This window comes from Onychomys torridus, chromosome 18, assembly GCF_903995425.1.
Source record: "Onychomys torridus chromosome 18, mOncTor1.1, whole genome shotgun sequence".
Lineage (NCBI taxonomy): Eukaryota > Metazoa > Chordata > Mammalia > Rodentia > Cricetidae > Onychomys > Onychomys torridus.
This window is the reverse complement of record NC_050460.1, coordinates 59,491,765-59,561,896: the sequence shown is the minus strand read 5'-3', so window position 1 is coordinate 59,561,896 and position 70,132 is coordinate 59,491,765. Positions and strand designations below refer to the sequence as shown.

General features: G+C 50.3%; 3 protein-coding genes across 10 annotated transcripts in view; 1 reads left to right on the top strand and 2 right to left on the bottom strand.

The window, feature by feature from the left end:
• Nucleotides 1–31,831: 31,831 nt before the first annotated feature.
• Icoslg (inducible T cell costimulator ligand) lies at nt 31,832–43,779 on the bottom strand. Its single transcript, XM_036168468.1, has 7 exons — nt 43,494–43,779; nt 41,892–42,019; nt 41,116–41,472; nt 39,348–39,641; nt 36,417–36,575; nt 34,608–34,637; nt 31,832–33,620 (listed from the first exon to the last, which is right to left on the bottom strand). Exons 1-7 carry the CDS (start codon nt 43,502–43,504, stop codon nt 33,610–33,612), a joined length of 990 nt encoding a protein of 329 aa, XP_036024361.1. The 5' UTR covers nt 43,505–43,779; the 3' UTR covers nt 31,832–33,609.
• A 4,273-nt stretch (nt 43,780–48,052) lies between these two features.
• Dnmt3l (DNA methyltransferase 3 like) lies at nt 48,053–60,747 on the bottom strand. Its single transcript, XM_036167174.1, has 12 exons — nt 60,627–60,747; nt 60,080–60,169; nt 59,803–59,847; nt 58,653–58,732; nt 58,467–58,579; nt 57,488–57,659; nt 56,190–56,277; nt 55,093–55,181; nt 53,124–53,199; nt 52,636–52,775; nt 50,533–50,618; nt 48,053–48,221 (listed from the first exon to the last, which is right to left on the bottom strand). The coding sequence occupies exons 1-12, from the start codon at nt 60,745–60,747 to the stop codon at nt 48,053–48,055; spliced, it is 1,269 nt and encodes a 422-aa protein (XP_036023067.1).
• Nucleotides 60,748–67,360: 6,613 nt separating this feature from the next.
• Aire (autoimmune regulator) overlaps nt 67,361–70,132 on the top strand; it is a 12,499-nt gene continuing 9,727 nt past the window's right edge. For all 8 annotated transcript variants that reach the window (XM_036168299.1, XM_036168295.1, XM_036168298.1 and 5 more), the window contains exons 1-5: nt 67,361–67,495; nt 67,848–68,022; nt 68,234–68,389; nt 68,783–68,857; nt 69,339–69,452. In XM_036168299.1, coding sequence (XP_036024192.1) covers nt 67,361–67,495; nt 67,848–68,022; nt 68,234–68,389; nt 68,783–68,857; nt 69,339–69,452 — 655 coding nt within the window. The remainder of the gene's footprint in view (nt 67,496–67,847; nt 68,023–68,233; nt 68,390–68,782; nt 68,858–69,338; nt 69,453–70,132) is intronic.

Here is a 70,132-nt window from a genome sequence, read left to right as displayed (position 1 = left end):
GTATCTTATCCAGGGATGGCCACCAAGTCCGACTGCATGAAGTTTTTCCTGCCCAGTTCCCAGCTTCTCTTTCTGTCCATTTAAAAGGGTTTTTTTTGTTGTTGTTGTGCTCTGTGTGGGGGTTGGGAGTGTTTGCTTTGGTTGGGTTTTTCACCCATGCGCTCGTATGCCAGGCTGGCCCCAATTCTCTGTGTAGCCAAGTGTGACCTTAATCTGATTTTCCTGCTTTGACCTCCCGAGTGTTGGCATTCCTGAGGTGTGTCGCCATGCTCGATGTATGTGCTGCTGGGGTTTGAACTCAGAGCCTGTGCTTGCTGGGAAAGCTCCTGAGCTCTGTCCCCAGCCCTCCATCTACGAGTTACACAGCTCTGGGCCAGACACGGCGAACTTAGGTCCATTTGTCTTCACCTCTGTGTGTGTCATGATGCAGGTTCTAGTCCTTGACTCTGGATACACCGAAGGGCTTGTCAAGCTGCAGAGGGAGCTGTGGCCCCGACCCCAGCCTTCCCCCAGGGACCTTTCTGTACTTTTGTTTTGTTCTGTCCCTGGTTGGAAGTTTCTGGTAAACCCTGGAGACAGGATCCAGCGAGTGTTTTGAGTCCATTTGTCTGAGCTTGGCTTGGATCTGCAAGTCAGCTCTCTTGGAGACGGTCAGAGCACTGGATGGACACATGCCAGAAGCCGTAAGAATCCGAACCAGATGGCTGTTATCTGGCCTGCCGTTGTCCCTCAGCTCCTACTGCTCGCAATAAAGATTAGAAAAATGAGGAGACTTCAACCTCTTGAGCTTTGTTGTCCTTTGAAGATTCCATCCATTCTTAGCAGTCTTGAGCCAGCTGGCCTCTTCTGTCTGGCTCCTACTCTTTCAGTCCTAGCTGGGCGGCTGGCAGTACTGTCCATGGGTCCTGTTCCGACACTGTGGTGGTCTTGTGTGTCTGCGTGTGTGTGTCCGTGGTTCCTGTCCAGGAGAGAAGCCAGGCATTCATGAACCTCCATACTCCCTAGCATCCTTCACCGTGAGTGCAGACCAAGGCACAGGGAGGGGATAGAGGTGAAAGATGAAGCCCCGGCTTGGAAACCCACACACATGCTGTATGGGGAAAACTATGAGGATCTGGAGGGTGGAGCCTAGAGTCCTAAAGGCTTCCTGGAGCAGACAGGGTGGCCTAGACTGGCTAGTTGAGAGACAAGCCTGTCAATTTGGGCCAAACCACTGATGGTTTCCCTGGAGATTTCCTGGGCAGGTCACTGTGATGGTGACTGGTGTCCTGTGATGGTGGCTGGTGTCCCAGGTTGGCCACTGTGATGGTGGATGGTGTCCCAGGTTGGCCACTGTGATGATGGCTGGTGTCCCAGGTTGGCCACTGTGATGGTGGATGGTGTCCTGGGCCGGCCACTGTAATGGTGGCTGGTGGTCTTAGAGGCCAGAAGAGAACATTGGATCCCTTAGAGCTAGAGGTACAGGTGGTTGTGAGCCAACATGATTGCAGGAAACAAACTCCAGAAGGGCAGCAGCACTCTGAAACTGGACGCCGGCCCCTCACCTTGGTATTATAAGTGGAAACGAGAAGAGTTTTATAGAAGTAAAAGAATTGAACAGGACTTATGAAGCCCCTGAGGTCTTGGCCAGCTATGGAAGTCACATGAGGCTATGCCAGGATCTTCCCCTCACACCTCCACTGGAAGCTCCTGGCTTGCAGAGGATCCTCTCAGCAGATGCATGCAGTGGTGACAGCTGGCTTTGCATCTGGGATGCCAACTAGAAGGCTCTGTTGAGCTGTCAGGAGTTCCTGTGCAGACAGACGCGCCTGCTCCCAAGTGGAATTCCAACCTGTGCTATCCTGCTCCATCACACTTACTAAACTCTGCTCAGTACAAGACCATTATTTCTCTATGCACCTCGAATATATATATTCATAGATAGCAGGGAGCTGCAGAGTTTTTGTCCTAGATGAAGAGAGCTTTGCCACATTGCCTCACAACTGAGAGGATGCCTCCCATATCACTGAGGTCAAGTCAAACGTTGTGGCCGAGAAACTTCAGATCTGCTTGTCCATTTGTGTCCACATGTGAACTCAAGCTTCCAGAAACATCACACATTGACCAGGTCTTGTACACAGCCCAGCAACATGCAGGGTGAGCACAGCCTCCAGCTGCTACACTGCACACATGCACTCATGTTCACATGCATGCATGTACACTGGGCTAGAAACCCAGCTGTGACAGCAGTGTGAGTGTTTCATTGCATTGGCTTTTAGTAATACAACAGCATAGAACTCTGACACTCTCTTCTGAATTCCAAAGGTGCCCATGCCCATGTACACACACACACACACACACACACACACACACACACACACACATATGCATAATTCAAAACATTTTTTTTAGGTGTTGGAGTTCCTACAGAGTCCAAAAGAGAGAGAGAAATCCCCTGGAGCTGGAGGCAGTTGTGAGTTGCCAAACATGGGTTCTCAGAACCAAACTTGAGTCCTCTGCAAGAGTAACCAGCACTCTTAATCCCTGATCCATCTCTCTGGCATCTGCCAGTGGCCATGTCAGAGGAGCAGCTGATGGCAATTGACTTCAGGGGATCAGCCTACCAAGAAAAAAAAACCCTGATGGGTAGATCTTAGATAGGTCCCCGAGACTGTAGACCCCAGTGTGTTTTGCTTCTGCTTTGCCTTCAAGTGTTTGATGCTGCCATTTTTCTCTGTTATCTGCTGTAGTGTGTATGGGTGTGGGGAGATTCCCCACTGCCAGTAATGTAGTGTGTTTATCTCATGAAAACATCCTGTTCTACTGGGCATTTTTGCCTGTGGACTATTAGGAAGACGGTTTCTTCCTAAGCTGTACAGTATAACTGATAAAAAAAAAAAAAGGTTAAATAGAGTTTTGATGATAAAAAATAAAACAAGGAAGTGTCACACAGCTAGAACACATGAGTTTCTATTGAAGAGCAGTATAAACTGTAGTTCAGGTTAATGATTAAGAAAAACAATTGAGTCCCCAGTAGCCCAGCTGGTTTAAATTCTTCTAATCATAATGTTAAGAGATGTGTTCACAGGTTTTGGGGTACATCACAGCTAAAACAAAGCTTTGAAAATAACTTAAAGTTAGATTAAGATGTTTTTGTCAAATAGCTTTGAGGTGGAAAACCCAAGAAGACAATCTAAAGTTTTAGAAAGGTGCAGAGTTGAGTGAGGAACTTATTAAGGTCAGAGAACAAGATCAAAGCAGCCCAGTTGTTAGCTGACATGCCTTTCCTGCTAAGATTTGTTGATGACAAAAGGTGACCCATTTTTGCCCTCAATCTCCTGATATAAAAAACTATTGATGAGTGGTTATATATCCTAAAGATTTAAAGTAGAGCTAACTGATAGTTTTTCATGTATAAAAGTTTAGGTTTTGGCCGGGCAGTGGTGGTGCACACCTTTAATCCCAGCACTCGGGAGGCAGAGCCAGGCGGATCTCTGGGAGTTCAAGGCCAGCCTGGTCTACAGAGCAAGATCCAGGAAAGGTGCAAAGCTACACAGAGAAACCCTGACTCGAAAAACAAAAACAAACAAACAAACAAACAAAAGTTTAGGTTTGTGATTCCTTTTAAGATTACCTTTCAAGATAAGTAATAAAGTGATTGGTCCTTTCTTTGTAACCACAAAATGCAGCCTGTCAGTAAAAGAACACCTTGCTTGCCTACACTGTTAATCTAGAACAGGTTGCTTGGGTGTGAATGTACATGGGTTCTTGAGATAATCTGTTCTTCACTTGTATACGTAAAATGTTTAATCATGTTATGGGCTATGGAAAACATTCTGTTTTTTTTTTTTTTTTACTTGTATTCATTGTAATCATTCACTTGAAAAATAGAATTTAACCACATTGTAACTTTTATATTGCCTGAAAGGTTTTGCCGGGGTATATAAGCTGTAAGGGAAAGAATAGAGAGTTAGAAAGAATTAGAGGGAAGACATCAAGAATGAGGGACTAAGGAAGAATGATGATAGAATTAGAGGGAAAGCATCAAGAGAGACAGAAGGGCATTTCTGGATAGAGGTAAGAAAAGAGAATATAGGATGAAGAACACAGAAGAACAAAGAAGGAAGCCATCAGGAGAGAGTGTGTCTTTTCCCTTAACCCCTCAGATAAAAAAGTCTTAGTGTGCCAACTCTGTGGATTCTCTTCAAGCCCTGTGCTGCTGGAGGCTGGTCCCCCAGGCATCAAAAGGCCTCTACACTTATTTAAAAACAAAAAACAAAAGGAGAGATCTAAAGCGCCCACAGAGACTGTGTGCCCTGTACCCCGGCTCCTACGGTAGCCCTGAACCACACTGTCTAAGTGTTTATACGGATCGCCTCCGCTACTCCGTCCTTCTCTCTCTTTCTAACTTTCAGATGTCACTAGGGAACATGGCTTCAAGTTGACGTGGGATTTATTTGTACCAGGTGAATCCACCGTCCACACTTCACCCCAGAATCTGGGGTCCTACTGAAGAAAAGGATGCTGTAGATAGGATACCCCTGGAGATTTGGGGATGGATGTTAGCTGGGTAATCCAGGTGGCTGGTGTCCTCCTTGGATCTCTGTAAGTGCCCCGACCTGCCCGGAGCATGTCTCCCTACAAAGGCTGACTTTGGGCGTTTGCCCTGGGAGCTGTTGAATGGTGGCCATTCACTACAGTTGCAACTAGAAACTCAACTGTTGTCAAAATTTCCACTAAATGCTCTTGGGCCGCCTGAGAAGGATGAAGATCGCAGCGCACTTAGAAACGACACATCTGGTTCTCAGCTTTTGCTTATGAATCCTCGCAACAAAACAGTGGCCTCCAGCCCGACCCAAGCTTGCAGTCATGTTTATTTGGCCACTTGAAAGGCTGAGAGGTTATCACTGTTGGCTGGCTGTAGAGGACCTTTTGTGCGTTGTGTTCCTGGTGGCTACTATTGAAATGTCTCTGGGAGGGCAGGCGCGCCATCCTTGTAGTATGTCCCCTTGGTTTGGTCACTGCTAAAGGCCCTGGGAACAGGTCCCACAGAAGTCCAGGCATATGCCATCCCAGGGGATTCCCCAGAAAGCCGGGAAAGCACACAAGGTACCATTGGGACTAGCTGACTGGGTGGGGGCTGGGTCACATCCAAGAATCCCTCCGCGATCCTGAGGGAAGAGCAAGTCCCCAGCTCACAGATGTGCTGGACCCACTTAGCTGAGCAAACCAAAGTCCCACATGCTCCTTTTCATGCACAATATTCCCTGGAATGGCAGTGGTTTTGATCTGGTTCATTTATTACCATTCCTGAGGCTTTTTACCAGAAAACAGAAGTGATGCATGGTGGCATATAAGTCAAAGATAAAAATCTCCCACACGCACTTGACAAACAACTTTCCAGCCTGGACTGGGACATTCACCACCCATGGCACCCTGCAGCGCCAGTGTGCTCGGCATGCTTGTTTCCCAGGCAACGCTGAAGCTCCAGAGATACCCCCTGTCCCCAACACATATGTCTGCATCATCCAGAGAGCCTTCCAGTTTGCCGTGGTTACTGTCCCTATATATGTCCCTTCCTCTCCCTTACAGGACATCGATAGGTCCAAGAGGTTCAGGGCTGCCTCACCTCAGCCTCTAAAGACCCTGTTAGTGGGCACCGTTCAGCCTCAGCGGTCGCTTCATGTCCTACCTTTCAAGGCCTCTTCCCAGCGCCCTGACCCCTCTTGAAGAAGGTACCTATCTTCTGGTGTACCTATCTTGCCTCCAGTGGACTTCAGGGCTCATGGCATCTGTGGTCCCCTCGCTATGCTGAAGTTTGTCCTCAAGAATCACTTAGAAGCATGTAGGAGGGACATTTCTCCAGTTTGCTACTGGCTGTTAATGCCTAAATGCGCTCACACACTGGGCAGATGGTTTGGTTGACGATAAGACTTTCTTGGGGAGTCTATTCAGACTGGGCCCCAATAGCCCCAGTCCTGGGGAACAGTCCCTCCTCTCTCCTCATCCCAAACCTATGAACTGTTTCTCAGAATCTTTCAGCATCTCTTCCAAACCCTGCCTGTTCAGCTTTGCAGGGCCCTACATGCTTATACTAGGCAAGCTCTACTCTAATAAAACACTGGGTGTTTGTGGCAGGGTGGCTCATGCAGAAAGATTCCTTGTGGCTCATTTATCTGGTAGCTGCTTTCTTGATGACAGAGGCCCAAGGTGCTGCAGAGCATTGTGTGGTGAGAGACAGTGATAGTGAGTGAGTGAGTGAGTGAGTGTGTGTGTGTGTGTGTGTGTGTGTGTGTGTGTGTGTGTTTGTGTGTAATGCGCACACATGTGATATGTGATATCTTTCTCTCTTTCTGAAACAGAGTCTCTTTCTGAAACAGTGTCCCAGTCTGGCCCCCAGCTTGATACATCACTGAGGAGGACCTGGGCCTTTGATCCTCCTGAGTGCTGAAATTGTAGGCATATGCCACTGTACCCAGTTCATGCAGGGCTGAGGACCAACCAGGGGCTTCATGCCAGCTAAGCAAACACCAGGCCAACGGAGCTACACCCCAGCCCTCTCCCCCTCTCTCCTCTTATGAAACCACTGGGATCCGATCCTAGGACCTACCCTGGTGTTGCCTTCCCAGGCCCTGCCTTCCAGTGAAGATGAAATTTCAACACACAAAGCTTTGGGAACACTCAAACTATGTCACACAGCCTCCGCTCCAAATCTGCCTGCTCCCCTAGCTGGAGTGTTTACATGGGAGCATCAGCCTCCCAGATGTGTCTTCTTCATCATTCTTCTCCACTGTCAGAAGGACTGGTTTGCTTTCATCATCTGACCAATGGGCTTTCATGACAATTGCATTTTAATCTCCCCAAGTTCTTGTCCAGGCTTCTTCTTGTCTGTCCAATGGCATCCTTTCCCTCTTTACCCTGGCCCTTACCCTCTGATGACCCTGCAGTAAGGACTGTTGGGTTCCGGAACTTTCTGATGGGGCTGGAATGGAGGAGGGGCATCTACACCCCTGAACAAGGAGCTGTGTTCATCCTGCTCATGAAAAGAACCTGCTGTTACAGCCCAAATGTCTGTGTCCCCAAAATTGAAATTCTTGCCCCTAATGGGGTAGTATTTGGAGGTAAGGGCCTTGTGAGTGATGAGGTCAGAAGGGAGAAGCCCTCTGGATAGAGAGTTAGTGACCTGATCAAAGATCTAGGGCATTGTTTCTCTCATCTTTGCCATGAAAGGACACAATGACACAATGGGCAACCCTTGCCAGACATTTGGCTTGGCCTTGACCTTCCAGCCTCCAGAGGTGCAAGATGTTTGTATTCCTGATGTCTGCACCCCAATTTGTGTAGATTGAGACCCTTGTGGCTACACGAGGACTGTCACTTCTTCAGCAACCTTGGAAGCGTGGCAGAATATGGATCAAGGAATGGAGATTCTGATAAGCGTGGAGCGTACCAGAGTCTTGGTTCATTCAGCACCTGATGCATGCTGGGGCTTCCAACATACCAGGTCCAGCCACCTACCCCAAGGAAAGCAAATGCGAGTGTCTGAGAAGGTAGGAAAGGATTCTAACCATCATGGCTGTGTCAGAAGTGGAGAGCACACCCTCGGCATTAGCTTTTTAACTTGAGGCACCACATAAGCTGCATATTTGACAGAGGAATAGTTGGGGAAGGGGCCAGAGATGGCTTGGTCCTGTGTGGTTGGCTCGATCACTATCTCAGTCCTGCATCTATGAGGAGATTCTGAGAGTGCCTGACTGCCTGAGGCTTCAACAGGGTCTCAGTCCCTGTGAGGTGTCTACTTAGCTAAAGGCAATGCCTGGAGACTCTAGGGTGCCTTTGGGAGATCTGGAATGGGACACTGACCCATGACTATAAGGGGCTCAGATCCTTCAGCCTTGAATGGAATGACATGATGTCAGGGGTGTCCAGACACACACTCCCTGTGTGATGAGCAGGCAAGTCCATGTTTCACAGCACCTGTTACAGAGGCTGTACCAAGATCCACTGAGAGTTCTGGTCCCTTCCAAACCCCTTGTCATGACTAGAGGCCAGAGCACAGTTGGAGCTTTTGGAACTCTAGGACCCTCAGGAAGAGGGAGCAGATACACGAAGCCTCCCCACACAGGTGCTTCCCTGCACAGGGACACTTGTCAATATGAGGGCAGAGAAGCCTACTCTTCTCCTAGATCCAGCTCCCTACTTCTTTCCCGGAAGTACTCCCCCCCATACACTTCCTACTGTTTTTACTGTACCCTAGCCTGGTCACTCCTGGTCCAGTCTGGGCCTCCAGCCTCCCTCCTCAGTCTACCCTTTTCCACTAACAGGCTGCTAGTCTCCAGGGATGAGAGATAAGGAGCCCTGCTCTCAGACCCTCTGGCCCTTGCATAACCACACATGCAGATGAGTCCTCCATGATGCAAGCTGTCCCTTTGGACATCTGGACTGCCATGGAGCAGTGTGAGGCTGGGACTTTTCCTGCTTGTGCAGGCACTGGACTTCTTTCAGGACTTTGGGCTAGTTGTAGCCTCCCTGAACCAGAGATGATAAACACCTGCCTCTTGGTCTTTCTGCCTAGCATATAGCAGATGCTCAACAAATGCTTGTGGATGGATGGCCAAACAGATCTCTGCTAGGAGGGATTTGGGCTTGGTGGAAACCAAGCTGTGTGGGGTGGGGGAAGGGTTTTCTGTTTTCTTTGTTGGGAGCCATGGTCACAAGGCCTTAATGGGGAAAAAATCAAGAGTGCAAACTTGGAATGTCTTTCTCTGGGGAATAAATCCTTGGCTCCAGTACAACGGCTTCTGAGTTTAGGGGAAGATCAGTTGCTTTCACAACCCGTACAGTCCTAGGATGTCCTCTGAGCCGCTGGACCACTTCAGTCTGCTGTTCCAATTGGCCAAGTAAAACCGCCTAGCACCTTGGGTCACACCCATGCTGATCAAGCTCTTGCCCTTGACCATAATAAAGTAGTGGGGGGGCCTCAGAAAAAGGATCCAGATGCTATCTGCTGTCCCCTGAGCCCAAGCGTGGGTGCTTCCAGGCTATACCTGCTTCCCGACAAAGGCCAGCTATATAGTCAAGAGTCCCAGCCCCCAGGGACTGTCACCTGCATGGCCTGCAGGTGGCCTCATGCAGATTGGGCTCTGGTTCCCCACCCTGCAGGACACAGGGTGCCTGGATTAGTTGCTTTTCTCGTTGCTACGGCAACATCCCTGCCGAGAAGCGACTTAAAGCAGGAAGGGTTTATTCCAGCTCATGGTTTGAGGGGATAAAGTCCATCATGGAGGGAAGGGCACAGTGGCGGGAGCTTAACGCCCCTGGCCACATTGCAGCTGCAGTCAGGAAGTGGAGAGAGATGAATGCTGGCTCTTGGCTTGCTTTCTCTTCCTTATGAAGTCCAGGACACCACCTCCCACCCCCCCACCCCCCTCACACCCCCACCCCTGCAAATAGAATGATACTGCCTACAGTTAGGGCAGGTCTTCCTACCTCTCTTAAGCTAATCTAGAAAATCCCTCACAGACGTTCTGAGACTCTCCTCATCTATCAAGTGACGATCGGCATGGTTGTCACACAGCCCCAGGGCCAGTGGACCAGCCCAGCCCCACTGCCCACGTCTGCTGGGTAGCCACTGCAGCACTGCCCACCCCACCCCACCCACCCATGCTGTCTCTTCTGCCAGGCCTCTCTCAATCACACGGTGATTCCTGTCCAGCCTCTTCCACTTTGAGCCGTTCAGGCTTGGGGACCACTTCATTCTCTCCTCCTCCTCCTCCTCCTCCTCCTCCTCCTCCTCCTCCTCCTCCTCCACATCAGGTAGCCTTCCATCAGCCCAGAGGCTGGCTCTGGGCTCCAGACTCTTTCAACCACAGGTCCCTAAAAATGGGTTAGCCTAGCAGGGGTGAGACATATAGGTCTGCCTTCAGGGACACAGTGGGCTTGGGGGAGAGTGGCCCATCCACCACAGCATGGCTGCAGGAGGGTATAGAGTAAACGGAGCAGAGTCCCAGCAAGCACAGGGCATGGTGGCTGGGAATGTGCCCAGAAAATCAGAAGCCTTCCCCGCTGAGGCAGAAGGAGATGCCCAGCAGGAGGAAAGCATCTCTACCTAGCTCTAAGGCAGCAGTTCTCAACCTTCCTAATGCTGCGACCGTTTATTACAGTTCCTCATGTTGTGGTGACCCCCAACTACAAAATTATTTTCATTGCTACGTCATAACTATAATTTTGATACTGTTAGCAATTGTAATGTAAATATTTGGTATGCAGGATACCTAATATGCGACCTTGTGGGGATCGTGACCCATGGGTTGAGAACCACTGCTCTAAGCAATACTCACATTCCTGTATTTCTTGTAAACTGCTTTTTTCACATCTCTGACCAGGTTCCTCCCTAAAAATGAGCCAGATGAAGTCTCTACCACAGAAGCATCCCTAGTCTGCCTGTATGGCAGGCATGATTCACTCTCTTCAAAGGTTATCTTTTAGTGCAAATCACTGAGAGGTGGTTAAGTGGGTCCACACGTAATGGTTAATATTGATTATCAACTTGACAGGCTCTAGATACACCTAGGAGACACACTTCTGCGCATGTCTGTTGGGAACTTTCTAGACTGGGTTAGTTGTGATGGAAAGACAGACTCTGAATGTGGAGGGCACCATTCCATGGGCTGGGGTCCTGAACTGAATGAAAAGAAGAGAGCCGCATTTCCCTCTCTGCTTCCTGACTGTGGCTGCGGCTGACCAGCTGCTCACGCTCCAGCTGCTGTCTGTTCCCTGCCATGAACTTGAGCTGTAAACCGAAAAGCCCCCTTCTAAACCAAACCAAACAAACAAACATAAAGCCACCTTTATTATTTGCTTCCATCAGTAACTAATACATCACCCTGACCTACCCAGGCATGATGTAAGAGTGTGAAACCAGTGTGCTCACAGGAGGTGTGGCTCCCACGGGACACAGCAACATTCAAACCGAAAGGGACATGGTCCTGTGAGCAAGTTGGTTCCGGTCTGGGGAAGCACCCGGATGTGCGGCTTCAGAGGAGACATGCACGGGTAAACTCAGGAAACAGTGGTGACAGGCATGACCAGGTGTCAGCCTGGACAGATAGGGTCACTCTGAATGTGGATGGGTCTGTGTCCCTACAGGTAACCCATCAGGTTCACCACACCCTGCCCAGGCCTCCCAATTGGTTGGTGGCCCTAGGCAGTGACCAGCAGAGACTCTGACCACTGGGGCCCTCACAATAGGCCTTTGCCGTCTGTTCATAGCTGACTGACAGCCCTCTGTCCTCGGATGTTCGGAACCCTGCCCTTGTCTCTAAGGAGGCTCTTTGTTCCAGGCCTTCTAACCTGCCGCATCACCTCACCTCCACAGACACTCTCTGGGAAGGTCACTCCCTTTCACCAAGCCTCCTAGAGCCTTGGGCAGAAATGGACTGGCCACCCAGCTACCCTGCTCTTTGAGCTATGAGCCAGCATCCCTTGGGATGTTGCCCCCATGTCTTGCTGGCCACCCACACACAGATACACCACAGCTGTTTTCTATTTCCTCTTGAGTGCTTGATGGCACCTACGCTGCATGGACTCTTGCCTCAGGGTGGGAGACCTCTGGGGTGAAGAGCCTGAGACAGATTCAGCTTTTGTCCCGAAGGAACCTGCCATCTGGAGACACCCATCACTCCTGTGCTTTTTCATTCCTGCGCTCATCCCAACACCATCCAGGCTTCAGAGCAGACAGGGCAGCTGGCTCACACCTGCAGCGTGACTGGGTGACTGAGACAGGGTGGAAGGCTCTTCTCCCTCCCTGAAGCAGAAGTTCTTTGCTGTCTGCCCCACCCCCCATCTTCCTGCTCTTCTCTTGAAATTCAGGTCTGCTCCAGGAGCTTTAGATCATAAAACACCATGTCCGCAGGGCCAACTGGCCCAGCTCTATGTTGACTAGTGTCTCTCCCCTAAGACCATGAAAAATACCATGCCTGGGTGATTCGCTGGGCCTGAGCCTCCAGCAAGTGAGATCTGATTGCAGGGGGAAGGAGTGGTGGACACTGATCGCTTGCAAGGCCCTGACAGGCTGGCCTTGCCCTGCGGGGACTGGCTACTGTGAATTTAGCATGGGATCTTGATAGAGGCAGGATGTGAGAACCTGAAGTGGCAGTGGCGGTGGCGGGCAGAAAATGTGGCTCCTCAAGGCAGGAATGTGTGGTACAAGGGTGGTCACATGAATGATGTCCACTTGTAGACATGCCCTCCTACAGAATACCTATGTCCATACCTTGACGTGCCAACCTGCATGGATGCTGACCTCACAGGTGCCCACCTGCAGGATACCCATGCACAGGTGCCCACCTGAAAGGTGACCACTTATATAGTCACCTATCTGAATGGTGCTTACTTACACAGTTGCTTATCTGCAAGATGCCCCCTTCATACAGATGTCTACCTGCAGGATGCCCACTTACAAAGTCACACACCTGCAGGATGCCCACCTGCACAGACATCCGCTTGCATACCCACCTGCACAGATGCCCACCTACAGGATGCCTACCTGCACAGACATCCACCTACACAGACACCCACCTGCACAGATGCCCACCTGCAGAATGCCCACCTGCATAGATACCTACATACTTAGGCACATAGCCTCATACCTGAGACACTAGCAGGTAGTTTCCAAGCCTTGTCACATAATCAAGAGTCAACAGCTTTGAGGAAATTCCCAGGCCCCTGCTGAGCTACAGGCTCTGGCTGCCCATCTGTTCTCCAGGGGAAGACAGTGGTTGGCATAGAGCCCACTACCACCCCACAGTACAGCCCTCAGGTGGGTAGACCTGAGGCTATGAGTAATCTGAGACTTTTAACCTTTCCATCAGCTGTGTATGGTGACTTCAGAAAGGAACCTAGGGCCTGCTGCCCCCAGAACAGTGTCTGACCAATGCCCTTCCAGAGCATAGTGCCCATTCCAGAATGCTTAAGAATCTGGAGCCTGTGTTGGTGGCAAAGCCACAGAGAAGCACCAGTGATTAAAGGGATGAGGTGGGTACAGCACACCCACAGTCAAGGAGCTCACACCACTGTGGCTGGGGAGCCAGCAAAATAACACCTGTTCCAGGGACATGGACAGGAAAAGAGCGAGGAGTCCTTGGTGGGTGGGCATCCCTATCAAGGTAGGAGAAGTAGGACACTTTAGTGTCCCTTCGGCAGGAGAGACCCATGCCAAGCCCAGGGTGTGGTTGATGGAGCAGATCCATCTGCATGGCTGAGACTTCAGCCCAGGTAGCCCTGCCCATCCCAGCATGTCTCCACAGCTCCCTACATGACTCTTGCTCCAGCCTCTGCATCGTGCCTGGCCAACCCTCTGGGAGTCTGTCTGTTGGCGAGTCTCTTCCCAGATCTCTAGCCAGGCATCCCTCCAAAGCAGAGGGTATGAATGTCAGAGTGCTAGCGGTTCTCATCCCCAGGACAGGAGCAGATGAAGGAAGTTTCCACCAACATCATCTCTCAGAAACCCCCACGGGAAACAGTAATGCTCTAGCTTGGCTGGTCACCTATTCTGTTCTCTAGAGCTGGTGTTGCCGTGATGTCCCCTGGCTTACCTGATATTTTCTGACTGGTCTGACATTTGTATTTGTCCTACATCTCCAATATCTAGAACAATACTGAATGAATGAATGAATGAATGAATGAATGAATGGTTGGACATGGAAGAATGCTGAATGGATGATGTAGGTGGACGTGCTGAATGAGCAAATGAATTGTGATGAGTGATGAATGGATGGGATGTGAATGAATATTACATGAATTAATGACTGCAGATGAACTAATAACTCATTAGTTAATGAGTGTGGTATGAATGAGTGCTGGAGGGATAAGTAAATGGATAGAAGAGAAAGATCCTGGATCTTGGGCTTCTAAGAACAAACTTGGGGCCCTCAGTGGAATGTCAATAGAAACTGTCAAAACCAAAAAGGTGCTGGGCAGTGGTGGTGCACGCCTTTAATCCCAGTACTCGGGAGGCAGAGGCAGGTGGATCTCTGTGAGTTCAAGGCCAGCCTGGGCTACAGAGTGAGTTCCAGGAAAGGCGCAAAGCTACACAGAGAAACCCTGTCTCAAAAAAACAAAACAAAACAAAACAAAAAAGGTTTTGGGCTTTTTTGGTTTTGTTCGGTTGCTTTTTTAAAAAAATTATTTTATTCTATGTGTATGGGTTATTGTCTGTGTGTATGTATATCCGAAACTGGAGTTATAGATGGCTGTGAGCTGCCATGTGGGTGCAGGAATCAAAGTGGAAGAGCACCCAGTGCTCTTAACTGCTGAGCCATCTCCAGCCCCACAAAAAAGTTTGTTTGATTTTTGTTTTGTTTTTAACCAAAAGGATGAAAAGTTTCTTTATCAAGTGGGGTGTCATCCAAGCCACAGACTCTGCATGTCCAAAGCGTAGGGCTGTTTCCTGAGAAAACAATAGGGTTTGGGGCTTCGTCCAAGCAAGTGGCCACTTACAAAAGAACACAGGTCCTGTGCCTGCCTGCATCAGACCATCCTCTGCCCAGCACCTCGTGGCAACAGTGACCACAGGACTTAGGGCCTGGCTGGCAGCTCTCAGGTGCCCTCCCAGAGTGTGCCAAGTTCTACCACACAGTTGGCAGACGTAGCAAACCAGACTGTGTTCTCTTTGGTTTGGTTTGGAGAGCAGATTTCCCAGTTCACCCCGCTCCATGGTCTTTTATCGGAAGCTATCGGGGTCCAGCCCATCGATAGCCTCCTGCCAGAGTGCCAGAAGAGATGCTACCAGAGGCAGATTCATCTGGGGGATTCTCTAATAAAAATAAACCTATGTACACAAAACTCTTTAGTGCATGCACTTTATTCTTCTGAGTCAGCTCGCTCTCTACACAGCTTTGTTCCTGCTCTCATAAACTGCTCCTTTCTTGCCTGATTCTCTACATCTTTCTGATCTGTGTTCCCTTCACGTGCTATCTCAATTCCTTCATCTTAGTCCGGCCCATCTCGGTCTTTCTCATGTCATCCTTACCCACCTAGTTCTTCCCCATCTGGCTCTTCTTCATCTTCCATCTCGTCCTTCTAATTCTGTCTTCCAGTCCTCCAGTCTGGTTCTCCTCCAATCGAGTTCTCTTCCAATCAGTTCGTCCCCTCCAGCTCTTACCCATTTAGTTCTTCCATTCTCTTTTTTCCCCTCTGTCCCTGCTCTGAAAATAAAACTGCCTTTTATCCCCCTTTATCCCTTATCTCTCCAAGCTATCTCTGCTCCTGCCGTGGGGGGGGGGGGGGGCAACTTGACTAGGCAACTTCCCTCACAGCTAGATGGACCTGTAAGTAAGAACCCTTTAGTTCTGAGTTAAATGTTAAGGGTGGATCTAAAACTAGAGATAAGACTTTGGAAAGGAGAAAGTTAAGCTTAATTAGCACATCCGCCCGGCCTTCTCAAACAGATAGTCTGGATGCTTAAGTCTGTTCTTAGGGAATCTGTGAGGTTATCTCAGATAAGATACTTTGGTCCATCCGGGGATGATCCTGGCCAGATGCTGCTAATGATGATAATTACAGAAAGGCCTGAAATTAGGGATTCTGGCTGCTTTACTGCACAGAAGGTTATCTAAATATTCCTTTAGTAGAGGGGAAATGGTGCCCAAAGAATGATGGAGAAGTTATAATAGCGCACGAGAAATTCATAGCAGGAAATGGCTGATAATCAAAGTCAATTATCACCAAGACTCCTGGGCCCCACCCTCTGGAAGAGTTCTTAATTCCCTCCAGGTATAGCTTTGTCATAATCAGCTGAATTCCTGCTTCATATATTTTTGCGGCCTGCAGCAGTCTCTGAGGTCCATCAGGGCCCAAGAATGTCCCCAACTATGTATCTAGGTGTTGGTATTCACTTCCTGTGAAGCTTCATTGGTCAGGTCCCCTATACAGTTGGCCAGGGCACCTTCCTAAGTCACAACCCTCTAGTTAGGACTGTAGGTTACATCCATGAATGCATTTTTAAGAACGGTTCAGTCCAAAGCCCCGGCCACCCTGAACACCACTGTGCCCTGGATGAGTCTAATCTCAATTCTTAGCCCTGCCTAAGGACCACTGTGCCAGGGAGCAATGCACTGTGACTCGGTCCTGGGCAGTGGCTGCCATTGCATCCTCGGTAAGAACAGGTGTATCTGCATTGGGGTCCAGTGCTAAAGTCAAGATTCCCCTAAATTCAGCCCTGCTGACTTCTGCCTGGGTAATCGTTTGTGATTATAAATTTGGTCAGAACAACCTCCTCCCTTCTCTATAACATCAAGGTGGGACCACTCAGGAAAAGCCAGTCTGTACTGTCACTGTCCTTGGGATCCTGCAGGATTCAGTATGGTGTGGTTTCCTGGGATTTAGGTTCCTGGGAGGATATCTGGCCCGTACTCATGAAGACCTTCATTCTAATGCCTGGTCCCTCCCAAGACCTCCTGTAGCTGCCGGAGAACGAAGTATAAGCCTTCTGATGCTTTGCTACTGGATAAGCCCACTCATGCTGGCACACCTAAGGCATGGTGTGTTCCCCTATTCCAGAGCACCCCTAGATGCCCTGGACAGGTGGCCTTTGGCTCCAAGCATCTGTGCTCTGCAGGACTCTGTGAGGGCCTGGAAAGGCCTGGGTACTTTCCTGATGTATGTCTCTCACTTTCAAGTTGGACATCCTGTCTCTTCTTTATCACCCGAGGGCTCGGTTCAGTGGATGCAGGAATGGTATATGACAAGAACCATTGCTCATCCATCTCCACATGCCAAACATTTCAGAGCCTCTCCAAGACTCACCTGGAGCCCTATGGAAAGGAGTTGGTCCCAGCTGGCAACAGGTACCAATGTTCCCAGGACTCTGAGAGAATTTCTATTCTGTAGACCTTCTCTAGGGCTCCAGGGCCCAAGGTGGACGCTGTCTTATCCCAGCCCATGTAGCAGAGGAAGAGCACTTGAAGTTCTTATTCAGGAGTGGTCCCTTATCTGTATGCAATGGAATAATCTTTCTGTACACCTGAGTACATATATTACTCTCATTGGTTAATAAACAAGCTGACTGGCCAATTGAAAGGATAAAGCTAGGTGGGAAATCCAAGCTGAGAATGCTGGGAAGGAGAAGGGTCGAGTCAGAGGCATTGCCAGCCAGATGCAGAAGGAGCAGGAGATGAACATGCCATGCTAATAAAGGTACCACCATGTGGTAGAGCGCAAATAGGAATATGGGTTAACTTAAAATGTAAGAGCTAGTTAGTAATAAGACTGAGCTATTGGCCAAGCATTTGTATTTCATATTCAGCCTCTGGGTTGGTTATTTGGGAACTGGCGGGTGGGAAAGAAATATCTGACTACATCTGTAGACTTTTCCTCATGACTTCCCACAGAGAACAAACTTTCTAGCTCAGCCTGGCCCAGTGCTCTGACACAAACTGAGCATTTGGTCACTTCCCAAACACTCTCACAGGGATACCCCAGCTAGGCAAATGGGCACCACCTGCCTATTCACAGAAGGCCTGTCTTCTGGGATACCTAGCCCCTTGCTGTGTTCAGAGCCTTCAGACTTCTGCAGAAAATGAAAGTCAGGAAACTGAGCAGCCTTTGAGAACTCTGTAGAAAGACCCTGCCCTCCACGGATCCTGGGTTGGCGAAAATGACACTTCCTCTTTCAGGCCTCAGCAACAGACAGGAACTCAACATCGACCGCACTCAGTGACAGACCTGGCTCTCCCCTCCGAGTGGAGTCTCTGGTGAGATGCCTCGTGGAACCCAAGCTTGCTGGTTCTGATTGCTTGTCCCAAGTTTCCAAAGAAGACAGTTCCGACCATCTCCTTCCATCATGCGAAGAGGGGCTGCTCTCTGACCCGTAGCCAGAGGCTTGCCCAGAGGGTGTTCTGTACACAGCACTTCTTCAGTGAACCCTGACTGCTCATATACCCCTTGTCTTTGCTGGAGACCTTAGTGTGTAATGGGTGCTAGTAGATGTCTGCCTTGTCTGTCTAAGAGGACCATCCCGGTCTGCAGGAGCCCAGGCTGACTGCTTCCTCCTGATCTCTGCAGAGCAGATCGTGAAGTACCCTAAAACCGAAGATTATGACACAAAGCCTTCCTGAACAGGTCACCCTGACTCAGAGGAAGCTGTTTTTTCCTCTCTCTCTTTCAAATCAGTATATGAATGGAGAAACCAACCAGTTATGAAACAGAAGCCAAGTATCCTGATCAGGACAGGCACCCAGCTCTAAACTGAACTCTTTCTGAAAGTGTAAAATGCTCAGTTCCTACAGCCACACAGTCCCTCCACCACTCAGCGGCTCGGAAAGTCCCTCCCAGGCTCCAATGCTGGTTTCAGGCCATCACTCAGCAAGGATGTGACAGCCCACCTGGACCCTTCTGAACCACACAGCTCAGGCCCAGAGTCCTCGAGTCCAGCCTCATGGAGGTGGCAGCAGCCCTTGGTGTGGAGTGGGGAGGTGGATCATAGTTGACCCCATGTCAGTTTGACCCTGGAAGTTCATATCAGGGGTGCCATCAAAACTGGGCTCCCATGAGACTGTCACACTCAGCCCAGTTCCTCATAGTGTATGAAGTGTCTCAAAGCCTCTCTCTCTCTCTCTCTCTCTCTCTGTGTGTGTGTGTGTGTGTGTGTGTTCTCACTCCTGGCTGCACTGCCTTAAGCCTCAGTACAGGCAGGAGTGGTGCCGCACGCCTTTAATCCCAACACTCAGGAGGCAGAGGCAGACAGATCTCTGTGAGTTCAAGGCCAGCCTGGTCTACAGAGCTAGTTCCAGGACAGCCAAGGCTATGCAAAGAAACCCTGTCTAGAAAACAAACAAGCAAAGAGCCTCAATACATCTGCCCACAGCCCTCAGAGCCCTCCAACACCCAATGGCTATACTTTCCTAGACTGGTTCCAGTTCACTTCCAAGACACAGAAGGGATTGTTTAAACTTGAGACCTCAAGAGTCAGCAAATGCACATCGCCGTTAGGAAGTTGAAGGAGAGTTAGAGACATAGGTAGGCAAGGAAAGCTAAGGCAAGCTCCCCAAGATGGTGGCTTCTTATTCCTGGAGACATTGTGAGGAGAAGGCATGGGGGTGGGTGGGCATCTAAGCAGGACCAATGGGGGGCGGGGAGGAGAAGGGAGAAGGAGGGAGGACATAAAAACTCCCAGGCCAGTGTCCATTAGCAGGTTCCTGGGCCCCTTCCACCCCAGGGGATAAAGCAGTTCCTTTCTCAAGCTCCAGGCTAGGATTTTGTCTTTTCTAGAGGGTCAACTACTTTTCCATCTCAGAGAACAACCTTAGGTCCCCTAGACGACTACCAGTATTCCTGTTGTATTTTTTGAGGATTGTCATCTATCTGAGATTTGAGATGACTTCTACTCAAGTTTGTATACTTGACTGAAAATCAGAGAGAAAGATTTGGAAGTGGCTGTGACCTTCTGGCCCTTCCGGGGCTCCTTCTCAACACCCAACTCCTACCATGAAACCCCCAACCAGCACCCACCCCCACCAAGAATAAGGAGAGTAGAGGCGCAGGGTCCAATGGAATGGGCTGCTTTGATCTGCTGGCTGGCTGGAGATCTTACCATAAGAACCAGAACCCGGTTGGGGATTTAGCTCAGTGGTAGAGCGCTTGCCTAGCAAGCACAGGCCTTGGGGTCAATCCTCAGCTCCACATAAAACCAAAAACCAGAACCCACACTTATGCTGAGCCAAGAGACATAGCAAAATGTACTTCAGGGAACTAATCATCTCCTGGGAGGAAGGTTGTTCGGAGGCAGGTTTCCTACTCAGTGCTGCTGGGAAAGATGCACAGGGGGTCACTCTGCTGTGTCCCTTCACCCCTCCCCAACTCTCGGGCCCTTAAGTTCTGATTAGCTAAATGTGGGCACCTGGGGGTGGGGAGCCCTAGTCAGCAGTATCTCATTTCTTGAGCCACTCTGTTCTAGCATGTGGGCACAACCTGCATGAGAGCAAGCGCCATCCCAAGCCTGATATTCACATTGAGCACACTAGGTGGGAAATGTCTGTCCCCATATAGGAAAGTTTCATTGGGTGCTGCCCCCCGCCCCAAGAGGCGCTGGCTCTTTTTCTGGAGCCCATGTGGCTGCTGGAGGCTCTACTTTGGAGTGCTCAAGAGGAGAGGTAGGAATGTTGTGCCTCAAAATGCCCCTCGTCTTGTGTGAACTCTGAGGGAGGAGCTGAGGGAGTGGCAGGAACCTGGGCTGTAGGGCAAGTGATAGCTCTGACAGACACAGACAGACAGACAGACAGACAGACACACACACACACACACACACACACACACACACACACACACACACACCTTCTACAGCTCAGGTTCCCCTGTGTCCCTGCAAAGCTTCCTGCTGGCCTTGGAAAAGATACTGGGTTCCGGAGGTCCCCAAGCTGATGGAGGATTCTGGAAAATGGAAGAGCAGGGTGGGCGGTGGGGGATGTTGGTGGACGGGGCTGCCGTGGGCTCCATCGTGGAAGGTCTGTGTAAGCTCTAGACCCTCAGTCTGCTAGCCTATCAGCTGTCAATCCACAGAGAAGAGAGGGAGGAGACTTGGCCTCAGCTTCTTATGTTTGGATGTTTACTGGTTTCTAGAGAAGACAAGACTTTTTTACCCATGTGCCTCGAGCCCTAAGAAGGTGAGATCTGGAAAGCTTTGTGCTCGGTGCTAGGCCAGCTGCTGCCAATAACAACGGGAAGCAGAAGAGGAGGAGCCTGCGAGGTGGAGGCTGGAGGAGCCTGCTACGGTGGAGGCTGGAGATGAGGGCACTGCTGGTCTTCATACCTGCTCTCTGTCCAGCAGCCCCAGCCTGATTTTCTCTGTTTACCCCTACTTGCCTGCCCTTGTTTCTGCCCCATTGTGCTCTGAGAACCCAAGGCCTTTCTTTTCACTTTCCCACCGCTGCGACACAGACAGGTTGAGGGAAAAGAGCAGATTTCAGGGTGGGGTGAGGTGGTGAGGATCAAAGGGAGCATTTACTCCAGAGGTGTTTGTTTTCTTTCGTTTCATTTTCGAGACAGGGTTTCTCTGTGTAGCCCTGGCTGTTTTGGAACTTGGTCTGTAGACCAGGCTGCACTGGAACTCAGAGATCCACCTGCCTCTGGCACAAGATATTAAAGACTTCAAGCACTGGGCAGTGGTGGTGCACGCCTTTAATCCCAGCACGTGGGAGGCAGAGGCAGACAGATCTGAGTTCAAGGCCAGCCGGGTCTACAGAGAGAGTTCCAGGACAGCCGAGCTATACAGAGAAACTCTGCCTCAGGGGAAAAAAAAAAAAAAAAAAGACTTTAAGCAATCCAAACAGGCTTCCTGTCTTTCATGGCTGCTAATGAGGAAGGAAAGGATGCAGATACTCACACCCATGTCAGTAAAGAAGTGACTAAGTCTCCAGAGGATGCTCTCCCAGGGAGACAGCCCTGGAAGACCTTCGGGATCTCTTTTGTTGTAAGAAGGGCAGTCCTATACAGAGACTCCCCTAGAGTCTATCCTTACTCACTGGGATCACTTCAACCCCCAGACCTTACGAAAGGAACGCTTGATATCTTTCTGTACAGGGGCCTGGCCTAAATATAAACTGGAGGATTTAAAATGTGGCCTCGAATGGGAAATATTAGTATGTAAAAAACAACAGGATAGAATGTCTCTCTAGCCGTGAGCAGGTCCTGGTGTGGGTTGAGAGCTAGATGGACTGGTTTCTTGCTGGGTGAAGCTTAAGAGGCAGTAGCATGCCCCTTGTGTTTCCTAAGCGCCTCACAATGTCTGCAAAGTGTTGGCAATAAAGGAAGCGCCTTCGACGAAGCCTCTGGAAGCAAGAGAGGGCACATTAGATGTAGCAGAAACCACTCACTCCTGGCAGGGTCAGGAGAACAAGAAGAGGTTCCACACTGGGACTCTGAAGTCAGACTGCCATATTTGGAGCACCTAGGAGTGATTCTTTCTTCAGATTCTAGCTTCCCATAGTGAACAGGGAGTCTTAGTATTAATGCTACCCTATTCTTAGTGTTGCTTTATGACCTCAGATATCACCCCCTTGGCCTGCCTCTGGCTTGGCCATCATGGGCAGGAGACCTCCAGAGGTTGGAGAATATTGTTATCCTAGTGACCAAGAGAGTCCTTGTAGATGTTTAGCATTGGTGTCACAGACCCTTTTGTCCTGATGATCTCTGTAGGAAAGCAAGGCACACAAGAGACAGACTCTGGAGCTCAGTGGGCTAAGACCAGTTATTAGAACAGCAAGGGGCCTCAGCCTTTCTGAGGAACAAAGGCTGTGCACTTGTAAGGAGGCTGAGAAACACATTTATACACATATACATAGGTGTGTTGATATAGTGTTTACACTAATACACTTGCCTGAGGATCAGAGGACAGAGCCAGCCACAGATTAGACATAGAGGTCAGGCAGTGGTGGCACACACCTTTAATCTTATTACATGGGAGGCAGAGATCTGTCTGGATATCTGTGTGTTCGAGGCCACACTGGGCTACATGAGATTGATCCAGTTTAGGAAAGAAACAGGGCCAGACAGTGGTGGCCCACATCTTTAATCCTAGCACTTGAGATCTCATGCCTTTGCTTGGGAAGCACACAGGCCTTTAATCCCAGGAAGTAATATGGCAGGGCAGAGAAAGGTATATAAGGTGTGAGGAAACAGGAACTCTCTCTCTTTAGTCTGAGGATTTCGTAGCGGTAAGAACTAGTGGCTGGCTGTTCTGCTTCTCTGATCTTTCAGCTTTTACCCTGATATCTGGCTCTGGGTTTTTTGTTTTTGTTTTTGTTTTTGTTTTTGTTTTTTAATTTATTTATTTTTATTTTTATTTTTTTATTAAAGACCATCTAAGATTTGAACAACACATAGGTAGCTACCAGGAAGTTACAGCTGTTTTCTTATGGTTTGACTGGGAGTCGGGTGAGTTGTTTTTGATACCAGCATATTGTTTTTGAGCTGAATGATCAAGTCAGGGTTAAGCAATTCTTCATGGCTTGGGTCAATCACTCAGTATAGCCTGACTCAATTTCTCATGACCTGTGACTATTACCCAACATTCCTCCTAATTAGATACCCTTCCCCATTAGGGATGGCTGTAGACTGCTTTGCTAGGGATGAGCCTTTTCTGTGACTGCTTTCTACCTTAAACCTTGACCTCGTGGTTGTGTGATGAGATGGAATAGGAAAGCATTGCAGTGCATTGGTGAAAATATCTCATACTCTGTTTGTTTGTTTGTTTGTTTGTTTGTTTGTTTGGAGATAGATAGGGGTTTACTGCTGCCACGAGCCACAGCCTTCAGTAGCTCGGGGGTTGAGTGGGATCCACAGTCGGTGAACTAATCACTCGACTTGACTTTTCTATCTGAGGGAGTAAAACTTAACTCTCTGGGGCTGTCAAAAAAGGAAACACACACACACACACACACACACACACACACACACACACACACACCCCTACCTTTAGGGTCTTACCATCATCATTTTTCTTGGTCCTTTCTTTTCTTACCTCTATCCAAGTGTATCTCCTCTGTCTCTCTTGACATCTTCCTTCTAACTAACTTGATTTTTTTTCTCTTACAGCTTATATGCCCCAGCAAAATCTTTCAACCAGTATAAAAATTACAATGTGGTTACGTGAATGATCACAATGAATACAAGTAAAAAACAAAAACAAACAAACAAAAAAACCAGCATGTTTTCCATATCAGTTACATGATTGAACATTTGATGTGTCACAGGTGAAAAACAAATTCTCCCCGGAACTCACATACATTCATGTCCAGGCAACTTGTTCTAGATTATCAGAGTACAAGCAAGCACAGCGTTTTTCTCAGCCAGTTCTTTTACTGGCAGGCCACATTTTGCAGTTATAAAGAAAAGATCAACCACTTTATTACTTATCTTAAAAAGTAATCTTAGAAGAATCACAAATCTGAACTTTTATATATGAAAAACAATCAGTCATCTCTATTTTAAAGCCTCAGGGTGCATACCCACTCATCAATAGTTTTTTTATATCAGGAAGTTAAAGGCAGAAATGGGTGCAAGGAATTAATCATCACCCTTGATCACCAACACATCCTAAGGAAGTAATAATCACCCTTGATCACCAACACATCCTAGCAAGAAAGCCGCATCAGCCAGGCTGCCATTGTTCTTGTTCCCTGGCCTCAACAAGTCCCTTGCTCAGCTATTAAAAGTGTGCCTTTAAATTGTTCCCCAAGATTTTTTTTTTACCTCAAAGTCATTCACAAAAACATCTTAACCTAACCTAAAGTCATTATTTAAAGCTTTCTTTTAGCTATGATATACACAAAAACCCATGAACACATCTCTCAACATTAAGATTAAAAAAGAACTTGAGATAACTTCTGGGATACAGTTGTTTTTCTTAATCATTAACCCAAGCCACAGTCTGTTCAGCTCCTCAAGAGAAACTAGCTGTGTGACATTTCCTCATTCTTATTTTCTATCCTCTGCAGCACCTGCATTATCAGAGGTGGGGTAACACCATAGCTTGCTTTGACCTAGATTAGTTTTCCCACTAAACTGACCTCTATCATAGTCCCTTACAATATTTATTAAAGACCTTCAGTCATCAAAATCCTATTTAAACTAACACTATTATTGTATCATTGCTTCAGTTAAACAGTACATCTTGGGAGGAAGTCCTCTTCATAATAATTCACAGGTTAAAAATGCCCAGTGGAACGGGATATACTCACAAGGTAATCACGCTACATTAAAGGCAGTGGGGATCTCCCATGCCTATTCACACCATGCCAGATACCAGAGAAAATTGGCAGCAGCAAACATGTAAAGACACAGCAGTCGCAAGAGACAGTCTGGGGCTGAGGCTCTTGGGGCCTTGCCTATCCGAGATTCATTCACCCATCAGAGCTTTGCTTCCTGGTGGGCCGACTTCCCAAACCTCAGCTGCTCCTCTGACATGGCCACCGGCAGAGTTTCTCTGTGTAGCCTGGCTGTCCTGGAACTTCCTCTGTAGATCAGGCTGGCCTCAAACTCAGAAATCCACCTGTATCTGCCTCCTGAGTGCTGGCATTAAAGGTGTGCTCCACCACCACCCAGCTGATAGCTCATATTCTAAGAGACTGGACTTTTTGCTGGACTTCACAGCCAGAGTTAATAATATACCTTGAGGTCCCTTAAGATGGCTCTCCTACTTTGTGCTCAATCTGAGGTTTAACTTTTAAGAGAACAATGGTAACAACCAACCTTCTTTGCCTAGGGTTTCCCATGTAATCTACCTTCACAACCTAAGCTAATACATACCTGTAATCTTGTATTATGTTCCCCCTCAGTTCCCCTGACCCAGACAGAGAGCAATGCATGTGAATCATTTGTTGAAAGCATCAAAAATACAGGTTGAAAACAATTTTATAGAATCAACATCCACCATAGATGTTGCCTACAACATTTGGATATTTGTTAACAAAAAGAATGATGTTTGTAGTACTGTTTGTTGTCTGGGTCATTGGGGGTCAGTTAGAGCCAGTGACTTCATCCCTTGTAAAGTTCTGTTAAAGATGTCTGTAAAGTGTCCCTCACTCCTTCCCCGTGTTATGCTTTCTGTGCTCTTTAATAAATACAGAGCAAGGGGCTGGAGAGATGGCTCAGCGGTTAAGAGCACTGGCTGCTCTTCCAGAGGACCCGGATTCAATTTCCAGCACCCACATGGCAGTTCACAACTGTCTGTAACTCCAGTCCAACACCCTCAAACAGACATACATGCAGCCAAAACATCAATGCATATAAAATAAATAAACCTTTAAAAGATACAGAACAAATAAATAATAAAGCTCTTGGGGAGAGATGGCCACAGCTACAGATTCAAACTCGTACATCTGACAGAGGATGTGAGACACGGGAAGAATGGAGTAGAGAATTCAAATCTAGACCCACTTTTGGTTAAATGACGCCATGGGGAAGTGCTTTGATGCAACACTGATACATTACTGGTGATTCAGAGTTTAGCATTGATGTTGCAAAACTGACCACAGGGCAGGTGGATATGAATAGCCAGTTCCTATTGAAAAACGGGCAGAGTGGTGAGAAATGGCCTGAATGTTAGCCCAGTGCTAACGTGTTAGCTCTGGAACCTGGCTGGCCAGTGTGAAAGGCAGCTAGCTGGGTCTCAGCTATCCCAGCGCCAGGTCACAGGCATGATGCTTGTATAACCACGAGTTGTCTCCCCAAAAGACCCCTCAGCCCGCTCATCTGAGAACCAGATAGGGATGCTGCAGAGACACACCTGTGAGGGAGGTCCTCGCCCTTCAGCTGTGCATGATAATGGGCTGATAATTCTAAATCCTAATTGTTTCTCTGAGATTTCTACAAATGCCACACTGGGAGAATTTCTGAATGGGTAAGTAGATGGGGTCCCCAGATGAGGCAGAACCTGAATCCTAAAATTCTTAGACTCTATCCATAGTGAATGTGGCTTCCAGGGTCTCCCCAGTAGGGCCTCAGATGTCTGTACAATGGGCCAATGGGCTGGAGCCTGCATGTGTCCTTACTGCACCTGGCTTGCTCTCCAGCTCTGTGAACTTGGATGGTGATCACTGGAAAACATCTTAACCTGGGGTGTGGTGATCCTGTGAGCCTGGAGCAGAGCAGACCCATCACATAACTTGTGCTTCATAGATACAGCAAAGGGGGCTCAGGCATCTCGCTGAGCTCCTGTGGTCTAGAGACAGTGGCTTTTATGGCAATCAAGTGTTTTGAGGAAGCATCAAACATCTTGGATACAGATGGTCCCTCTAGAGGACCTGGGCCCAAATATCTATTGTAGGATATTTGATCGTACTGTGAAACTTGGAGACTGTTAATAATATTAACCTTGGATCAGGGGGTGGAGCCAGGGGCTAGTTGGCAGGAATTAGCCAGAATATGGAGGAGCCAGGGATGCAGATAGAGAGACACAGGAAGGACTTAAGACATTTGCCATTGTTTTTGGTTTGGGACAGAAGGAGAGGCACTCTCTTGCTGGGTCTCTGGCCAAGAAGGAAGGTCAGCTGGTTGCTTCTCAGCTTCCCGGATCTAGCAGGTTTTCACCCCAATATTTGACTCCCAAGTCTTTATTGTATAGAACAACTTATATGAAACAACTTATATAAAAACAAGTGTCTTTGGAAGGATAAAAGGGCAGCATTTGCCCAAAGAAAGATCAAAGAAACAAGGAGATGGCAGGGCACTGAGCCGTGAGCAAGATCAAAAACCCACTGCTTAGTCCGGCCTCCCCCACTGCAGACTCCAATAAATGACCCCAGATGGACCAGGGAATGTGGGTAGAGAAACTGTAACCTTGACCAGAGACTTTCTCTCTTTCCTCCTTCATTACATTGTAGATGGGACAAGCTGGTTCCAAGATTCCTCCAAAGTGACCACTCAGCTGTTTTCTCAAACACTGGGCAAAATTAGACTTTTAGGCATTTAAATCAAAAAACAGGCTGGGCGGTGGTGGCGCAAGCCTGCAATCCCAGCACTCAGGGGCAGAGGCAAGTGGATCTCTGTGAGTTCGAGGCCAGCCTGGTCTACAAAGCAAGTTCCAGGACAACCTCCAAAGCTACAGAGAAATCCTGTCTTGAAAAAACAAAAAACAAAAAAACAAAAAACAAACTAAAAAACAAAAAAACCTGATTTTCTTTTGTCAGGAAGCATGGCTCTAGTATCCTCTGGGATATTTTCCTTGGAGGGGATGGTGGGAGAGTTCTGATCCGCCTACATTCACAGAGCCTTCTTGTTAAAATAGCCTAAAGAAACAGACAGTGTTGGTTTTTCAGGCTGTCTGTCTCCATTTGCAGGCATACACTAACTGGATTGTGGCTACAGGCTTCCAAGCAGTTGATCATCCCAAGTCTAGCTAGGGAGGGTCTCAGGTGAGACATTAGTAAAGACAGCTTGACCCTCCTTGATCACGGGTGCTTGCTGCCACTCATCCATGAACTTAAAAACTCTAAAGGAAAACTTGCCACTGGGCGTGGTGGTGCATGCCTTTCACCCTAGTACTCAAGAGGCAGAGGCAGGTGAATCTCTGTGAGTTCTAGGCCAGCCTGGTCTACAGAGTGAGTTCCAGGATAGCCAGAGTGGTTACACAGAGAAACCCTGTCTTGAACGCCCTAAAAACAAACAAAAACTTGTCAATCCCTGTTCCTAACACATGATCCAAAAAAATGATAAGGCTCATCTGGACAAAACTGTACTGTTTACAAAGAGGCCAGTCTAGTGCCTTGGGTCCAGCTAGTAGTCACTGGACTCAAAGGCAAAGCTCCGCTGGGCGGGGGTGGCGCACGCCTTTAATCCCAGCACTCGGGAGGCAGAGCCAGGCGGATCTCTGTGAAAAAAAAAAAAAAAAAAAAGCAAAGCTCCTGGCCAGCGGGTTCAGGTTTACAGATGAACAAATGCCTTTTGTGAAAACTGCCATGTGCTGTTTAAGCTTACCAACTAGTTATTTCTGGAGATGGGATTTGGCTGTCCCACTTCAAATGGCCTCCAAAGCCCCTTCCCTGAGTTAGGCTGCCCCCCCCCCCCCCCATTCTGCAATAAAAAGAAGAATGAGGAAATGGCCAAAGAGTAAAGACATTGTGGCTGTTACTTATCTCATGATATAAAGAAAAGCAGGTAGTGGGTAAAAAATCCCAGCACCAGAGTTTTCTACATCCATTCAAAACCAAAAGCATGGTTATGGTAGCTTACTCTATGGTCTGTGTTTTCTACACAGTTTATCCGGGAACTTTCTGAGGCCCATCATTGAGTAGTATGTACACAAGTAGTATTAATTTATTATGTGTGTAGTTTGGATTCAACATTCCTTTATTAAGATGATACCACACAGCACTGTCTTCCAGACAAACAACTGCCATGACATCTGCTATGCCCACGTGCAAAAGATCATCACAGCTAGGCCTGTTGATGGCTGATGTCTCCCACGGTGTGTCTGGGTGTTTTTCAAGAATGAAAAAGACAGAAAACTTCATCAAGTTACAAGAAGCTATCTGGGAGGGAACCTCACAGTGTGACTCTGGCCACTCCATGCCAATCTTGAGTCACATACTTTGGGATGAGGCTCGGGGGAGAAAGGCACAGCCTAAACTCTGAACAGACCGAGTGGAGGACCTCAGGATGCCCTTCAAGATCTAGGGCTGCGGTCCCCTGGACTGGCCCCAGGAACTTACCTCATAAGAGCCCCCTCTCTCTTGGAGGGACATGCCCTAGACTCTGCCCCCTCTCAGCATGAAGCAGCTAGAGCGGTCATTGCCCCATCTCCCAAAGTCTTTGGTGTCTATCTCTTGGGTCGTGGGGGAGGGGCAGGACTGAAGGCAAGTTAGAGGGACATAGACAGGGAGAGCCAAAGCGGGCTGCCTGAGGTGGTGGCTTCTTTTTCCCAGAAGACATTAGGAGAAACAGCGGGAAGGCATGAGGTAGGTATCCAGACAGAACCACAGGGGAAAGAGGAGGACCTAGGGGCGGCTTAAAATACCCAAGCCCCAGAAAGAGTCCTTTCACTCACTCCCAGCCTTAAGGCCCCTGCCATCCCAAAGGGATAAAGCTGTTACTTTGTTACTTGCTGTTCATCCGCTGTCTTTCACAGATGTTTAGTTTAGTCCTTTGTTGCTCAGCAACCCTCAGGCTCAGCAGCATGGTTACAAAGTGACCTTTTTAAACTAACTTTCCCCCTCTCAATTATAAGTGGCGTGGTGGATTGTCTTCGTGTCTGTGTTGTGGGAGGCCAGCTCCTACCTTTTACAGGGTTCCTATGAGGCAGAGAGAAGAATAAGGAATTTGTAGATAGAAAAATAGTGGAGATAAGACAGACAGAAACAGATAGCTTCAGGAGGACCTGGGTCAATACCCCTTGGCCCCTTCTGTCTCTTCAAAAGGGCTTTTTATAACAATGCCAAAAGCATACTGCACAGCCAAGTGCAGACCCTTCCAAACACCTAGTAACCAACCATGCATGTGGTCAAGCCATCCCCTTATGCAACCCTACTGGGTAAAGCAAGCTCAGGTCTCACTAGGAAACCTCTGTGGACTCCCCACACTGTGTCTAAAGTCTTAGTTGGCAAATTTCCCCTCTGGGCCCTGGGAAATCATGATAACATGTCCCTCCTCCCATGCCACATGCATCTCCTGTGTCACACGTGGTGTCCAGACAGCTCCCACAGTTTGCACGCTCTATCAAGGGTTGTCTTTCTCCCTATGGCTTCCCCCAGAACCTTGGTGGCCATGTCCATCCTCCCTGAGGACAGATGTCACACCTATATTGGGGCTGTGGGGACCTAACCATGTCTGCAGTGCTCATCTGTAGATGGGGCTGCTGAATACGCCCTGAACAAGTCTGACTCTGTGTGTGTCCCTCAAGACCACATTTCCCTCCTAGTGTCAGGGACTGGGTAAGGGGGCATCACAGTGCAGATGAAGCCCGGGGACTGAGTACAGGGCAGCTGGATAACAAAGCTCATGGCCTTTTGCTGTGTGCAGCACTGAGAGGCTGGGAACGATGCTGAGTGTAGAGCACTGGGGTCTGTATGCATAAGTGACTATCCAACCCCATTGCTAAAAGTGAAGTTATGTCTTTATCCCAGCCTGCAGCTTCCCAACTCAACAGCTGCCTCAGAGCACTGGAGGGGCCGGGGGGTGTCCCAGTTCTTTGAGAAACCAGTTCTCATAGCCTGCTTCCTACCCACAACAGCTCACTTTGGAACCGGCCCTCCGACTCCACAGCATGCTGGAATCACACCCTCAGAGGATGGGTGGAGCCCTTGGGAAGAGCTCCAAGGTCAGGGGCCTGGAAAGGGAGAGCAGGGGAGTGGGTGTTTGTCAAGGGGAGGTGGGGACAAGCAGTGTGTGGTGACCACATGTGACTAAAGGCCTATTGGAAAGGGGGGCTGGTGGTGAAGTCAGGAGCCTGCTCTGTTCTGGGCTTGGACTGTGCTGATTAAAGCCAAGAAAACACCAGTCCCCAGGAGGACTTCGTGGGAATGTCTGAAGGGAATGTCAGGGATCTTAGGGAGGGGACTGTCTAGCAAGGGGTTAGCATGAAGGCCTCTTCTCTACTTTCTGGGATAAGAGGGACTTCCTACCAATGATCGGCCATAGGGTGGGGACTTTGGGGATTTCTAACTTTGGGAGCCTCAGGGTGGGTAAGGAGGCTTTAGCCAGAGCCTCCATAAGTCCTCCTTGAGCTCCTGGCACCCCCTGAGCTGTGGATGGGACGGAGGGCTGCATTGGATGAAGTCACCCCACAGCAGCTGCCTCATTAGCTGTGCGGGCTTGGCCTCTGTTTAAAAGATTGCCTGGGAGAGAGATACATCAGTCAAGCTGGTGCTGACTCAGGATGTGTATTCTGTAAGACCACAAGCTGAAGTATCCTCAGACCTACCTCGGAGCAGACCAGGCAGTAACAGAGAGGAGCCAACTTCTCTTGAGGCTGGACATTCCAGAACCACATCTGTCATTCCAGGCTGGTCTCTATCAGGAATGTCTGAACTGGACAGACCAGTAGACGGATGCCATCTCCACAGAACACAAGAGATGAGGAGCTCAAGCTAGGGGCCACCTGCCCTGTCCACTTATCGGACTCAGGTGACCACTGAGGTCAGGTCTTTCCCCCTTGGGACTTTTCTGGGCTCTATGGGATGCTGAGAGGTACCTCTGGCTTCTGCATCAGGGTTGCACAAGCCCCAAGGGTGACTGCCCATGTCCCTTGAGGAATAGAGCCACCTGGAACAGTATCACTACGAGAACGACAGCTGGGCTGACGGAGCCAGACTCCCCACACTGACACAACCCACCAGACACGAGGCAGAAAGCACATCTTGTATTTATTCCCTTTGTCAGAGTTCTGGAAATCACAATGAGAACATTGAAATCCAGCCCAGTCTACAACCCAGATAAAGAGCCGACAGCAAGATTCTGGGCTGAAGGAGGCAGAGGTTACAGGGCAGGTCTCAAAAATGCTGATGTGCAGGGGTGGGGTGGGGGGAGTACTCCCAGGGGTCCATGGGAAGGGGGGGCCTGCTGGGATCATCAGGCGTTAATGGCTGTAGAGCAGGCAGCCCAGGGTCTAGGCAGAGCCCATAGAGGCTCAGGTGATGAGGGTCCCACTGCCGACATAAGCAGTGGGAAGAACAGTGGTTTTGGTACCCCTAGGCAGCTGGGCTGCAGGGTTGACCTCTTTGTGATCCCAAACTCCCTCCTGACAGAAAAGTAGAAGTAGACTGATCTCCCTACTGAGCTGCCACAGACCCACCTGGGACCCCTGGGGCATAGCTGTGTCCTGGAACTTGGGGAAGCACTAATTCCTAAACCCCTCTCCTGGGGCACTGCACCCCAGCTTCTTGCACCCCAGTGGCTCCTTGTGCTTCTTTGCTGTAGCTGCCAACTCAATTAATGAAATTAATGAAAATTGCTATTTTACAGATACGTAATGCTTTGCAGGAAGAAGTGTGTCTTTACACGCATTAAATAAATACGTCCGTGTGAAGAGTCGGAGCAGGAAAGTAGACAGGTCCTCACTTGAGCCTGACCAGGGTCCTCACTCCTCAGTCCTGATCCATCCAGGCCCGGCAGCTCTCACATCTGTCAGCACTGAGCAGTGGCCATATAGCAAGCAGGCCCTTACTGCCCAGGACTTTCAGGCCTCTGGGTAGGAAGCAGGGGAGGTGCTTGTCCACAAAAGGGTCAGATGCTGTGTCCCGCTGGCGAGTCCATGCCCCTCCTCCATCTCCCTGGAGCTTGTGCACACCCAGGTTACCAAGCAGCCAACTTTGCAGAACCATCTAGAAGCCAAATGGCAAGCTCTAGTCTGGCCAACAAAAGAGAGACCCTGGAGGCTGCAGCCACCTGGTGGGTCTGGTGGTTCCAAGAACAGCAGGAGTCTTCCTAGGTCCTCACTCATGGGCTGCTGAGGCCGGGTAAGTGCAACTGTTCATTGTGCTAGAGGTTTTCAGGAAGCTTCCATATCCACAGGATGGTCAGGTTCGAGGGCCTCCAATGATGAGTGAGAAGTGCCCATGGGTGGCACATGGGCCGTATTTTGTCTTGAGGCATGTCCCTTTGATGTTGCAAAGCCAAGGACCCCAAACCTCTGGGTCCAGCCATTATCGCCAACAGCAGTTTTTCTGTAGACAAAACTCTACATATCCTCTAGCAGGCCCAAGTAGGTTGAGACCAGAATAAATAAGGTCAGGCTTTCTCCCCTTCTGAAAGTCCTATAGGGAAACAGTCTCCAGTGGATTTTGTAGGTGCTTTCAGAGTGGCTCAAATGCCCTTTTTCAAAGAACCTGGGACTGAGTCACGTGCTCTGTGGCCCCTGCTGGGGAAGGACCTCCCCACAAGCGCCTTCTCTGTGCTGATGGCTGGGGCAGGGGCTATTCCCTGAAGGCTCCGTATTCTGATGTTGCTATGACCCACTGGAAAGGTCTCCTTCGAGGTTTCTGGTATCAACCCTCTGTGCTTCTCAAGGCTGGGGACTCCTGTCCTCCATCACAGCACATAAGCAGGCATTGTCCCCCTCTGCCACCAAGTTCTGAAGCTGTATCCAACATGTACTCGGTGGCATCTCACAGAAGCCCAGTCTACATCCCGGGCACAGTCTTGTCAGGCATGATCTGAAGGAAGAAGAGACAGGAATGTAAAGGCAGGTCCCGCCTCCTCATGCCTGCCAGGCAAGCACTTACTACTGAGCCATCCTCCGTGATTTCATTTTGGAGACAATGAAATGGTTCTTCCCAGGACTCAGACTGGTGAAGGGAAAGGGGCTAAAAACTAGAAGCAGCTGGCTAGAGGAGCCACATGACTGGGTTAGGACCATGAGGCCCAGAGCTCTTCAAGTTTGTCCCAAAGTGGCCTGACACTAGCTTGTCCAGCCCGGAGTGGGAGGTATCAGCCATTGAAGCCTGCTCACCTAGGTAAGCAAACAGGCCCTCCCCACTACAGCCCCCCACCCCAGCACTGAGGGGACCACACATCCTGTCACCTCTAAGAGGAAAAAGTCAAGTTAGGGGAGGTACAATCACTTTGAGGTGGCAAAAGTCCTTAAAGCCAGGGATATTTCTGGGCGGTGATGGCAAACGCCTTTGACCCCAGCACTTGGGAGGCGGAGCCAGGCAGATCTCTGTGAGTTTGAGACCAGCCTGGTCTACAGAGCAAGATCCAGGACAGGCACCAAAACTACACAGAGAAACCCTGTCTCGAGAAAAAACAAACAAACAAACAAACAAACAAACAAAAAACAAAAACAAAAAAAGCCAGGGATATCTTCTGGTGGTCAACTAACACCTCATGTGGATGTCTTTCCAATACTGGGATATGAATCCACACCTCTGAAGACTATGGAAGGTCCATTTGCCTCTGTTCTCAAGACTATAGGGCACACTTCCACCAAGCAAGACTGAGCTGCCAGAGTCACAGAGTCGATGGGTCCCACAGAGCAGAGGCAGGAGGGCCCTGGGGACCCTGCTGTGCAGGTCCAGAAAGTTTCCACCATAGGGCAGGGTTTCTACATCTATGGAATCATCAACTTTTTAAAACTACCAACTGAAGATGTGAAGGGCCATGAAAGCTCAGCCAACCTGCTGCCCCCAAGGCACACTCACCTGTGAGTTCCTGCTCTACAGTCCTGGGACCTGCAGGTCAAAGCAGAGAGGTTCAGGCTTTGTTGGAGGGTAAGCTCACAGTGGTATCACCCCTTCTGTCCACTACTTCCCCAAGGCTTCTGCTCTGGGCAGGAGAGGGCTCCCATGGGGGCTCCCCAGACAACCTTGCTTTTAAAGGAAGATGGATTTTAAGGAGCAAGTGTATAGGGATCAGTTATAGTTTTCTTTAGTTATAATAAAAGATAAATTAGATACAAAACTTTAGACTCACCAAGATAGATATTTTCTCTAAATTTTGCCAAATGCAAATGGATTAGATAGTGTTGTTATAATTCTTAATAACTGTTCTGTTATATATAATCTTACTATGTTAAGGTTAAAACCTTACTTTTTAATTAGACAAAAAGGGAGAAATGCTGTGGAATAATTCTCTTGTACACTGTAAAGATGTGTCACTCGAATTGGTTTAATAAAACGTTGATTGGCCAGTAGCCAGGCAGGAAGTGTAGGTGGGGCAACCAAACTAAGAATGCTGGGAAGGAGAAGGGAGGAGTCAGGAGTCACCAGCCAGATGCAGAGGAAGCAAGATGAGAATGCCTTATTGAGAAAAGGTACCAAGCCACATGGCTAAACATAGATAAGAATTATGGGTTAATTTAAGTGTCAGAGCTAGTTAGTAATAAGCCTGAGCTACTGGCCAAGTATCTATAATTAATATTAAGCCTCTGAGTCAATTATTTGGGAAGTGGCTGTTGGGTATTTGAGAGTAGCTGTGGGACACAGGAAAACTTCCACCTACAGTTACTTTATGTCAGGGCTGGAGAGATGGCTCAGTGGTTAAGAGCACTTGCTGCTGGGGGGGGGGGGGAGGAGGGAAGAGAGGGATCTGGGGTTGGTATGTAAAATGAATATAAAATTTCATAATTTAAAAAAAAGCACTTGCTGCTCTTGCAGAGGACCTGGGTTCAGTTCCCAACACCCACATGGTGGCTCACAACCACCTATAACTTTAGTTCCAGGGGATCCATGCTCTTTTCTGACCTCTTTGGGCTTCTGCACACAGGTGGTACACATATATACTCAGGCACACACCCATACAAGTAAAATAGAAAATTATATATATATTTAAGTGGTGCATTGTGTCCCCAGCTCAGGGGCCCTGGCACAGTCTGGCCAGAGCAGTAGGGGGCCATGGACCAGGGAGAGCAGTTCAGACACCACTGGTATTGGCCACAAACTGGGAGCACAAGGGTGGCTTGTAGGGAAGGGAAGAAGATTTTGTCAGGGGCTGAGCCAGGCTGTGAGCTGGCACAGGGCTCCACTTAGCTCCATCCACTTCCTGAATCCTTCCAACATTTCTAGACTTTCTGGCCATAGACCCTGCACTGTGGCCCATGTGCAGGATGTGGTGAATTCACTACTTTCTGGGCCTATCCTTGGAGTGCACAAAACTCCAGGCACATGGTCTTGCCCGTGAGTTCGAGCAGCATCAGTTGGCTTCCACAGAAATGAAGTATATACCTTCTCTGGGAACTGAACTTATGAGCCTTCAAAGGCTGAGTACTCTCCAGCTCATCCATGCCACCTCGGAATCTAGACTCCATCGTGCCCTGGAGCCTGGAACATGAGCTTCTTATCACTAGAATGGCTCTATTGGAAACAGAGAGTCTAAGTCTCTTCTGGCAGGCTTCGGGCTCTTGCTGAGCATCCTTACACTTTTAAATGAAACCTTCTCAAAGAGTGTAGGAAGCTGTAAGAACCAAAGCATTTACAGCACCAGGGTAAATGGTCAACAAGTCTCATGCGAACCTTTATAGTGTCTGTGGAGACACCTGCTTCCGCAAACACAGGCGAAAACGGACGCCACCAGTACTACAGTAAGGGTGCTGAAAACGGCCACGTAGTTCTTCTGGTTGTGGTTTTCCGGTGGATTCTCTGTGCTCCTGTCATTGTTTCCAGTGGAATTTTCTGCAGGAAAGGGGAAATGGGCTGGGGATGTGGCTCAGTGGGTACAGTGCTTGCTTAGCATCCATTAAGCTCTGGGTTCAATCCCAGCACCACATAAACTGGGTGTGGCAGAACACACCTATAATCCCAGCCCTCCAGAGGTGGAGGCAGAGGATTAGTTCGAGGTCCCCTCGGTTACACAATGAGTTTGAAGCCAGCCTAGGCTTCAGGAGACCCTGTCTAAGGAAAGGAAATGTGGCCAGGCGGTGATGGTTCACACCTTTAATCCCAGCACTGGGAGGCAAGGCCAGCCTGGCCTACAGAGCGAGTTCCAAGACAGGGCTACACAGAGAAACCCTGTTTCAAATCCCTCTTCCCCCACCCCAAAAAGAAAAAGGAAATGGGAAAATGCCCAAGACTTAAAGACCTTGATGGGGAGCTCTTTTCCATGGAAAGAAATGGGCAGCAGATTTTTTAAAACTTCCCTCTCATCACTGTGTGAGTTTTAAAATCTCAGGCTGGTATAGGGATGCTCTTCCAGGCAAGGGTCCCCGTCCTACTATGAAACTTGGAGCCTCGGTCAGTCCCTGGGCTTGCAAGGGAAGGGTATGAAAGAAATATAGACTCCTCTAGGGGTGACACTCTTTGATGTTTGTACAATACACAGGTACCCACTGTGTGGCAATTCTGTAGCACTGAGTACGCCAATACTGTGGCATCACTGACCCCAAAGAAGGTAGTCCCTCCTTACACCACTGCACCCCCAGTTCCTGGCCTCTTCTCACCTGCCTTCTCCCTCCGTGGACCACCTACCTATTTGGGACACTTCCTATTAACAGAATCACCCTTCTGATTTCTGGGTCCTGGATTGGTTCCTCACCTGGACTGGGAGAGATATGGCCCTGGGGAGGGTCTTGTCTTTGTGGTCCATAGAGGACCCAGCCAGCAGCCAAGCCCAGCTGAATGCCCTGAGGTGAGCACATGTTCAAAGGCAGAAAATGTGGGGAAGTGTCCTGGTATGGCCCTCCATCCTTGCCGGAGGCCATGGGAGAATACAGCAGATGGCAATTAATAATTCAGGTGTTGGCCCACCAGATGAATAATTCCCTTGATAGAGGAACCCTATCAAGCAAAGCTTATGGGGCCATTGATTCTGAACACTGTTGCTTCTGTCTCTAATATTTCTCATGTGCCATTACATTTCTTCCCTAACAATAGCTATGGGTATTTTCCCATTAATTGTGTGTTTATCTCATGAATATATTCCATCTTTTGAGTACACATATAGCTGTGGATGGTCAGGAAGATGATTTCTGCTTAAGCTGTATAATTTTGATGAATAGAAATAATAATAGGATATTTTTATTATTCAGACTGACATAGGAAAGTAACAGTATTCTCAGTCACAGAGACAGCTAATTTTAGACTTTAGAGTAAATCTAAAATAGACTAATTGCCCGTGGAGACGAACCGTGCAAGGTGTCTGTTAAACCAAAGCCAGGCTGATAACATTAAGACATAACCCCCTGTAGCAACTGACTTTCTGCACATACTCCTAACCTCAAGGTTCAGCCAGCTGTTTATTGTTTAAGTACTGAATTTCAATGTCACTCTTTATGATGCCTCTCAGGCTATGTGCATGGCCAAGCATTACTCACTGGCCAGTCAAGTGATATCCCTAGCCTGAGAGAAACTATGTGGTCAGAATGGCTTTGTTTCTTACTGTTCACTCAAGAAATGTGTGTGACCCTGAAAATATGCTTCGTATTTGTCCAGAGTTTTTTGCTGTAGTGGAACATGTAGCTGAATGCATAGAGAAAGAAGTGTGCAGGAGAGAGAAAAGAGATGTGTGTCTATAGGATAGAGATGTATATGTGTAGGAGATATGGGGAAAGAGAGAGATGTGGAAAGAAGCAGAGTAGCTATGTAGGAGAAAGAGCTGTGTAGAGAGATGTGGTGATAGCTATGTAAAGATATTTATGTGTGAGAAGAGACGTGTGTAGAAGAGAGATGTAGCTCTGTGAAAAGAGATATGACTGTGTGTAGAGATGTATGGCTGTGCAGGAGAGAGATGTATGTATGTAAAGAGAGATACGCAGATGTATATAAAGAATGTAGCTATAAGCCGGGAGGTGGTAGTACACACCTTTAACCCCAGCAGTCAGGAAGCAGAGGCAGGCAGATCTCTGTGAGTTAGAGGCCAGCCTGGGCTACAGAGTGAGATCCAGGACAACTAGGACTGTTACACAGAGAAACCCTGTCTTGAAAAATAAAAAAATAAAAAAAAAAGAATAAGAATGTAGTTACATGGAGACCGATTTTCTGAAAGAGGATTTTTCAAGATGAAGTAAAAGCGAAAGTCACCATTCGAAAGTGTGTTTCCTTATTTCCTCCTCAGATAGAAAACTCTAGCCCTCGTCACATTAATGGATATATATATATATCATACCCTGGTGCTGCTGGGAGGCTGCCCCACCCCACCCCCACAGGCAGTGTTAAGTTCTGTGGCTCCTGAGGTGCACCAGGCCCTGCAGAGCCTCAGTCATCACTGGTTAAAGAGCCTAAGAGACAGCTGCTGTGGATAACAACCACGCTCACCATTTGTCTGGACAGTGAGTAAAGGTTACTGTGACAAGCCTAAGCAGGAATCTCTATCCCTACCTTCAGAAACCAAGAGCCCTCCTTGCTACTTTCTGATACTGATCATCTGAAAGGAGTCTCTTCATGACTGGGCCTCTCCTATCCCACAACCTGGATGCTCCCTGAATCCCTGTACCCCGGCCTAGGCCTCACCTGCCTGGCTGATGCTGGTAAGGTTCTGGTGGAGAACCACATTCTCTACACAGCAGCTAACATTCACATGGACCACCCATGGGATCCTCAAGGTGCTGACCACATCATATAGGCCCCGCTCATTCAAGTAGACAGTGTTATTCTGCAGAGCCTCATCTATCAGGCTGTTGTCCGTCCTGTTGATCCAATACAGGTTGGGCTTTGGGTAGCCATTCGTGGACATGCAGGTGAAGGTGAGTCCCTGGCCTTGGGTGGGGTTGCCAGAAGTGCTGATGATAGGTGTGCTGAAGTTCGCTGCAGGGAGAAGGAGGCAGTGGTGAGGGAGGCCCAGACCAGTGGGGAAGCATTTCCAGAGCAAAGCCAAGGAAGCTCATGCTGCCTGCGGGGCCGGATGACCCAGATATGGATGGCGAAATCTTTGCTGCCAATTTGACTGGACGAAACCCACCTGTTCTTAGACAAAACTCTAGGCATGTCTATGAGGGGGTCCAGAGGATTGACTGAGTTAACTCCCATTATGCACTGGAAGAATGGATAAGAAGAGAACAGTGGGCGCTAGAGGGATGGTTCAGAGCTCTGGCTACTCTTCCAGAGGACTTGGGTTGGATTCCTAGCACCTGCACAGAAGCTCCCAACCACCCACCTGTAACTCCAGCCCCACATGATTTGATTCCCTCTGTGGCCACCAGGCATGCACATAGCACACAGACACGCATGCAGACAAAACACCCACAAACATAAACATTTTTAAAGAAGGGGGAAAGAGCTGATAGCCAGCCTGCCCTTCTCTTTGCCTCCTGGTCTGCTATGTGCTGAACATCCACTGCCACACGCTTCCGATGTCACCTACACTGCCCTGCCGCCATGCCTCTTGCTCCAGGATGGCCTGAAACCCAAAACTATGGGACATTTCTGTTCCTTTGTTGTCTATATCAGGTGTTTTGGTCATAGTGTTGCAAGAATTGATGTAATTAATGCAGCTAGTCACGGTGTGGGGGGAGGAGGGGTGTGAAGAATAACACTGAGCTTGGTGGACAGTGACGGCTCCCACGCCAAACTTCTGATCCCTCATGTGGGCCTAGTTTTCCTCACTGGAGACATACTGCCTCCCCACCAAGGGCCCCCAAATCCTTGGTGGAGTTAAGCTTTCCTTTAAAGCCGACCTTATTTAGATGTCCAGCACTCCCTGCTTCTTGTGTATGGACACATTTGAGAACATACTGGGGGTATGAAGGGGCTGCATGTGTAGGAGTGCATGCATGTAGGAGTGCATGTAGAAGGCAGAGTGCAGCCTCTACTGTTTCATAGCAGCTGTCCACTTTGTTTTTTAGGGGGCAAAGGCTCTCACTGGCCCAAAGCTCAGTGGGCTAGGCTGGCTAGCCAGTGAGCCAAGGATCCACCTATCTCTGCCTCCCCCATGCTAGGCCCAAATGAATGCCACTATGCCTGACTTTATATGGGTCCTGGGATTGAACTAAGGTCCTCATGTTAGTATGGTATGCACTCTACTGAATGAACCATCACCCCCACCCCCCATTAACTCGATTTTTAGTATCTACTTTGAGCTGAATTGGGCAGTTGAAGACACAGATGGCTAGATAGGCAGTTCTCTGAAATCAATGGGTCTTTGGGTTTTGGACTCTGCTCAGATCAGAGCTGTGCAGGCAAACAGAAGCCCACCACAGAGACAGGCTGGCCTGGGGTTTCCTCGGGAATGTTCAAGAGCATCAGGCTGAGTAAAGCCCGTTCTCTGCTTGGAGGGTCTTACCTGCCACATGCAGCCTGACCATCTTTTTTAAGGTATTTTCTAACTCTGTAGACTGCCTAAACACTTGGCACGTGAACTCCTGGGTGTCCTGGGGGGTGACATTCTGCAGGTACAGAGAGAAGTCACCCTGCTTCATTCGGTCCAGTGACAGATTGGCCCGGTTCTTGTAGTGGTTGTCTGCATACATCCCTGTAGACCCATTAGGCAGGTAGTAAGTCACCACAGTTTTGGGGTGGTGATTCTCGATTTGCCAGTAGACATACAGATCATTCAAGCTGAAATGGCTTCTGTGGGGATAGACACAGCTGAGCTCCACATTGCTGCCCACCATCGCATGGATTTCCTTGACTTCACTCTCTGCAGAGATTCCAAAGCAGCACAATTTATTACTCACTCACCATCCAAACACTACTCCTATCCCAACCCAACAAGGCAAGAAAGGAATGTATTACTCAGCTTCATTAGGAGGGTGGGTGAGGGTCTTGTATCAACTCAGGTGTAAGGTACAAGCTTCCACCTAGTGCCAACGCTGGTCCCTCCCAGGCTTTGCAAGAAGCCCCCAGCTCTTCCCAAAGGTGGCTTTTATGGTTCACCATGCAAAGAGACCAAGAGGGACATTCTACTGACCCCAAGCAAGGAATGTAATGGGAAGCATAGAGTTTGGAAAAGCACTTCCTTTAGGATCTCTAACCCTGTATATCAACCTAGGGGTGGTCCCCGCTCTCTCCAGTGGGCCTCCCTAATGCCCTGCATCAGCATGAAGCCTCCCAACTTACCAGCCCGCAGGCTGCTGAAGAGCAGCAAGAGCAGACCAGGACTGGAAAAGAACCCTCCTGAGAGACCAATGAGATGCTGCTTCTTCCAAACCGGCCGGCTGGTCCCCAAGGACAGGAAATGGTGACACCTGTCAGAGATGTGGACTCCCCTGTGGAAGGACCCTTGGCTGGTGTTCCACAGAGACCTCAGAGAATCCAACCAGGCCCATACACCTCCCTCCCCCCAACCCACAGCAAGTCCCCAGGGCCTGACAGCCCCCAAACTCTGAAAGACAGTTGATTTGTGTGATGAGAAAGGGCACTGAGAGCCACTGCTGAGCCCTGTGTCCCGTCCCTGTGACCTAACTTTCCTGAAGAGGAACATAAGACTGTAGGAAGCTGCATCTGAGGTGATAAGGACATGGAGACACCTGATGGCCCTAAGGGAGGCATTCTCCGGGTGAGGGGCAGAACCATCTAAAACCAAACTGGGTGGGACTCCATGTTCCAGACCCTTGGTGGCTGGGATGCTTCTCCCAGACTCTCGAGGGACTTCGTGTCCTGGGAGACTCAGCCTTGTCATCTCCTCTTACAAGGCACACAGAAAGCCTTGCCAGTGGGGGGGAGGGATAGGAGGGGGTGGAGGGTGAGTAGGGGAGGTGGGGAAGGGGAGGTGACTCACCCTACTCTAAAGTGACCTTGAATACTTTAGCCAGCACTTGCCCAGTCTCACAAGACCTTCTGTTCTATGCAGACGCTGCTTGGGGTTAAGACCCTACAGTTGGGACATAGATGCTTTTCAGGTGTCCATGCACCTTCGACATCTGAAACGTCACCCTCCCTCAACAGCAGTCCTGAAACTGCTCAGAAGATTGTCACAGGAGAAACCCTCCGTCAGTGGGCAAGCCATTGTGCCTCAGGCCTAGGGATCCCCTACACAAACTCAAGCCAGTCACTGCCCATCAGGGACTCCATAGCTTGCACATGCTTCCCTTTTCTCTCCCTGGAGACTCTGTAGGTAGGACACCTCTGGACAGAGCGTCTCACCAAATAGCCAAGAGAAACAGGGTATCCACTTGCACAAGTGCCGAGGGGATATTTTAGCAAAAAGCCAGAGTGCAAAACTGCCACACACACACACACACACACACACACACACACACACACACACACCCTTCCCACTTCCCCCTGCCCAGCTGGATCTGTGAGGTATGCGCCCTGTCCCCAAGTAGTGGGTATCAGCCAGTCTTTGAGGTAGCACACATCCTTCCTTCTGGGAAGTCAGCAGGGAGAAGGGCGGCGGCCAGTGAGCCTGTGCCAGAGACTGGTGTGAGTCTTCACCTTCAGCCTCCGATTTTGCTCTTCCTCCTCCCACGAGCGGCCCGCCCACGCGCCCGGGCTGGTCGGCGGTCCAGCGGGTTGGCCCCGCGCCGCCCCCTGCCGTTCACGCAGGCAGGTCCAGGTGAGGCGGCGGGGAACAGGAGATATCGCGCCTCGATTGGGCCGCTGCGCTAACTGTCGGGCGCTCTGAACCCCGACTCCGGGTAGGTCCCGGCCTCCAGCCCACGGCTCCACCACCCACCACCCACCCCACTCACGGGACACGATCGCGAAGGGACTCACTTCGGCAACATGGTGCGGGCACAGACTCCGGGCTGCTGGACCCTCGGGGGCCGCGTAGAGCTGCAGCTGCGGGAGTCCCGGAGTCCTCGGGGGCCACGGAGATCTGGGGCTGCCAGGACCTAGGGCGCGGAAATCTGGGGCTGCCCAGACTTGGGGCGCAGGGACCGCTGTAACTGTGCTCGCTAGCGCTGCGCGTCTGGCCGGGTTGGGTACAGCTCCAGATCCCCGCCCTCGGCCCGTCCCTCCCGCCACAGCCTGGGCGGGCGGGAGGAGGCGGGAGCGGAAGGTCTCACTCAGGCTCCCCCGAATGCAGCCCTGTCCAATGCTGACTGGGCAGGGACAGAGCCCGCTTGGCGGTGGGGCGGGGACAGGGCCCTGAGTTACAGGTGCGAGGGCGTAGGATGGTTTGCAGAGCCTGTCCAGCTCCAAAGGACGGGCGGCACCCAGGGTACGTGTGGGAAGACACAGCACTCAGCCGAGAACATGCCGGGTCAGGCCGCTGCATCCTTCCTCTAGAGCTGTGTCTTGTACAGGATGAACCTGGGTTCAGAGCCCCAGATCCCCGACTAAGCACCGGAGATAAGCCGAGAACCTAAAGACTAGGAATTAATGAGTGGAAGGCAGGCAGGTGGGAGAGGAGTGGGGGCCAGCAGGAGGGAGGAAGGGAGGGGAAGCAGGGGCTCCACTCTGGTCCAGCCTTCCCGTCACCCCAACTATTTCCCAGTCTTCGAAGGTTTGGTGAGGCCGAACCTTTGCCCAGGAAGACGTTGAAGAGCCTGGCTTGGTGTTTCCTTTTTAACCTCGAAAGCCAGGCAGATTTGGCAATCCTGTTTTCAGCCTTGCGTTGCCTGGCACTCGATCCGGGAGCGGCCTAAGGGTTCACAGGTGGGAAACAGTTGGGTGACAGGAGGGCGGGACCAGAGTGGAGCCCCTGCTTCCCCTCCCTTCCTCCCTCCTCCTGGCCCCCACTCCTCTCCCACCTCCTCACCAGGCAGGAGGGATGTGCGCTGTCACCGTTTTATCTCACTAGCTACTGATCAGGAAAGAGCACCAAGCCATCTGACCCAAGCCCTAAGGGACAGGAGGCATACTCCCTTGGCCCCGTGCCTCTCGGAAGGAAGTCAACAGAGCTTTAGTGAACACTGTTAGAGTCCTAGGTGAGCATCACAGATCGCGGCTGGGTGGTGGTGGTGGTGGTGGTGGTGGCGGTGGAGGCCATGTCGCATGGGAGGCAGAGGCAGGCAGATATCTCTGAGTTTGAGTCCAGCCTGGTCTACAGAGCGAGTTCCAGGACAACCTGGGCTACACAGAGAAACCCAAGTCTCAAAAAACCAGAGAGAAGGAAAAGAGACCGGAATCGCTGACTCTTGCGAGTCACCATCAGGGAGCAGGCAGGCTGAGGCAAGCTCCAGGGAACAGAAGAGGCGAAAGGGAGGTGGTAGCCAGAGCTGCTGAGGGAAGCAGCCTGGGAGGGAGGTTTGGAGGCCCTCCTGAAGGGAGGGGCTGCCTTCTTTTTCTGCTAGGAGAAACAGAAGTATCAGAACTTGACCACTGGGCTCTGGAGTCTTGCTGCGTTGGTGGTCAACCTTGGGTTGGTGGCCTGAGCTGTGCCCCCATCTCCCCACTAGGTTGGCAGCAGCTGAGGGAGGCTTCGGCAGAAGACTGTGTTGAGGAATTACCCTGGCATCACTGGGCAGTTGAAGAGGAAGGGTATTGCTGAGGGGTAGCACCATGCCCTATGTTCCAACTCCCCCGGCCAGAGGCTCCCCAGTTCCATTCCAGAAGTACAGCCCTGTCACTAATCTCAAGATGCTCTCTGATTGGATAGGCCTGACTTGCCGTCAACCTCTGGGCCCATCACTGATGCCCAGGGGCCTGAACAGCACCCGCACTGGCTGACACTTAGACCGCTCTTTGTCCTGTGTCCACCTAGATGACCAACCCTCAACCCCATACCCAGCAGTTCTTCCTGGAAGACAGTGGAAAGCAATGGATGAAGGGGCTTTTGTGGCAAAATTGGATCACATGATGTCTAGCAAAGTGGCAGGGACTGGAGCTCTTCAGAAATGGGTGCCCTCTCTCCACATCTGGGATCTCAGAAAGCCAAATGCTGTTCTCTAGGGCAGAGTTATCTTAGCACAGCAAGGAAGTGAACTGAACCTCAGAAGTGGACACTAGGCAGAGCTGGGCAGAGGAGGAACCCCCGGGAGAAGGGGACGTCAAGGCAGGAGACAGTGGCAAGTGTGTGGCTGGGCTCAAATCCCACTGTTGCTTCCTGGGAGCTGTGCACCATCAAGTAAATTACTTAGTGCTGGCAAAGCAGGGATACTGTGAGCCTGTAAGACAGAGGTTCTCAAGCTGTGGGTCAAATGATCCTTTCACAGGGATCACCTAAGACCATCTGAAAATACAGATGTTTACATTATGATCCACAGTAGGAGCAAAGTTACAGTTATGAAGTAGCAACACATATACTTTTTTGGTTGGGGTCACCGAAACATGAACTGTACTAAAGCGTCACAGCATTAGCAAGGTTAAGAACCACTGCTGTAAGATAAGAAGTCAATCCCAAGTTAGTGCACACCCTGACACTACATGGGCTGCAGATAGACTTTGATTTGGTTTTGAGAAAGGATCACTCCAGGCTGGCCCCCAGTTCTCAATCCCCCTGCCTCTGCCTCCCCGGTGCTGGGTATATAGGCATACACCACCATACCCTGCTCACCCACAGTATTTTAAGGCAAACAGAAGAGCTGGGAGACTGTGGCTGGGGCATAGTTTTGGCCTTGCCTTTAAAGGTGCCTGTTCCTGGCGAGCAGAATGTGGGAAGACTGGCAGTCGGATGTGAGATCCAAGAGACATCATATATTCATGCAGATTTGGGGCTCTTAAGGTTTTCAAGTATGATGGAACAAAATGTGAAAAGTGTGTAGCCTAAAGTGTCTGATGGGTATGCAGAGACCAGTGAACCTTCTAGCAGGGCAGCTTGGCCTTGCCATATCCCTGGAGACCACAATGACTGCCTTTAACATCACGGACGTTTGTGGATACTGAGAGTGATTCCTGGCTGGAGGAAGTCACTCTTTTCCCTTAGGGTCTGTCCACTTCCTAGGGGCAGCTACAGCTTAATCAACTCTTGTGTCCTTTCTCTCTCACAACAGCTCTGGGAGCTAGAGAGATGGTTCACCACTTCCGGGCCGCCTCACTTTTTTAAAAGACACGCCTTTAATCCTAGCACTCGGGAGGCAGAGACAGGCAGATCTCTGTGAGTTTGAGGACAGCCTGGTCTACAGAGTGAGTTCCAGGATAGTTAGGACTGTTACACAGAGAAACCCTGTCTCAAAAAAATCAATCAATCAATCCAATAATAAGTAAATAAATTTTAAAAAGCATGAATTTATGTTGATCCATGGTACTGTAAGCTTGGCTGGGAGTGGCTGCCACTCTCTCCAGAGCTCTTGTCACATTTATCTGGTTGGTGGTGGTCATGGATTTATGTTTTCTGCTTCTGCTGCCTGATCAGGTGACCTGGGTGGGTAGACTCCTGGCCTAAGCAGGAATTCCTGTAACATGTGCTTACATACACACAGGCCACAGATGATGACTCAAAGGGTCTTGAGAATCGAGCTCATGTCATTAGGCTTGGGAGCAAGCATCTGTAGCCACTGAACCAAACTATCTTATTGGCCCCAGAATTGCCCGAGATAAGGAGATGTCCTATCTATTGACCCAAGACAGCTCCTCTCCTACCTCAAGGTCCAACACTGGTCCAGTTTCCTTTCACAGAGCACTGCCCAGAGCAAGGATAGTTCTAGTATGGACCCAGTGGGCCCTGAGCCCCAGCTGCAGTGCTCAGGCAATTTGAGTCTCTTCAGTGGCTTAAGTCTACATCCGGGGTATGTGGGGGAATGGTTCCGGCCAATCAGGATTCACGACACATTTCAAAAACTGGCAAGTCACATTTTCCAGTGGATTCAGCCTCATCGGAACACCAACAGCCAAGAGCTGTTAGGAACCCACTTCTGCAAGTTCCCACTGTGTTAAGGAAGACCCAGAAATCGAATGGTCGGCTCACTAGGTGTGAGCTTCAGCGATGGCTTGGGTCAGTTTGGGTAGGCACAGAAGGGTGAGTGATTTCAGCCATCAAAGCAAACAGCAGGTGATGAAGGTGCTATATGCCCACGGCAGGACATCAGGCACGCATTGTCTATGGAAATGTCACCACTGTGACATTTATTCTGTGACAGAATAAAGCCCTCACTCGCACACACCACACCAAAACTCCACCGGTAACAAGGCTATAATATATTTGAAAAACTTCACAACAGGTACACACACACACACTTTTGGAGAAACATGGTGGGCTATCCCACCAGCAGGATCTTGTCCACAGAAGTGGGCAACCTCCCACCCCCACAGTGGGCTGCATGGGAGGCATCTTGGGATCTGAACAGGAGAAACAGGCAAGCAAGTAGAAAAAAAACCCCGCCGAGAGAGAAGGCCACAGGAGGAAGGCTGCTGTGGTTCTAGGAAACCCTCTTCTTTCATTGTATCATGATTCATTTGTGAAGAGGAAGTGGGTTCTGAGAAAAATACTTGAAATACTCTCTCAGGGGGAGAAGGCAGTTCTTCACCAGGGGGTCATCTTTCTGGCTGGCCATCTTGGCTTTGGTTCTGACTTGGCCTTCCAAGGACTGTTGCTCCTTTGGTGTCAGGGCCAAGTGTTTGCTACCAAGGAAAGAGTCACCTGTTAGAAATGCATGCAGCACTGGGGGGGGGGGGGGGCATGGGACAATGAGATCCCCACAAGGTGAAGGTTGCCTGTGGTCTCTAGGGTGAGTGCCCTCAGGAGGACCTGCCAGTGTCTCCACATTGTAAAGAAACGGTCCTGCCTCCCTCTGCTTCTGGATGGATTGGGAACAGGCAGGGTTCCCAAAGACCAAACCTCTAATATCTCTCTTTCAAGACAGTATCTCACTATTTGACCCTGGATGTCTGGGAACTTTCTATGTAGACCAGTGAAATCTACCTGCTTCTGCTGGGATTAAAAGCAAAGGCAGGAGCCAGACAGTGGCGGCGCACGCCTTTAATCCCAGCACTTGGGAGGCCAAGGCAGGTGGATTTCTGTGAGTTCAAAGCCAGCCTGGTCTACAGAATGTGTTCCAGGACAGCCAGGGCTGTTACATAGAGAAATGCTGTCTTGAAAAAAATAAACAAACAAACAAAAAAAAGAAAGCAAGTGTCCCGCTTCCCACTAGAACCCTTTGATTCAGCCTAGCATATCCCCTTTTTGGTGTGAAGTGGGAGCCTAGAAGCTGCCAGGAGTGGATGTGAGCCATCCCAGGCAGTGACCCACACACACACACAGAGAGCAAGGGTAAAGATCAGATCAGAGACCCTTCAAGGATGCGCACGCACTGTTCCCAGGAGGCCTGACAAGACGAACCCAGCTTACACAAGTGGGAAGCCCATGCCCCAGGGGCTCCTAGAGCATGTGAGCTTCATCCTGGAGGCCCCCTAGTGTATGACACCTAGCATCCCCTTTCTGTGTGCCCAGCCCCCAGTACAGTTAAGGACCATCTCCATCTCTTTTGGGGCAGACAGAAACAATGAATACAGAAAACATGTCTTCTACTTTCCCTCCATCCTACCCTGTCTTCATGTGGACAGTGGTCATCATAAGCTGTCCGTGAACTTAGCAAGGTAATTCCTACTCCAGTGGCCATGACTCTCTCACCCCACTGTGAAGCCACACTGTTCCCTCCAGGAGCCAAGTGACCCTAGGTATTAGGTGCAGGTACACCCAGCCCTCAACTTCCTTTGGGGGCCCTAAATCAGAAAGGAAGTACCTCAGTCAGAAAAGAGATGGGACTGGGGCCCAGGAAGAAAGAAGCTGTCCCTCCATGCTCCAAACCTGGCAGGACCCCATAGGGGGCTAGGTGTCTCTCTCGCAAGTCACATGTACTAGGATTGGCGGGACCATCTGTGATTACTTCTTTTTTTTTCTTTTTCTTTTTCCTTTTTTGGTATTTTTGAGATAGGGTTTCTCTGTACAGCTTTGTGCCTTTCCTAGATCTCGCTCTGTAGACCAGGCTGGCCTCGAACTCACAGAGATCTGCCTGCCTCTGCCTCCCGAGTGCTGGGATTAAAGGCGTGTGCCACCACCGCCCAGCCTGTGATTACTCCTAAAGCATGTTTGTTGTTCAGGAATAGAATGCCTGGTGTGATATACCTGATATGTGACATCCTGTGTGTGACAGGCTCATAGCTAGCAGCAGAGCCTGGCTCCTTTTGCCCACTGTCCAGCTCATTTCACTGTCCTTCTGCACTATCCCACAGTATCTATTGGGAAGGGATGGCAGGCAGGAGACTGTACCTTACTTAAAAGCATCCAAAAAGAATGTTTGGGAGAGTATATCTCCTCAACTCTACCTCAACTCAAATCCTGAAAGCATCCAGGTGAGGGAACCTGGTGATACCTAACTGGCATAGTGACTAGGAGCCAGGAGAATGCTGTGATGGAGGAGGTGGGTGGGAAGTTTCCAGAAACTCACTATAGGGCAGGAAAGGACACGACTTAGCAATCTCAGAAGACACAAACTGGCTCAATCTACATGCAGGTCTGTGAGCAAGTGGGTGTCTGTGTGTGGGCGTCTGGATGCATTAGGGAGTTGCGTCAGTATATATGAATGAGCGTGGGCATGAGCATGAGTGTGTGCAGGGCAGGAGCTTCAGAAGGCTGGGCAGGGGTAACTGGCCTACACAGTTTGAGAATGTGTCCTGAGGCCCATGGTTAGGCGTCTGGACTTCCCCCTGAGGGTGAGGGAACTCTTGTTTAGTCTTAAAGATCAGGAGTTAAGGGAGAGTCCCTCAGTGCACAGGGACATGCTGAGCCACATTGTGTCCAGGGTTGTGGTGGACAAGAGGTTGCTCAGACACAGCCGGGTGGAGCATGGCACTGTGTAGGCCTGGCTCTACCAGAATGCACGGTTTCCTCTGCCTCTGAGTCTTTACCATCCCCCCAGCCCTGAGGAGGTACCTCTTCAACCCTGGGATGTTGCTCCACACCCGCACAGCATTCTGGAGGACTCTGCCACGGATATTCTGGAGGGTCACAGGCTCTATCTGTGGGAGAAGAGGGGGGTGTGGGTCAGCATGACACAATTGCAGTCTCCTCCCCATGGGACACACAGTCAACAGACCATCTAGACTGGCCTCTTCAGTGGCATTGCTCACAGGGCACTCGATTTTCCTTACAAGACTACGGAGAACAAAGCCTGGAGACCGCCTTGATCAACTCTATAAAAACACAGCTTTACTGAAATGGGTAATATTCTAAGATAAGGTAACTTTCGAACACACTGACCTCTGAAAAGACAGAAAATGTCTGAGCAGTGGTGGCACACACCTTTAATCCCAACTCTTGGGAGGCAGAGGCAGGTGGGTCTCTGAGTTCAAGGCCAGCCTGATCTATAGAGTGAGTTCCAGGACAGCCAAGCCTACACAGAGAAACCCTGTCTCAAAAGATTAAAAAAAAAAAAAAAAAAAAAAAAAAAGCTGGGTGGTGGTGCTGCACACCTTTAATCCCAATACTCGGGAGACAGTGTCAGGCAAATCTCTGTGAGTTCGAGTCCAGCCTGGTCTACAAAGTGAGATCCAAGACAGGCTCCAATGCTACACAGAGAAACCTGGTCTCAAAACAACAACAACAAGAAAAAAAAATTAAAAAAAAAAAAACAACTTCATAGATGGGCTAAAAACTTCCATAGATTTCTTTTTTCCTTTTTTCTTTTCAGGGAGGCAGAATTAGATGGCAGTGAAGAAAGTCTCACTCACCATGTAGCCCTGGCTGGCCTGACACTTAATATAGGCCATCTATTAAAAGCAAAATCATGTGCCATTGCATCCAGCTCACAATTTTTTTTTAAAGCTGCATGGAGCGAAACAATTTCATAGAATTCTTTCACCATGTAAAATGTTTCCATGAACCAGATTCAACACAGAAACAAAAACCTGACAAGGATCCCACAAAAGAGAAAACCACAGACCAACCTCCTCTTACACTTGTCAACTCGAAAAGTCCTACCTATAAAACACTTTCCACAGGCTTCAGCCACGGGCTAAAATAGCAGACCATGGTCAAGTGGATTTTCCTAGGAATACAAGGATAGTTCATTCCCAGCCGCTCTAACCATATGCTAGCCCATTAATGGATTCGAGGAGGTGGGGGTGAGGAGAGGTAATCTGGCCATCTCAAATGTTAAAAAACAACACAGGCTGGGCGGTGGGGGGGCATGCCTTTAATCCCAGCACTCGGGAGGCAGAGGCAGGCGGATCTCTGTGAGTTCGAGGCCAGCTTGGTCTACAAAGTGAGTTCCAGGAAAGGTGCAAAACTACACAGAGAAACCCTGTCTCAAAAAAAAAAAAAAAAAAAAGAACACAGGATGCTGTACCTTTAATCCCAGCACTTGACAAGCAGAGCTTCTCATTCCTGATTTTTCTGAGTACCCAGGGAAACCGTCTGGTGCCTACGGATCCCCACCCCCTCTGCTCACTCAGTAGGCCAAGCTCCCCAACCTGCCGTTGTATCTCCTCTTGGGAGGAGGGGCCACAACTCGCTTCCTCCTTCCTCGAAGTCTCTCATCTCCCATAATCAAGACTGTCGGTCATTCCTCACCCTCCACAGCTCTCCCTGACACACTGGCCCAAATCAACCCTGAAGGGAACTGAGCCCTGGGCCCCACGGCATGGCCACACTGAAGGTGAGAGTTCAGATAAAAAGGGGGGAACAGGCTGTCCAGAATGAGTGCACACAAACTCATGGGAGTGCATGGAGTGGGCATGCATGTCATGTGGGATGTGTGGTGGGTGGAAGTGGATGTGTTCATGTGTGCGGGGTGAAAGGGGGGGAGGAGGGGACATGGGTCTGGATGGCTGTGACTTGCATGCAAAGAAGTCGTGTAGGAAGAGGGGGTTGCACTACAAGGCTGTCCCTGTAGGGGCCAATGTCCTGAAAATCTGCATTCTGTGTCTCAGGTGCCCAATGTCCTTGTGGCCCCTCACACTCGAGGGAGCAGAGGCCTCAGGAGTGAGAGTCCCAGAGCTGGATACAGGCTAAGCTCCTACCCCCAGGTACACTCACCTGGAGGAAGCGGGTTGTGGTGACTTGGTCATCCTCAGTCAGCAGCAGACTGTCCACAAACATCCAGAAGAAAGGCCGCTGACTCCCTGGGTGTGGGCGAGCATACTGCAGGATCCGGTGGAATTGGAACATGTACCAGCCTGTCATGAACCAGGGAGAGGGCCAGTTCAGATGGCAAGGGCCAGGACTACACCTTTGCAGATGCTGGGCACCTCTGCTCTCCCATTGTGGAGATGGGAACACGAATGTCAGTTTAGTCTAGAACTCACCCAACAGCACACTGAACATGTGCAAGTTCACCTGTCTGTTACAGCCTGGGGAAGCTAGTCTTAAAATGCAGAGTGTGTGATTTCTGCCCTGTCTGAAGGCTGAGGGGGCGTGAGGTGAGGCGGAGATAGAAGGGAGGACAGGGTAGAGGTGACAGGGTTGAAGACAAGATTCTCAGGTGACTAGAGCTGAAAACAGCCAGTCCATTTCTTGAAACTTACCAGGGCAGCGGTCACAAGAGTGACCTAGGGGCTGTGTCGAGCCATACACGAGGTCAAAGGGACCCCATCTCTCCACCTAAGGAACACATACATGGTTATTTATGGGATACGGATGGCTCAAAGCTAAGTGCTTTCCCACTGGTGGCCAGTATTAGGGCCTCTGCACCCCACTCATCTCCCCAATGATGTACCTTGTGGGTGACCCAAACAGACCTCCTAGCTAAACCTTGGGACCCACTTAGGCAGAGATACCCAGACACCAATGGCTCTCAGGAGAAGCCCGAACAGTGGTAGCCTAAGAATGTTCCATATCTGAGATTATTCCTCAGAAAACTGTTGCCTTTAAAAGGGGACCAGTCGTGGAGGGAGAACGCATGCTCATTCAGCCTGCAAGATTCCATATCCTTCTGGGAAACTAAGGATTGTGCTGGAGTCAGTAGCTGGGAGCAGCAGACAGCAGGGGAACATGATCTGATGGCCATAAACAATTCCCACTTAGTAAGCAGATGGGGTCACTAGCTGGTCAGTTAGGAAGAAAATGAAACAGTCAGCCCCAAGTATGCCCCAAGTGCCTTCCGTTTACCCAAGTGGCCCAAGGTCCCTCTCCAGAACCCAGAGAACCCCTGCTTCATCAACTGCCTCTCTAGCCCTGGATATTCTTTTAAGAAAACAGTTCTGCCTGGTAGGGGTGCACCCCTTTAATCCCAGCTCTCGGGAGGGAGAGGCAGGAGGATCTCTCTGAGTTCAAGGCCAGCTGGTGTGCAGAGTAAGTTCCAGGACAGCCAGGGCTACAGAGAAATCTTGTCTATAAAAAAAAAAAAAGAATTATTTAGGGGCTAGAGACATGGCTCAGAGGTTAGGAGCACTGGCTGCTCCTCCAGAGGTCCTGAGTTCAATTCCCAGCAACCACATGGTGGCTCACAACCATCTATAATGAGATCTGGCGCCCTCTTCTGGCATACAGGCATACATGCAGGCAGAACACTGTATACATAATAAATCTTTAAAAAGAAAAAAGGAAAGAAAGAAGAAAGAAACAAAAGAGTTTTAAGATATCCATGCATGATTTCCCCAATCTAGAATAGGCCCCCACTTTCTTGGAATTTCTCTCAGTAGTGGCCTGACTCCTAAATTAGGCCTCAACTTCTTGGCTCTTGTGTTCTCTATGTCCCCAACTTCTCTACCTGGGATCCTACAGGGGCAATGGCTGGTTGGGATCTGGCCAGAGAGAGTGGTCAGGTTATGGATTAAAGACCAACACCCCAACTGTCTACATTAAGGAGGTCCCAATGCAACTTGCCCCCTCCCCCCTCCAGTGCCCTCAGGAGGAGCGGAAGAGGGTCCCACACAGGGACAAGACAACACCGGATTTGCATTTGGAAGATATTTTCAGACAGCTGTTGGCTGCTCAGCTCCAGACTTGTAACAATGAGAGGGTGGGGGTTGGGGACTTAGCTCAGTGGTAGAGCGCTTGCCTAGCAAGCACAAGACCCTAGGTTCGACCCTGAGCTCAAAAAAAAAAAAAAAAAAAAAAAGGAAAAAACCCAAGAGAGGGTGGGGTGGGGCTGAGCCTCTCCACCCATGCATATCCCCCATCAAAGGCAGCAAATACTAGCCACGTGGCTCTCAAGACGTCTGGCTGTTTGCCCTGATCAGGGCGGAGGGCCAAGCAGAGGCCAGAAAAACATTCCTCTCCCACCACCCTCTGTGAGGCATGACACTGGTGACCACACTGGGGCTGGCCCTCGCCAGAAGCCAGAACCCCGTATCAGAATCCCATGCTGGTCCAAGCAGGACGTTGCACCCTGCATGCTCCTTCCTGTCCCTCCAGAGCTCCCTTCCTCCCCCTCCCCCCCATTGCCCCTCTCTCCCTCCCTCCTATTCCCCCCCTTCTTGCTCCTTCCCTGCCTCCAGGCCCCATAAGGCCACTTGCACACCTGGCCTTGGCAGCCCCCCCCCCCCAACTTACATCTCTCCTCACAACATTCGTGACATCTTCCAAGTACTTCAGCCTTCCTTCTTCAGAACCTCTTTCCAAAAAGCCCAAACTCTCTAGCTCTGGAGGGGGGACAGACAAGATGGATAGAGAGCAGACATGGGCTCTGTCCCCGCAGAGTGGGGGACGGATCCATGACAGTGCAACTTTCCTGTCATGGAGCAGCAGCTTGATCTTTTCCAGTATCAAGAGCCCAGGGCAAACTTCCTGAGTGTTAATTTATGAAAGTCAAGGAATTTGTTGCGAAACTGCATTTCTGAGCCATGCTCTCACTTGATGGCTTAGGCAACCAGTGGGGCTGTGACACCCCCATACTGGTGTCATCTTTGAATCAAAATAGTAACATACAGAGCAGGTGCATTTCCTTCAGACCCCGAGACTTAGAGCTTGGGCAGGTTGAGCCCTTGCTGGGCATCCTTAAGGTATAGTGATACAATTATAACTACCACATGGGGCCCTTGTGACACACTGTGGGGTCACTTGGACACTCTCCTGGTATCCTGAGTGGGATATGATTTAGCCAGAGAATGGAGTACCTTTAGGGCTCAGAGCTTGCTAAGCACATGGAGGTCAGAGCAGTCCAAGGGACAGGACTCCAGGAGATTCAGGTACAGAAAGAGGAGACAGGAAGGTGTGGAGGCTGGGGGAGCCTATGTATGACTGGGGCAAGGCTGCCAGAACTCAGCCTCCCCATCAACAGTAGTTCCCATCCACCCTGGCAGGCTTGCCCCTTCCCATTCAATGCTGCCTCCTCCTGTTGGGGAACTGGGTCCTCATCTGGGTTCCAGCTTTCTGGCCCTTTTCACTTTCCCTCTGCTTGGGCACACGGTTGGGGGATTTCTTTGGAATCATATCCTTTCTGGGATACTCAGTTCTCTCAGCTCAGGGAGTCTGAGGAAGAAGTTCGATGGGCATTCGATTCTCAATCCTTGCTCCACATCTCAGATGCCCAGGGGTAGCCTAACATCCAGGCAGAGGACCCCAGAACACTCTGAGCTCCTCTTGCCCTCCTCCCCACCCCCCTTCCCTCCATGCACTTCTGGAGAGTCATTTGACGAGGGGACACTCACCTTTCTCAATATTCCCAAAGAGGCTCAGTACCCGCACTGGCTGTCTCTTCCAAGCGGACACTGGCTTGTACATCTCCAGAGGGCTTGCCTGGAAAGGAAATTGAAAAAACAGAGAAAAAGGTGAAAGGATGTGTGCTGGTCGCTCAGTGAGAGCTGGTGAGTTAAGTTATAGTTAAGTGGCTCCCACAGTAGGCTTTCCCCAGATGGACAGACAGGACTCAACTGAGAGCCACCTGAAAGCCTGGCTGACGCTCGAGGGACCAGAGCTGGCCATCCCTCCCTGGAGGCCACCTCCACTCACTCCCCAGGTCTAGGTCTCTTGCCTGGACCCCCACATATCGGGAAGCAGGGTATGGTTTCTCTGAAGTTGGAGGGTAATAAATACTAGCAGAGGAGAGCTCGGGCTGTGGGTCTCAGGCTCCAAGATTCCAGGAGACCAAAACCATCCCCATAGCCCAGCAGCCTGAAATCCAGGTGCCACCAGCACTGGTGGCCTGAGGCTTCAGGGAACCATCCCAGGCCTCTTCCAGCAGCTGGGCTCAGCACACTGTGGCTCTGACTGGCTAAGTGCTGCCTTCCTCACTAGATTTTTCCTGCATGTCTCAAGGTCCTACAACTCCTTCTTTTACAAGGATGCTCCCGCTACATACAGGCAGAGACCACCTCCTTCCAAACTGCTCTTATCTCAACCTCAGCCAAGTGACACCACCAAGACCCCACTTCCAAATCAGGCTGTGTTTTCAGGTCCCTGGTTTATGACCTTGACAGATGTTTCAGGGAAAGAAGACACACAGTCCAGTCTTCTGTACCTTTGACTGTTTTGATCCCTCTGGGCTTCACCCTTGAGATGGCAGCCATGGCTGCACACGGGATGCCATGTTGGCTAAGCATTCAAGCCAACGTGATGGACTTATTGTATGTCTGTGGAGGGGGCTTCTGTCCTGCTTGTGACTGGTAATCATCCCTACGCTTGTAAGAAACAAAATGATGACCAAGGATGCAACTCAGTTAGTAAAGAGCTTGTGGAGCCTATGGCCCTGGGTCAGTCTTTGTAAATGTGGTGCTGGTAATTCCAGGACTCAGGAGCAGAGGATCGTTGAGTTCAAGGTCATCCTCAGCTACAAAGTGACTTTGAGGCCAGCCTGGGCTCCCTGAAATCCTCACAACAAAATAGCAGTGACACCTGCTCTCCAACCAAAAAGGGGCATTATGGCAAAAGCCTTATCAGGTGATGGAGTATGTGTGCCCTTGACAGCCAATAACCTGCTGTGGCAGATCCAGCACTGGGCGGTCCTTACCCCCTCTAGATCATGAAAGGCCTTCAGCTGGTGACGCCACCTTTTTCGCCTCTGCAGCAGCCCGCTCCGAGTGAAAGGCAGGCACAGGAAGCAAACCCAGCAGGCCATCGCGTTGATTCGCTCTGAGGTCCCGGGGCCCACCAGGATATCCACACACTCGAAACAGTAACATCTAGAGTCAAACCGAGAACCACCGTGACCTGAGTCATACTGCCATCGGGACCGCAAGGCAGGCCAGCACCTTGTTCTGGAGGGAACCATGTTTCTCTCTGGGCTCATCTCTCAGTGCTGGGTGGGTGAGGCTGGATGCAGGCTGGGAAGGGAAACTCAACAACAGAAGATGTGACGTAGGTATCCCCAAAACGGCGGACCTCACTTCCCTAAGCCTTCCCACAACTCTGAAGGCTGTACACACATTTTTAAGGGTAGAAAAAAAGAAGAAACATACAGGAGCTGGGAAGGGGACACTTGAAGTCAGGGATATAAAGAGGGAGATGTCCAGGATGGGGCAGGGACCGGCATAGATGGAGCTCAGGATGGTGTTTTAATAACTGAAGGTGAATGTGCCACCTGTGTCCTGAACAGTCCCAGTCATTACTCATGACCAGCAGCCACTAGGCAGAGTACAAGCACCCACTGAGCTAAATCTCCAACCCATACTGTCTTTTTTTTTTTTTTTTTTTGGTTTTTCGAGACAGGGTTTCTCTGTAGCTTTGGAGCCTGTCCTGGACTAGCTCTGTAGACCAGGCTAGCCTCAAACTCACAGAGATCCACCTGCCTCTGCCTTCCAAGTGTTGAGATTACAGGCATGCACCACCACCGCCTGGCCACCCTTATATTTTGTAAGGACAGAGGGACTGGCCATGTGGTGGCTGTGCTCCTGAAGAGAGACATCACAGAGTTATATCCTCAGCACCTGTTTCTCATATTGGGGGTGGTTCTTTTGGGAGGAGCAATGGGGGGTTGTGCCCCTCCTCACCTGGTACAGTCGGGGCTCTCACAGATGAACAAGGTGTGCCCTGAGCAGCAGATGGAGCAGTAGCTCTGGTGCCCATCCTCATCATAAAGGAAGATGGTCTCCAGGAACGTGTCCTGAGCAGGGAGCAAAGGCTGTGTGAGATCTCCCCCTCCAGTGCCAAGTAAGTCCCACTGCCTCCCTGCTTACCTTACACGAGGCACATATGCCCCCCTCAAATAAGGGGTGCTGCGTATGCACCTGGAGACTTCCACAACAGAGGCAGATGTCTAGAGAGAACGCAGAGGGAAAATCAGGGGAAATACTTAACAAAAGCGGCACAAGGACCCTGAGGGAGATCAGGGAAGACCCAAGAAGTGTGTGTCAGGGTTATAGATCGGAAGACTTGATGGGAAAACAAAACACCCCAAATGAAGGGCAGACATCTCCAAACCCCAGATGGCTTTTTGCAGACCTGATATGTTGGTCCTAAAATGCCTATGGAAACCCATATTGGCCAACCCAGAGAAATAGATCATTGACTGAGGAACCTGGAGTCCCTATGAATAGATACACATTTAAAAAAAAAAAGATTTATTCATTTTAGGGATACGAGTGCTCTTTCTGCATGTATGCCTTATGCCAGGAGAGGGCATCAGAGTCCACTATAGATAGTTGTGAGCTACCACGTGGGTGCTGGGAATTGAACTCAGGATGTGTAGAAGAGCAGCCAGTACTCTTAACCACTAAGCCATTTCTCCAGCCCCCATACACATTTTTATTTTCCTCTTTTCCCCTTTCTCTTTCTGACAGGGTCACATATATCTCAAGCTGGCTTCAACTTCACTAAAGGTGACCTTGAATGTCTGGTTCTCCCATCTTTATCTCCTGAATGTTGGGTTACAGGGTGTGTCACCACACCCATTTTACAGGGTGCTGATGGAACCTAGGGCTAATTGCAGGATGAGTAGACACTCTACTGAGAACTCAGCATAGTCTCCAATTAGACTGTAGTCGTGGATGATGTAAACACAATTTTTTGTGGGGGTGGGGTTCGAGACAGGGTTTCTCTGTGTAGCCCTGGCTGTCCTGGGGCTCCATAGACCAGGCTGGCCTCAGACTCCGAGATCCTTTTGCTTCCGCTTCCTGATTCCTGGGATTAATGTGCACCACCATGCCCAGCCCAGATACATTCCTTAAACAAATCTGGGGCTGCGGTATGGGGGATGGGAAGAGAACATCCCATGGGCTCCAGGATTGTTCTCCACCTTCTGGGATGGCTAAGTAAGGCTGAAGCAAGCCTTTCTAGTGGGGGCTGACACTCTGTTTTGCTGGATCACAAGCAAGTGTGCAAACTTACCTTCGATGTTCCGTCGGTTCACAGTGACTTCATACCTGATGATCTCTGGAAGAGAAAAAAATAAGTAGCCTCTTTCCTTTGGCTCTCATTGAAACATGCATGGTAAACTTGTCTTCTGAGGTGACTGGAACACAAGGAATCCCCCCACTGACACCCACTGAATGCCTGCTTTTGTCTGGAGTGGGGGCATCCTAAATGATACAGGAACATTCCGTGCATTGCCTAACTCAGAGGTTCTCATCTAAGAGAGAAGTTCATTACTTGGGTGGGGCCTTACCTCTGCCTGGTGGAGGTGAGGTTAAGGACCGTAGCTCCATGGAGTCTTCCAGTACGACGTCCATGCTGTGCTCATCATTCAGGCTCAGGGCTGGAGATGGAGACAGCGTCATCCCAGGGAGGCCACATAGGGACACAAGACACATGCAGGAAAACAGTATGTAGTCAATACAAGGGTCAGGGGACCCACTAGACTGTCCAGCCAAGTCATGGTGACATCCACCCACCCATCTGGGAATTAGGGACAAGAAAAACTGCTAACATCAGCTTTGAAGTACTTGGTAGGAGAGAGTGGGCCCTATGAGATACCCTTCCCCCATCCAATCCCAGGCACCATGTGTTTTCAGGTGGGGCACGTATGTGGATACCCCAGCGTCCATGTGGCCCTGCCTCACTCTACCTGGTAGACCCCTCTAGGTCCCATTCCCACCTTCTAGTGACAATTCAGACTCCCTGCTAAGGACCCTGTGGAGTAAGAGGAGGAAAGGGAAGAAGAGGAGGGGAGAGGGGGGGAGAGGGAAAGGGAGAAAGAAACCTGAGGATCTTACAGGGTTTCGAACACTGCTCTTCCAGGTGGCTGGCAGAGTCCGGGCTAGAACTGTCCAGAGTCTCCAGGTCCCAGGTTCCAAGGGCCTTGGGGCAAGAAGAAGAATTCTCCTGGGAACCCATGAAGGTTGTCTGCTAGCAGGATCTGTGTCGAAGGGATGGCGGGTGGCTGGAGATTTCAGGAGGTGTGTCAGCAGAGTCGTCAGAACCCTGCAATGCAATGAGAGATGGTGGGAGGGGGTTGTAAGGTGCTCGGGTGGGTTCTCTTGGGGTCTAGTGGGGAATTGTGGAGAGGAAGAGAGAGGGACCTTAAGGCAAGTATGGATAATAGCGAAGTGCTGGACGGAGCCTATTAAGGGCCTGGGACGGTGGGGTTGAGGGTGTGGGGGCAGGCACTCAGGGGCGGGGCTTATGGAGCCCAGCACGTGTGGGGGGTGGATTCAGGGAAGAAGTGGGGGTGGGGTGGATGGGGGCGGGGCTGAAGGGGCTCAGGGAACCTTGTGAGTGGGAGAGGGGTTCAAGGTAGGGGTGGGGGAGGGAAAGAGTTCAGAGGAGGGGGTCACGGAATACTGTAGGAGGGCAACTCAGGGCTGAAATGAGGTGGGAGTGGGGGAAGGGAGGTGCTAGGCCTCACACACACATTGAGGTTAGGGAGCTGGGAGGTAGGGTTCCTGATTGTGTGGAGGGGATGGGTGAGGCCAAGGAGAAATGGTGTAAGGAAGACGTGTTGATGAGTGGCGGAGTGGAGCGGGAGGAAGAGAGCCTTGGGTTGAGATAAGTCAGGGTCAGCGTAGGATTTCCAGGACCACAAGGGTGATGTTGTGACTGTCCCTGTGGTTAATGTGGATGGAAGACCTACCTGCCAACCTCTTCCTACCTGGCTTAAAGAGTGAATTCATTCATGGCCACCAGTCCCTTTCAGGATACCACAGCAGCAGCTGGCCTAATCCGCTAGTAGTTATAATGAAGGGCAAAAGCTGTGGGGAGACCCTGGGAACATGGTTGCTGACTCCAGGCTTCAGTGGGCAAGGCTGGTAACTTAGACAATGTTCAGTATGGAGGTTACCGTGAGACCCTTGGCTGCTCACAGCCCAGTGATCCAGGCCAGTGCTTCTGTGGCCAGGTCCTGTGTCTCAGGCATATTACACGGGACAGCCGGATCCCTTGTCTGCATTTCAGTGCTAGGGAACGGGGCGGGGGGGGGGGGGGGGGGGGGGGGGGCTGAGACATCACATTTGCCCAACTTGCCAAATGACTCCTCATGTCCCCCACAGCTGCCTAAACTCACTGCACACTGATGAACACTGTGTATGAGCCCGGGGAAAACATCTGTTTTGATATTTGGCTCAGTTGACACATTTACACAGATCAGTCTTCAGTAGAGGAGGCAGCGTGGCCACCAACCTGCAGCTGTAGGCTCTGGAATAAACTGGTTAAGTCTCTCTGCCCTGGTCCTTCCTGATCTTCTACTTTTCTCTTTTTATCTCTTTTTTGTTAGAGTCTCACATATCCCAAGCTGGTCTGGAATTCACTATGTAATCAAGATCCACCTTGATTTTCTCATCTCCCTGCCTCCACCTTTTTATTGCTGAGATTAGGCCACAGCACCCAGGGGTGCGGCGCCGGGGATTGGACCAGGGCTTTGTGCTCTGTACAATCAGCTTCCGTCAACTGAACTACCTCTCCAGACTTCCGTTTCATTATTTTTACATTCGAGTTTTTTGTTTCTTTGCTTGCTTTGTTCTTTTTTTTTTTTCTTTCTTTCTTTTTTTTTTTTTTTTTAAAAAAACAACTAGCTGGCCTCAAACTCAGAGATCTGCCTGTCTCTGACTCTGCTGGAATTTTTTTTCAAGAGCCTCTAAGACATTCTCATGTAAATGTTAGAAATATTTTATTCATTTTACATCCCCCCTCCCCCGCTTTTTTTGAGACAGGTCTCATTGTATAGGCCTGGCAGGCCTGGAATTCAGAGATCTGCCTGCCTTTGCATCCCAGGTGCTGGAATTAAAGGAATGCACCACCACACCCACAGCCTTGTTTGTTTTTAAGACTGAGTCTCACTCGGTAGCCCAAGCTGTCCCGTAACTTACTATGTAGCCTAGGCTGATCTCAGGGCAATCTTCCTGCCTCTGCCTCCTGGGTGATGGGGATTACAGGCATAAACCACCACACCCAATATCATTAATGCATTTGAGTGTTTTGTGATATTTTACATAGAAACATCTTGCATTAAGACTGACCTATTGCTCTTTCTAAAAGTATTATATTTATTTGTGTATATGAACATGTGCCCTTGCGTGGCATGGTGTATCTAGAAGTCAAGTTCTGAAAAAGAAAAACAGACCAACAAACAAAAGGTCCAGCAAGATGGCTCTGTGGGGGAAGGTGCTTGCCGCCAAGCCTAGGGACCTGAGTTCTGAGTTCAGTCCACGGACCCCACATGGCAGATGAGAACCAATGGCACATGTTGTCCTCTGACCTCTGAACACACACACACACACACACACACACACACACACACACACACAATTTAAAAAAAAGTCTGTGTTAAGGCTGGAGAGACAGTTCAGCAGTTAAAAACACTTACTGCTTTTGCAGAGGGCTAAAGTTCAGTCTTAATTTGACTACAACCCTTTTATACTTCTAGGTTAAGAAATGGCTGTGTTTGGCATTTGCACGCCTTGAATCCCAGCACTCGGGAGGCAGAGGCAGGCAGATCTCTGTGAGTTCGAGGCCAGCCTAGGCTACAAAGTGAGTTCCAAGACAGCCAGGGCTACACAGAGAAACCCTGTCTCAAACTCCCACCCCCACCCGCACCCCCCCCAAAAAAGCTGAAGCTGAGTTTAGATGCTAAATCCAGACAGTGGCATGCCTTTCCATTTCTTTCTTCTTTTGTGAAAATGTGAGAAGTGTGAGTTCAGGCTAAGCTCTTGGTCAGCATCTCTAGTCTAGCTACTTAGGGAGATGAAGCAAGGCCATGGCTCAGCAGGCCAGCCAGCCTGGACTACACAGTGGGATTCCATTTGAAACAACAGGACTGCGGATGCAGCTCAGCTGGAGATGTCCTGGTCTAGCAGGCAGCCAGTACTGCATAAACCAGGTGTGGTGGCGCTTGCCCCTCCCTCACCCTAGCACTCGGTGGAGGCAGGAGGATCAGAAGTTCAAGGTTATTCTTGGCTACATAGTGATTTCCAGACCAACCTGGGCTATATGAGGACCCTCCCCCCCAAAAAAATCAAATAACAGCAACAAAAAATGAACAAGAAATTCCCCAGTTTTGAGAAGTGCAGAGAGTTCTTTTATCTTTTTCTGGCTATTTGATATTTTGGTTGGTATTGGGAATATTTTCTATTACATTACCAATTTTAACCTAAAATTAACACATAGGCTTTCGGGATTCAAAGCACACTGGGTGTACAGATCTGGCAGGCTTGTAGCAGCCCCCCCATCAGGTCTCCACCCCAAGTTGCTTCCCCAGCACCTGGCTCCAACCCACCTCTGCTAAGGACGGCTTGGTACTTTCCATCCGTTTGCTGTTAACCATCAGAGTCTTCCAGCCCTGACCCAGGCCACCTTCTCCTTGGGTCCCTGCACCTCTGTGGGATGGAGTAGTTGCCCTGGGCTAGCCCCCATGCTGTAGTCAACCTCTTTGGGATAAGGACATTGAGGATCACGGATGCAGCCCGCATGCTGGGGCCGCTGAAGACCTGAGGCATTGCCCTATTAAAGCACTAGGCCCCTGTGTGGATACGGGTCACCCAGACCACCTCTTCTAAGTTTAGCTGCTCCAGACCACCTGCAGGTGTGAACTGTCACGGAAACCCCCACATGTGATGGAAAGTCCAAAATTCTACAGGAGTCTTTCTGTTGATCTCCCACAAGAGGATGGGGGGATGCCTGTCTGCAACAGTCAATGCTCAGCCAATGGTGGGTGTTCTGGGACAGCTTCAGGCTTTTTATTAAAAAGTAAAGTGTAGACTTTGGTCTATGATGCGGTTTCTAGTTCTTCTTTGTCTGTTGCCTTCGGCAGAGTAATCCCCATCTGAGGAGAAGCCTCCACATAGGGAGAAGGCCCTAGCTGGGGAGAAACCCCCAGGCTGCAGGCATGACATTAGCAGGAGAGTCTCCATCATGGCCCTTTGTGCTCTTGAGACCTTGGTGTGAGCAGGGTGCAAGGAACTGGGGCCTGTGTCCACTCTGCCATGTCAGTGAGGATGCTCTGTGTTCTGGACAGCAGAAATCACATTTGGTGCTGGGTTGACAGGGGGCTGGGGACTGATGTTTCTGTAGTACATACATACTTGCAGGAGACAGCGTGAGAGCCCAGTGAGCAGCAGCTTCCTCTAGGGCCAAGGGACAGGTGGTGCCTCTCAGGGGGTGCAAGCCCATCCTGACATCACCCAAGGCTTCCTTCTCAGAACCTGTGGGAGGCATAGTGCAGGTGATATCAGCTCCAGAGCCACTTCCAAAGGTGCTGTGGTGATGGCTTGGAGCCTTGTGATGGACTGTGAGAGGGCCCTGCTCCCTGCACACAGCCTCTAGGACATTCTCCACTTCTGCCTATCTTGGTATACATACACACCCTGGCTCTGAGGTGACTGATCCTCCACAATGAAGCCCTCTCTTCCCCCTGCACCTGGTTCTCATGCAGACTGTCTCATCCGCTTTCAGCACTAACACACACACACACACACACACACACACACACACACACATATATACGCACATACGCTGGAGAGCAATCTCAGCGTACACACAACTCTTAGGGGGGCCCTGAGTTAGGAGGTAGGAGAATCCAACAGCACTAGCCACACATGGTTTTCTGCCCAGACCTCCCTGGTGACCACCCTTGTGAGGATGCTGGAGGACACTGCTCACTGAATCCGTCTCCTGTGCAGCCTGAGCTCTCCTCCCACTGTACCACACAGCCCCAGCCCTGGGCTGTGCTAACTAACTGGTCTTATCATTTGCTTCTATTCACCTATCAACACTCACAGTGGCTGGGGCCTCAGCACAAACCTGACCATAACACTTTGCTCCAAAAGCTGCCCCCTCTTAAGCCACTTACAGCTGTAGGCTCTCACCTTGCTGGGGGGCACCATTTCCAATGACATCCACCTCAACATCCCTTTCTTCCCCCCCCCCCCCAGACAGGGTTTCTCTGTGTAGCTTTGCACCTTTCCTGGACCTTGCTTTGTAGGCCAGGCTGGCCTTGAACTCACAGAGATTGGCCTGTCCCTGCCTCCCGAGTGCTGGGATTAAAGGCGTGCGCCACCACTGCCCGGCTTCGACATCCCTTTCTATTTGCCTCCAGGACACCTCCCTGATTTTCTTGGGGCTCCTGTCCTTTAGGTTACACTACCCCGTGGTCTCTGTCATGAGTCCTGTGAGTGCTACTTGGACTGTGAGGTAAACAAGACAGGCACGATCCAGGGGCATTTGTCCAGGGTTCTCTGCCTTCTCGCCCCTTGATGTTGAGCTGACCCCCAGCTCAATGTGCTGGCCACCTCTAAGCTCAGAGATATGCCATGTGTTGTTTCTACCCATTGGCACACAGGATGGACCATCTCCTCTGCCCTACTGGAATCTTTCATTCCCATTCCTCCAGCCCCAGGTCTGGAACAGCTAATGGTTCCCAGCCAGGTCCACTGTCCAGCCCTTTGCAGAGGTTTCTTATTGTGGCTGCTCTCAGAGGCACTAGCATACCTGGGCAGCCAGGGTGTGGCTAGAAGCACTGTTTTGTCTGCCCTACACACACACACACACACACACACACACACACACACACACACACACACACACACACGTTATTTTATTCTATGCCTATGAGTGTCTTGCTTACATGTTTTTGGTCAGCACATGCATGTAATACCAGTAGAAGCCAAAAGAGGGTGTCGGATCCTCTAGAACTGGAGTTACGAATCCGTGGTGAGCCATCATGTGGGTGCTGAAAACCAAACCCTGTTTTCTGCAAGAGCAACAAGTGCTCTTAAGTGCTGAACCATCTCTCCTGTCCCTTTTTAATTCAGTGTGTGTGTGTGTGTGTGTGTGTGTGTGTGTGTGTGTGTGTATGCTTGCACATGTTTGGAGCTAATGGAGCTAGAGGTGAGCATAGGGTGTTTTCTTCAGTTACTCCCCGCCCAAGTTTTTGAGGCAGGTTCTCTTATGGAACCTGGAACTTATCCATTCAGCTAAGTTATCTGGACAGTGAGCTCTACCCAGGCTCCTGTCTCTGCCTCCCCAGCACTGGGATAACTCAGGTCCTCAGGCTTGCCGGTCAGGCAAATTGTCCACTGAGCCATCTTCCCAGCCCGTCCTAGTTTTTACCCACAGACAGGACCCTCTGTAGGGAGACTGGAGGGGCAACCTTCCCGTTTCTTCTACCCCAGTCCAGGGCTCTACTCCTAACCCAGACAGCTACCCTGGATTCCGCAAGAAATGAATGCCAGCTGTGGAGGGGCCTCTTGAACCCAGCGGTAGGACAGTCTCTGTCCCCAGCCTGCAGAAGCCGGGCCCTGATTGGCTCCAGGGTGAACAGCAACCTCTGCTCTTTTCTGGTTGAAAGTATAACAGAGACGTGGAGCAAGGCAAGCGTCGCCTTTCCCCAGCTGGGGAGTAGGTATACACGCTCACAGGAGCCTCACGGGATCGCCCCGAGACACCCGAGGTAGCGGGCAGGGGACGCAAGCGCGCACAGACCAGCAGGGGGCGCTGACGCGCAGTCCGTGTCGGGACGATGGCGGGCGGGGATGGGACGCTGCGCCGCCTGCTGAGGCTGCACCGCACCGAGATCGCGGTGGCGGTAGACAGCGCCTTCCCGCTGCTGCACGCTCTGGCCGACCACGACGTGGTCCCAGAGGACAAGTTCCAGGTGGGCTCCTAGCCCCCCAGCGCCTCTCAGTTTCCCCACCCCTCTCCCCACAAGCTAGATCCCTCCCAAGCCTTCCAACACCCATGCTGTACCCACCCCCACCCTTCCTACCCCCCACCCCCCATCCACCACTCCCGGACACACACACACACACCAGCCTAGGGTTGGCCTCAGCCCCCCTCAGGAGACCTTTCCAGGACAAGTTTCAGGTGAGTCCCCTAACCTCACATCCTGTGCACCCTCCACTCCCCAGGGTCGAGGGACTGGCAGGAATAGGCTGGTCTCCCTTCCAAAAGAGGCAGCAGGGATTAGAGGTAGGGTGTGCACAGGCAGCCTGATACTGTCACTCCAGGAGACACTCCGGCTGAAGGAGAAGGAGGGCTGCCCCCAGGCCTTCCATGCCCTGCTGTCCTGGCTCCTGACCCGGGATAGTGGGGCCATCCTGGACTTCTGGAGGGTTCTCTTTAAGGACTACAATCTGGAACGCTACAGCCGCCTGCATACCATCCTGGAGGGCTTCCCAAAAGGTGGGCCTGTGCTAGTGATGGTGCCTGCCATCTCAGCCTAGGGGGTAGCATTGAGGCAGTGGGTGTAAGTTGGAAGGTGTTTTCGGGGAGTCACTAGAACTGGGACGGACCCAAGAGGCAAAGAGCAAAGGCCTGGCTCATCTTCCTCAGGAGTGTTCTAGAGCCCACCCTAAGGAAAAGGCTCTAAGACAGGGCCCTTGTTCTGCTGCAGATGTGGACCTCAGCCAGCCCCGGAAGGGAAGGAAACCCCTTGCTGGTCCCAAGGTCTCAGTACTACCACCCAGACACCCCACCAAGAGAAAAGCCCTAGAGGAGCCTCGGGCTACCCCACCAGCAACCCTGACCCCAAAGAGCTCTTCCAGCCCAGGTACTTGGGGAGAGGAACTAGCCAGGGTTGCAGGGCCCTTTCCAACTGGCTCTCAGGAGTTTTCTGTCTCACTGGTGCCTGCCCAGGGCCAGTCTGCTAAAGCCACAGTCACCTCTGAGCACTGGAGGAGGCTCACAGCCTCTCAGCGTCTTCCTGTTCTGAAGGCTGAGTTCCTGGGTGGTGAGGCAGGCAGGTGGTTTTGATTTCGTTTCCATTGAAAAGGAAACAGCCTAGCACAGCTTAAGAACACTCAGGGAGTCAGGGAACCCTTGATCTGACCCTACCAGGTGCTCTCCCCCACCTCACTTTATACCCTGGGGCCCGCCAGCACCTCCCCAGCCCAGAAAGGAGGATACCTCTAGGCTGCCTCTACTCCCTCACCCCACTTCGCAGGCTCCCACCCAAAGACCAAGCCCCCTAAGAAGCCAGAGGGCAACTTGGAGTCACAGCGCCTCCCACTGGGGAATGGTGAGTAAGGCCGAGAGAGCTAGGGGCTGAGTGTGGAGGTTGGCAGGCATCTGATCCCATTGGCCTCAGCTGGATGGCCAAGCTGGAGAGAGCCGGGGCCTCCTTGGGTCCAAATGTGTTTTCAGTCACCCCACCCACACTGCCCTGGGTGTTTCCTTCTAGATCTCTGCCCATTTTAGTACTCCCAACCTCCCAGCCGATCCAGAAACATAGCCACGGCAAAACTATTCCTGCTCCTCAGCTGGGCCCAACCTTGTTACCGTCAACCCCCACACTGATCCCAGGGATTCCCATAGACCCATGCTTCCGGGTCCTCACCCCTCAAGATGGCCTAGGAACTCTGTGCCCTAGCACATCATGAGGTCCCACATCATGAGTTACTTATTAACCTATCATTGTGTTCCACTCTGCGAACACGGCAGCCCCACAGACCTGTGCTCGTGCATGCTCGTGGGCAGCCACTAGGGCCTACCTTCTCTAGGAATCCAGGCCATGTCGGCTTCTGTCCAGAGAGCTGTGACTGTGTCCTCCGGGGATGTCCCAGGAACCCGAGGGGCCGTGGAAGGAATCCTTATCCAGCAGGTGTTTGAGTCAGGTAAACGCGTGGGGAGCAGGCGGCCAGGGAGACCCAGACCCTCAGGAGGTGGCTCTAGAGCAACCATGGCCGAGGCTGAGGTCAAGGCAGCCAGTGTGCCTCATGAAGTTCTGCTGGCTTTGGAGCTCAGGCAATGATGTTGAAGGCCCCCTACCTGGGGACATCTTCTGTCAGGCCAGGGGTCCATTGTCACATTCAGGCATAGAATGCCCACCTCCTCCCAGTGGGCAGTGCTGAGTCACAGTTGACATCCTTAGACAGGTTCTCCATGTGCTCCAGTTCTCTCAAGTACCCACACTGCCCACTGAGGACAACCCACCCTTGCCTCAGGCACATATGTCCTGTCTGATCACCTCAATATTTATCCAGGCTCCTCCCACAACTGCCTACCTACTGGGTAGGTTAGCGGGTCACCTTATACAGCCCCATGCCATCTGGACGGGACAGAGATGGGGCCAGAGTCACTCACTGTTGCAGTATCTGCTCCACAGCATCTCCTCTGTCCTGGACACTGGACTTGGATGCTGTGGACAGCCAGGATGGCCTGGGGGCTGATGCCAGCCCTGGTCCGTCCCCATCAGAGCAGCCCCAAGAATCTTGTCTAACTGTTCTGGGACTTTCATAATAAAAAGTTCCGGGCTTATAAGAACAGATTCCAAAGTGTAGGCAGGGACCCATCC

Coding starts and splice junctions, on each gene's coding strand:
- Icoslg (XM_036168468.1), bottom strand. Junction 39,642..41,115: donor GGTCAGGCTGCATGTGGCAG/GTAAGACCCTCC, acceptor TTCTCCCTGCAG/CGAACTTCAGCACACCTATC. Junction 36,576..39,347: donor TACCAGCATCAGCCAGGCAG/GTGAGGCCTAGG, acceptor CCTTTCCTGCAG/AAAATTCCACTGGAAACAAT.
- Dnmt3l (XM_036167174.1), bottom strand. CDS start 60,747: ATGGGTTCCCAGGAGAATTCTTCTTCTTGCCCCAAGGCCCTTGGAACC. Junction 55,182..56,189: donor CTTTGGGAATATTGAGAAAG/GTGAGTGTCCCC, acceptor TCCCCCCTCCAG/AGCTAGAGAGTTTGGGCTTT. Junction 50,619..52,635: donor CCACAACCCGCTTCCTCCAG/GTGAGTGTACCT, acceptor CTTCTCCCACAG/ATAGAGCCTGTGACCCTCCA.